This window comes from Podarcis melisellensis (assembly GCF_964234715.1).
Source record: "Podarcis melisellensis genome assembly, chromosome: 4".
Lineage (NCBI taxonomy): Eukaryota > Metazoa > Chordata > Lepidosauria > Squamata > Lacertidae > Podarcis > Podarcis melisellensis.
The window spans coordinates 88,621,344-88,693,432 of record NC_138531.1 but is presented as its reverse complement, the minus strand read 5'-3'; the positions used below and the strand labels follow the sequence as shown (position 1 = coordinate 88,693,432).

General features: G+C 45.1%; 1 protein-coding gene across 1 annotated transcript; it reads left to right on the top strand.

Annotated features, from left to right (window-relative positions):
- Positions 1 to 22,372: 22,372 nt before the first annotated feature.
- MTNR1B (melatonin receptor 1B) lies at positions 22,373 to 58,715 on the top strand. Its single transcript, XM_081910006.1, has 2 exons — positions 22,373 to 22,873; positions 55,466 to 58,715. Exons 1-2 carry the CDS (start codon positions 22,594 to 22,596, stop codon positions 56,332 to 56,334), a joined length of 1,149 nt encoding a protein of 382 aa, XP_081766132.1. The 5' UTR covers positions 22,373 to 22,593; the 3' UTR covers positions 56,335 to 58,715.
- Positions 58,716 to 72,089: the final 13,374 nt, after the last annotated feature.

Here is a 72,089-nt window from a genome sequence, read left to right as displayed (position 1 = left end):
TCAATTTTTCAAAGCTCTGCAGTTTTATTCTGTCTCCATCTTGTTCCAGAATTTCCCAATATTTCGGCCATTTGGCCTCCATATTGAGTTTTTTCTGAGCCTTCGCTTCCATTGGTGACAACCATCTTGGGGTTTTATTTTCTAACAAATCCTTATATCTTATCCAGACATTAAACAGTGCTTTTCTATATTGCTTCTCTAAGTTTCATTTCCCAAACTTAATTTGTTTCTCCACATCCCAGCAGCAATTTGAAAATTTTCTTTTTTTATAAATACTCACGAAAATTCCTCAGCATTTTAGTGTGAGTTTCTTCCCATAAAGAGATTTTTGTACATAGTTTGTCCTAATATAATGCATTTTTCATACGTTATTTTTTAACCAATCTATTCATCTTTATACATCCTTTCCTCTTATATATGCAGGTTTGTTTGTTTTTTGAAAAAAATATTATTTTTATCTTTGCAAACACTGACTAGTGCATTGCAAAATCTGAATAAGTGTGAATTTTGACAGATGTCTGTGCTTTGATTCTCATACTGTTTGGGAAAGGGATTATATATCTGAAGATGATAGACAGATAGATGATAGATAGATAGATGATAGATATAGATAGATAGATAGATATAGATAGATAGATAGATAGATAGATAGATAGATATAGATAGATGATAGATAGATATAGATAGATGATAGATAGATAAATATAGATAGATGATAGATAGATGATAGATAGATAGATGATAGATAGATAGATAGATAGATAGATAGATAGATAGATAGATAGATATAGATAGATGATAGATTTAAATGCAAACCCATCATTCCCTAGGACAGGGGTGGCCAACGTTTTTTGAGGCCGGTCCGGACCACTCCCTGGCAGACCTCTCGGTGGGCCAGAGTGTGTGCGCCAGTATGTACATTCAAGCTATTTCTGGCGCACTTCCAGAAGTCAGTCCCCGCAGCGAGAGAAAAAATGGCGCCACAAAAAAAGGACAGAATCCCCACGCCGATCCACAGAACAGCTGTGGGCCAGTTCCAGGAAGCTCTTGGGCCAGAACCGGCCCATCGGCCTTAGGTTGCTGACCTCTGCCCTAGAAGAAACTGTCGCTCATTGGCAGAGCATCTGTATCACATGCGGAAGGTCCCAACATCAATCCTTGGCTTGACAGCTCTAAATAGGGCTGGGAGAAACACCCCTGTCTGGAACACTGGAAAGGTGCTGCCAATCAGCATAGACAACACTGGGCTAAGCAGACCAATGTTGTGACTTGCTGTAAAGCGGGTTCCTGTGTTAAGAGGTGATACTAGGTATGGGGTCAGCAAACTTTTGCAGCAGGGGGCCGGTCTACTGTCCCTCGGACCTTGTGGGGGGCCGGACTATTTTTAGGGGAGGGGGGAGAACGAATTCCTATGCCCCACAAATAACCAAGAGATGCATTTTAAATAAAAGGGCACATTCTACTCATGTAAAAACACCAGGCAGGCCCCACCAATAACCCAGGGATGCATTTCAGATAAAAGGACATATTCTACTCATGTAAAAACATGCTGATTCCCGGACCATCCACGGGCCGGATTTCGAAGGCGATTGGGCTGCATCTGGCCCCTGGGTCTCAGTTTGCCTACCCATGTACTAGATCTTGGCTTTCAGAAGCAAACACAAGTAAAGGAATGTAAAAAATGCTGCAAAATGGAGTCTGGTTGTCAGCCAAGGCCAACATGTACGGAACATTTGCCTAGGCGCAGCCAGCTCTAAAAGTTGGGAACCTTTGGGATGAGATTTGATAGTAAAATTATTTGTACATAACAGATGCCTCAATTTTAATGCTTGGTTTAGCGATCCTCCGTGTTGAAAAGTGTGCATTTCTCTTTTGTGGGTCTGCAGGGTGCTTTGGTGAGTTTTCTTGGCTAATAATTTAAAACCGCCTCAGATGTCTAACCGTCTGCTTCGCCTCATAACAATTCCACAGAAAGCAAAGACTTGCTCATTTGGGTCCCTTAAAGGACATTCCCGTAATGTAGAAAAAGCCCACAAAACAAACTCCATTTCAATAATACTTGGCTAACATATCAGTCAATTTTACTAGTGTTTTCTGTGCTTTCTTAAAACAAAAACACCTTACTATATTTTTATAATATGGAGTGATTTCACTTTGCTCCTTAACTTCTTCATGTGTACAGACGCTTCGGGTTGTGCGATTTTGGGTTGCGCACCGTGCCAAACCTAGAAGTACCGGAACAGGTTAGTTCCGGGTTTTGATGCTTGCAAATGCACAGAAGCGCTAAATCACGCTTTGCACATGTGCAGAAGCACTGAATCGTGACCCACGTGTGTGCAGATGCGGCACTGTGGGTTGCAGACGCTACGGGTTGCAAACGTGCTTCCCGCACAGATTACATTTGCGACCATTGTATAACTAATGGGCAGTGAAGTAAAACACTACTTTCCACTTTACTGAATAACAAGCCAAGTGAGATCTTTCCTTTGTTGTTTGATAGTTCTACTGAGTTGTCTGGTATAGTGGTTAGAGGGTCAGGCTAGAACCTGAGAGACCAGCATTCAAATCCCTACTCAGCTATAAAGCTGACTGGGTGACCATGAACTGATCACCAAGCTCTCAGTCTAACCTACCTCGCAGGCTTGTTGTGAGGGTTAAATGCAGAGGGTGGGAGCTCCTTGGAGGATAGGTGGGATATATAGGTGCAATATAAAAATGTTATGGACTGGCTGGACCCAGAGGAATGGTGAAACGAACCAGCTGGAGAACCCCCAAAGGAAGAAGGCTCAGAGCCCAGGAATTGGTGGAGGGATGATGAGTGGTCAGAGAGAGAAGACTATGAGGAGAAGGTGTCAGAAGCTGAAGGGGTAACAGGACTTAGTGAGTGGGGAGAGTCTGTGGCAGAGAAAAGTCCAGAAGGCAGAAACTGAAGCAGAAGAAGAGGGAGGCCAAGCAGCAGAGATGACTCTGGCTAGTGAAGAGGGACTAGTGTCTCCCCTTCCTGCTGTGACGAGCTCCCCTTCTCTCTGGTCTTCCTGAACCAGGAGAGGCATGAAAAGAGCAGAAAAAGGCAGAGGAGAAGTTAACTTCATGAAGGTGCAGTCTCTGATTGCTTGGGGGAAACCCTGGAGAGGAGAGGACTTAGGCAACTGTGGGGAGACTGGGACCTTCAGTTTCAGCAACTTTTTCGGGGGGTGGGGCGCAAGACCTACCAGAGATGAGTTGCTGTGCTCATTAAGCCTAGAAAAATGCAACATGTGCTGCTGATAGAGGTGGTACGACTCATGCGACACATTGGCGACTAATATACACACAATAATTACCAAAATAATTATACATTCTTTATCAATCATCTGAGAAAAATACAAAGTCTTATGCAAAGCCACAGAAATTTGCAAACTACCCAGTCTAAGATGAACTTATAATGTCTGATTTCGATAGATTTTTCAAATGCTTAACTCAGTCTTTTGTTTTCTTTGTCTTTTTAGGTAAGTTCATAAAGATACCAATAAAAGGTAAATTCGGTGTTGCTCATTAAGCCTGGCACTCCTGTGCAGATCCTGTTTTGGGCAATAAAGAGTTAACTCCACTCGCTCAGTGTGATTTACTTCTGGCTCTCTCCTGTCAATAAAGAAATATCAGTGCTATACAAATGCTGCTTTGAGGGTAGGTCTGACCGGCAATGGATTATATTCAGCAAAGTCTTGTTCAGTGGGTGTGTTCTGAGTAGAACTAACTCTGGATGCAACCCTCTGAGCCAAGCCTACTCCCGCCCAACCCATCTTTGCCCTGATGCTCACCTGCCAGGGCTTATTTCTCCTTCCTTGATTTTGCTGTTTCGATGCTCATGCCACAGCAGCGTCTAGACACAGCTTCGCTGCCTCTTTTGGCAAGAACAGGAGAGCTCCCCCTCCTGTTCCAATCCACTTTAACCAGCAGGAAGCGGTTGATTTGCTCCTCACCTTCAGCATGCAATTACCCAGTTCCTTTGGAGATGTGCTTTTACGTAGCTGAAGTTCATTAGAAGATATTGACAGGTGTGATCCCGGGCACGTCACAGGTTGGGTAATATTGAGGGCGCCGTGATTCATAGCCGCAGGCCTCTCTGAAAACTGTGTCACGTTCCCTTCGCAGGTGCACATTTTGAAAATAAATATCTGTACACATATTTCTCAGTCCCCAACCCCTTTCCCCCCACTGACTTTCCTTTCACTTGAAGAATGTTGACTGGTGTATTCTGGGTTGTAAGGCCATACAAACAGCAGTCCTTGAGATATATAGGATTCCCTGGGAATTAATAGCCCTAGTCTCTGCCACCCAGTTGTGCCTGGCATCATCGCTCACCCCAGACATCCATTAATCCCCAGGAAACGTCTCCCACCTGCCTCCGCCAACATTATTGCTTCACATCAATAAGCAATTGCATGCGTCTTCCTAAGGCGCGAAGTCCCCGCTTTTAAGTGGAAGCCAGGTGGCAACATTCGTTGACAAATTACTTGCCTCCTGGTATGGTGTAAAGCCCTGAGAACCGTGGAGGGAGGGGCACAGAATGGAGAGGTCAGCTGGGAGAAAATGTTAAGAGGAGAAAGGGAAAGGAGTGGAGTGATGGTGATTAAGTGCAGAGAAAGAAAAGGGAAAGCTACAGAGTGGAGAAGTGTGCCTAAGGAGAAAGCAGCAGAATGAACCTGTATGTTGGGAGAATCAGGACTGGCAAAAGAGCACTGCTTTACACAGTGCATAGTTTGTTGTTGTTTAGTCGTTTATTCGTGTCCAACTCTTCATGACCCCATGGACCAGAGCACGCCAGGCACTTCTGCCTTCCACTGCCTCCTGCAGTTTGGTCAAACTCATGCTAGTAGCTTCAAGAACACTATCAAAGCATCTCGTCCTCTGTTGTCCCCTTCCCAACATCAGGGTCTTTTCCAGGGAGTTTACTCTTCTCAGGAGGTGGCCAAAGTATTGGAGCCTCAGCTTCAGGATCTGTCCTTTCAGTGAGCACTCAGGGCTGATTTCCTTCAGAATGGATAGGTTTGATCTTCTTGCAGTCCATGGGACTCTCAAGAGTCTCCTCCAGCACCATAATTCAAAAGTATCAGTTCTTCGGTGATCAGCCTTCTTTATGGTCCAGCTCTCACTTTCATACATCACTAAGTGCATAGTTAAGCTACAGAATTCATTCCCACAAAAGGCAGCGGTAGCTACTGGCAAAATTAACAGTGCTCTCCTAGAATTGTAGAGTTGGAAGGGACCCCAAGGGGCATCTAATCTAACCCCCTGCAATGCAGGAATCTCAGCTAAAGCATCCATAATGGATGGCCATCCCACCTCAGCATAAAAACCTCCAAGGAAGGAGAGTCCACCACCTCCTGAGGGAGACCGGTCTACTATGTTTCAGTCAAGGGAAGTAATAGTCCCACTCTGTTCTGCGATGGTCAGATCCCACCTGGAATCCTGCGTCCAGTTCTGGGTGCCACAGTTTAAGAAGGCTATTGACAAACTGGAATGTCGGCAGAGGAGGGCAACCAAAACGATCAAGAGTCTTGAAACCATGCCTTATGAGGAATGGTTGAAGGAGCTGGGTATGATCAGCCTGAAAAGAGGAAACTGAGAGGAGATGTGATAGACATCTTCAGATATCTAAAGGGCTGCCACATGGAGGATGGAGAAGGTTTCTTCTGCTCCAGAGATCTGAGCCAATGGCTCCTAGTTACAAGAAAGGAGATTCTGACTAAGGATTAGGAAGAACCTACTAACAGGGAGAGCTGTTCGACAGTAGAACAGACTCCCTCAAGAGGTTGTGGGCTCTCCTTCCTTGGAGGTTTCTAAGCAGAGGTTGGATGTCCATCTGTCATGGATGCTTTTGTTGTGATTCCTGCATTGCAGGGCGTTGGACTAGATGACTCCCCCACCCGGGTATCTTCCAACTCTACAAATCTATTATTCCCTTATTCTATGAAATGATTAGCTCTTTGCTTCCTTATCTGAAAGGTCAGCCAATTTATTGTTGGATACTTGCTAGGAGATAAAAACAAACAAACCACTTTTGGGTGTTACTGGTGGCCATAAATTTTTTATCAATGACTGTGAGAACAAGGTGGCAATTGGAAGGATCATTTGGAACAATGGGCTTAGTTTACATGATCCATCACCTTGTACACATGCATACCTGAGCCAACCACATTTATGTTATACAGTGGAACCTCAGGTTGCAGACGCTTCAGGTTACAGATGCTTCAGGTTACAGACTTGGCTAACCCAGAAATAGTACCTCGGGTTAAGAACTTTGCTTCAGGATGAGAAGAGAAATTGTGCTCTGGCGGCGCGGCGGCAGCAGGAGGCCCCATTAGCTAAAGTGGTGCTTCAGGTTAAGAACAGATTCAGGTTAAGAACGGACCTCCAGAACGAATTAAGTTCTTCACCCGAGGTACCACTGTACTCTGCTTTGCGTTTTGCTCTCTGCTTAAGACTATGGTGCACAAAGTGGCTTTATTTTGTTCTTCTTTCGGGTCTGTTGATTATGATAAATTGATGATGAATGCACCATAGCTTCCTCTAGAGCAACAACAGCAGGAAATATTGGCACAGGCAGAAAGACGAGTGGCCAATTATTGCAGGTACCTGAAATTGGTTTTCCTTTCTTTTAAAATGTTTGGGGAGCAATATCCATCCACAATGCACTCCTAAATAATAATGAAAAAAATACTGCTTTTTGAGAATACAGACTGCTGCTGTGGCCTGTGGGACTGGAAGAAAAAGTGAAGAATTTGACTCAAAGGAAACCGGATTACAGCCACATCCTAATATAATGCATTTTTATACGTTATTTTTTAACCAATCTATTCATCTTTATACATCCTTTCCTCTTATATATGCAGGTTTGTTGGTTTGTTTGTTTCAAAAAATATTATTATCTTTGCAAACACTGACTAGTGCATCGCAAAATCTGAATAAGTGTGAATTTTGACAGATGGCTGTGCTTTGATTCTCATACTGTTTGGGAAGGGGATTGTATATGATAGATCCACAATCAAATGGGTCACGCCATCAGGAAGCTCTTGTTGTGTCAAACGTGTGCTGCTCCCCAAGGGGAGAGACTCTATAAGGCAAGGCTTTCTTCTACCTGTCTTGCCCCACTACCTGGCCCTGGGACTCCTCATAAGGTAGCTGTGCCTGGAGGAAGAACTGTGAGGGGAGAGACTCCATCAGGCAAGACCTCTTTCTGTTAGAATTCCTGCTCCACGATTGCAGTCATAGGATTGTTGTCTATCACATGACGGTGTATGTTTTGACTCCACAGAGTGGGATGTGACGGAGACAGGATGTTTGTGTTACTGTGTTCCGTGAAGTGGGACTAGTGTCCTTTGTTCATTCTCTTTGCTGTCTGATGCTAGAGAGGGAGCCATGTTGCAGTGCTCCGTGTGTGTTTATATGTAAATAAAGTAGATTAGCCAAAATGCTGAGTTGCTGAGGTCTGTCACGTGCATGATGTGCAAACTCTGTGGCTCCCTAAGTGTGCTGGTGTCGGTTGGCATCGGTCGCTGTGATGTTTGGGATGAAGAAAGCTTCTGAAGCTCCCGAACGAAGGACCAGGAGGGAGGAAACATGCCAGTTAGGCATGTGTCTCTGCCAGGGTCCTACTCGAGTGTAGGCTGAACTCCTGACCCTTTCCACCTGCCTCGCCCCACCCCCAGGCCCTCATAAGGAAGCTGTGCCTGGAGGAAGAACTGTGAGGGGAGAGACTTCATCAGTGTGACGCAGCAGCTAAAAAAGCCAATGCAATTCTGGGCTGCTTCAATAGGAGTATAGCATCTAGATCAAGGGAAGTAATAGTGTCACTGTATTCTGCTCTGGTCAGACCTCAGCTGGAGTACTGTGTCCAGTTCTGGGCACCACAGTTCAAGAAGGACACTGACAAACTGGAACGTGTCCAAAGGAGGGCAACCAAAATGGTCAAAGGCCTGGAAACGATGCCTTATGAGGAACGGCTAAGAGAGCTGGCCAGAATTAAGCCCAGGAGAGCTGGGCATATTTAGCCTGGAGAAGAAGAGGTTAAGGGGTGATATGATAGCCATGTTCAAATATATAAAAGGATGTCACATAGAGGAGGGAGAAAGGTTGTTTTCTGCTGCTCCAGAGAAGCGGACACGGAGCAATGGATCCAAACTACAAGAAAGAAGATTCCACCTAAACATTAGGAAGAACTTCCTGACAGTAAGAGCTGTTTGACAGTGGAATATGCTGCCAAGGAGTGTGGTGGAGTCTCCTTCTTTGGAGGTCTTTAAGCAGAGGCTTGACAACCATATGTCAGGAGTGCTCTGATGGTGTTTCCTGCTTGGCAGGGGGTTGGACTCGATGGCCCTTGTGGTCTCTTCCAACTCTATGATTCTATGATTCTAGGCAAGGCCTCCTTCCACCTGCCTTGCCTCACCCTCTAGTCTTTGCTTCTCAATTTGTATTATATTATTTTATGTACTGTGGCTTGCCATTGTTTTATTGATTATAGTTTAGAAATTATTTATTGTAACTGTTGAGTGGATTTCTGTTTAACTTTTATATGTTGACATTATTATTTTATACTACTCTAATAATTGTTGAATATTACTTTTTGATGTAGGTTGCTTATTTTAAAGTTTTGTTTTATTATCACATTTTTGTGTTGCATTAGATTGTTATAAATGTGCATTTTTTTTGTTTCTTCGGCTTGTAAACTGCCTTGAATATTGTAAGATAGAAAGACGGTATACAAATAAAATAATAATAAGTGTGTAGGTTCGTGGCAGTGTAGTTTTGTGCTGGAAGAAATCCAGCCAGACTCCCATCTCTTCAGTCAGTGTAGTCCTTTACTGACAGGGCCAAAGCCTTAAGGCAGTTTCACTATATACAGGCTTCTACTAGATCCCTAGCAGAAGTTGCAGGCTTCAAATGCAAAGCAGGTACAACTCACAGCATGCATACGACACAGAGTTCAGTATCAATTTGGCAGAGCTCCCTTGCAATGAAGCAAAGAGTCAGTGTGCAGACCCCTCTTCATATACCCAAGAACCACCACACCCTTGGCAGGTTGTCAGAACACAGTGACCTACTTGGCTGGTTGCCAGGTCACAGTGACTTTTAAACGCTAATGAGAAGTCCTGCAGGTGCAAGATAAGGGAAGCACAGTGCACCAGATTTTCCTTTCCAGCAATTAAAGGAACCTCAAGAGCTCTTCCTAACATGTTAATTTGAACCTATTGGTTCAAACAGGAAATGAGTTCCCAGTGAGAGAGCCAGTGTGGTGTAGTGGTTAAGAGCAGTGGACTCGTAATCTGGTGAACCGGGTTCGCGTCTCTGCTCCTCCACACACAGCTGCTGGGTGACCTTGGGCCAGTCACACTTCTCTGAAGTCTCTCAGCCCCACTCACCTCACAGAGTGTTTGTTGTGGGGGAGGAAGGGAAAGGAGAATGTTAGCCGCTTTGAGACTCCTTCGGGTAGTGATAAAGCGGGATATCAAATCCAAACTCTTCTTCTTCTTCTTCCCTCTGTCATTTACAAGAAAGCACTTTGAATATTTGAAGATGGCTATCATATTGCCTCTTAATTGCCTCTTCTCCAGAATCAAAGTACCAGCTCCCATTAACCTTTCCGCATTGGGCCTTGTTTCCATTTCCCTAACTATCTTTGTCATCCGCCTGTAAGACATGTTCTAGAACGGAAGTCTGTGCTCCATCTGAGGTCTGACCAAAGGAGCTAGGTCTTCCCTCATCGGATTTGGTCTTCAATCTCCTTGCTCTTGTTTCACCAGCTGCTCTTTTGATGGCAACGCAAGACAGGGTCTTCTCAGTGGCAGCTCCCTATCTGGGGAATGCTCTCCCCAAGGAGACATGCCTGGCACCATCATTGTCTGATTTAGGCTCCGGGCAAAAACTTGTTTATTCAGCCTTGCAGATACTTGATATTGTGACCAATGCAGAGGAATGGCGAGAGGCACCCTCCCCAGGGAAGAAGGCTCAGAGCCAGGGGATTGGTGGTGGGACGAAGACTGCGGGGAGAAGGAGGTGTCAGAAGCTAAAGAAGTAACAGGGTGCAGTGAGTAGAAAGAGGCTGTGGCAGAAAGATGTCCAGAATGAAAGACAGAAGTGGAGGGAGGGAGCCAACATGCAGAGATGCAGGCTGCTGAAGAAGCCAGGGTGTCTCCCTCTCCTGCTGCAACAAGCTCCCCCCTGGTCTCCCAGAATCAGAAGTGGTATGAAGAGGAAGGAGCAAAGACAGGCAAGCCGGCATAGTCTCATACACCGCCGCTGTCGGACTTGCGTTCGACTGAGCTCCTCCGACAATGATTAACGACCTGAGCCTTTGATGAGGCTCCAAGCACATTCCGTCATTACGCGGAATATCCAGCACAGGGAAGGAGCCGAAATAGTATGAGCTACATGGCTAAAGAATGTTTTATTCCTAACTACGCAGACAGAAAAGAAAATACATCCTCTCTCTGTGAGAGCAGAGAGAAACTGAAAACAAAGGAACAGGAAACCAGTAACATCACATCGTCTCCTGTCTTCTGTGAGACTTCCAACAGTCTGGAATCCCTGGAATGTAAACAGAGTCTTGTGACTCCAAGAGCACTGCACAGTGGCAACACACAGAAACCAACAGTCGCCCCCATTATACAATAAACAATATGCTGCTTGTTCCTGCTGCAACAAGCTCCCCCCTGGTCTCACAGAATCAGAAGAGGTATGAAGAGGAAGGAGCAAAGACAGGCAAGCTGGCATAGTCTCATACGCCGCCGCAGCCCAATTATACAATAAACAATATGCTTTTTGGCCATGGGTGAAAATGTTTGCACAAACAAACTGCTCCTAATTACTGCACTTTTCCATGTATAAGACAAGGGTTTTTTTACTCTAAAACAAGGTGCTTGTGGTTTTTTCCTGCAATGGGTGAGATTGACAGTGTTTGTGAGTTGGGTGAGTGATTTCCACCATTCCCCTCCAAAAAAAGCTCAGCAACTCTGGGAAATCCTCCCCAAACAAAGCTCAACAACTTTGGCCCATCTCCTCCCATTTTCTTAAATCTGAGTCCCCAAAAGTAGGGGGCATATTATACATGGGGGCGTGTTATACACGGGAAAATACGGTAGCTTTTCTCTATACAGAGGCACATAAGAACCTAATAAGTACCGCTGGGTTTTTTTTTATTCCATTCTCTGCTCTAGTAGGAAATTCAACATTCACAGGATGCCAGTTTCTGCAGCGCTGTCTGTCTTCCTATATTTTCCACCCCTCCTAATGAAGAGTTTGAAGCTTTGGAGAACTGGTTTGAGATAAGCTTGTAGGGTGGAAGGAGGGGAAGCAGCACAGACGCATCTCAGGCAGCAGCTCTAAAACTACACAGTATAAAAATGAAAGAACAACAGGGAAGGAGTAGCCTCCGGCAGGAAAAGTGGTGTGCAGAGTGTTTGATGGCTTCACTATAGAAGCTGTTGCTCAGTTTTCTTTCCCAGAGCACAAGCACAAAGAGGGTCTTGGGGGAGGCAGAGAATAAACAAAGAAGGACTGACCTGCATCTCAAAAAAGCAAATCTCTTAACACTAATCTGAGACAGGGAACCCCTTGGCAATCATTCAGAAGGCGTTCTTTTCTTTAACACCCCCCACAAAAAAAACCTTCTGCAATACGTTATTTGAAAGTATACCACTTTGCCTTAGAGACGCAACTCAGGATGATTTCTGATACGATCGTTTTGTAAGTCATCGCAGCTCAGTGCCACAGGGCACACTTTTGGCCTGGCAAAATTCCGAACTCCTTTGCACTTTGTAGTTCCTAACATCCCTGAAACTTCCTCTGTAGTTGTTATGGAAGTGGAAGCTCACAGAGCAAGGGTAGTCAATGTGGAGCACTCCCCAGATATTGTTGGACTACAACTCCCATCAGCCCAGGCCATGCTGGGTGGGGCTGATGGGAGATGGAGTCCAACAGCTTTTGGAGGACTCCGTGTTGTCTACCCCTGTGGCAGAGTATGCAACTCTTTTCCTTTTGATGGGGGCAAAGGTAAAGGTAAAGGGACCACTGACCATTAGGTCCAGTCGTGACCGACTCTGGGATTGCGGTGCTCATCTCGCTTTATTGGCCGAGGGAGCCAGCATTTAGCTTCCGGATCATGTGGCCAGCATGACTAAGCTGCTTCTGGCGAACCAGAGCAGCACACGGAAATGGCGTTTACCTTCCCGCTGGAGCAGTACCTATTTATCCACTTGCACTTTGACATGCTTTCGAACTGCTAGGTTGGCAGGAGTAGGGACCGAGCAACAGGAGCTCACCCCATTGCAGGGATTCGAACCGCCGACCTTCTGACTGGCAAGTCCTAGGCTCTGTAGTTTAACTCACAGCACCACCCATGTCCCTTCCGATGGGGGCAAAAGATGAAGTCAATTATTCTGGGATGCAGAGAGGAGTCCTTTTAGCATCCCTGGTGCAACACCCACCCACAATCCATTGCATCCCATTTGACTCCTGTTAATTCTTCATGAACATACCCATCTGATTTGTTCCCTTTGTACTTGCTACAGATTCCATTGCTCATATTCACATTTGGCATTGTTGTTGTATTTCTTTTGATTTTTTAAAAAACCCAGTGTTCCCAGAGCAGCATAAAGTCCATGTACACGAAAATACAGTCCCTCACACTGACTGTCTAAAAGTACATGGCATGAAAGGAAAACAGACTGGGAGGAAAGAGGAAATGAGCAAACTCAGGTTCAAGTTCATGGTTACAATATTTTCTAATGGACAGGAAAGTTCAAGGAGAGGAGGTACCAAACGTTGCCAGTCCCTCAGCTGTGCTGAAGGAGCGACCCGACATCCCTTCTGTTTCCCCCTCTGCTTCAGCCTGATGTAAATTATTTATTTGCATCTTATATCTTTTTTTTGTATTCTGATGATTATTCTGATCTGGGTACAGCAGAAGAGCAGGCTGAAATATGTATCATCATCACTATTAACGCTATTGACAAGGGCACCACAATGTGCACCTGTCATTTCACAATATAGTCATTATTTATTTGTTTGCTTTTCCCATTTGAACCATGAAGAGACAGATGCTGTTGCATCTCAGCCCTTGGATATTTCAGACAACTGGTGATGCCACTGAGACATTTATTTTCCAACACGAAAATGTTAATTTTTGGTGGCTCATCATGTACATATTGAAAGCAGCCCGAGCATAACAGCCCCACAGATTTTTCTCCAGCAAGAGGTTTTTATCTGTGCCATGGTAGAAATAGCAAGAATTGTGGGTAGGAAGGTTGGAATATCTATATTAATGCTGAGTAGCACCGAGTTAAAAACAAAAGAGGAATGTAAATGGGTAAAATTGATGGTAACTGCAGCCAGACAGGTTATAGCAAGTAACTGGAAAAATGCAGAAGAGCTAGGGCTGAACCAATGAAGGAAAAAACTGAATAATACTATAATTTTAGAATATCTAACTGTGAAGGCACACAGAATGAAAGGGTTTAAGGTCAGTGAGAAAGAGGAGGATTGGTTTGAGAAGATATTGAATTGTTTGGGTAGGTTTGAACAATTTGGGGCAATTAAAATGTTAAAAGTTAAATAAACCTTGTGGATGGAGGAGTGTTAACGTATATAAAAATGTACATATGGTTGATTTGAATATGTTGTTATTGGTTATGTATACCCAATGTATCAGCCGCCTGGGGAATTTCACTGTTTGTGTTTCGGTTGTTGGTAAAAAAAAATAAAAAATTGAAACATTAAAAAAAAATCTATGCCATGGAAGAAATAAACCCCTCCCTTCCTTCATTCTATAGTTAAAACTATGTAATTTCCCTCCCTCCCTCCCTCTCTTATAATAGTAGAATCTACGATCATCCAAAGAAGCTAGGTACTGGAAGATTCTGGACAGACAGAAGAAAATACTTCCTCACAAAGCATATACTTAAAACTATCGAATTCGCTCCCAGCAACTTGGATGGCTTTAAAAGAGGACTGGACAAATTCATGGAGGAAGAGGCTGTCAGTAGCTAATTGCCATGTTCTACCTCCACTCTCAAGAGGCAGACTGACTACCAGCTGCTGAGAATCACTAGGAGTGAGAGTACAGTTGTGCTCAGATCCTCCTTCTTGTGGACTTCTCAAAGGCATCTGCTAGGTAGACCACAAGAAGAAGAAGATTCTGGAGAAGATGGGCTACCGATGGAATCCAGCAGGGCTCTTTAATTCAAGCATTGCACAGCTGATCAATATGTTTGGCCAGAACAGGACAAATTGTTCTCTTTTCTTTTCTTTTCTTTTCTTTTCTTTTCTTTCAACAAAGCACACTTTTTTCTCCAGTAAAGCTGGCTCTCAGCCTTCTTGAACACAATGATAATATTTGTGAGGCATCCAAGAACAGGAATCGACTGTACTAGACACCCTTTGAATACAACACACATTGATTTTTTCAAGCATCGGGTTGTCCTTGGCTATTAATTTCCCTGAAATGTCTGTCTTCTCAGGACTGCTAAACTGTTGGGACAGGAAGCTCACAAAATGGTAGCATAGCCAAGAAATACCCCCCCCCCCCACATCTCAAATGGTAGGGTTAGACCTGTTTTGTGACTTTTGCGTTTGTATGTTGCGGTGAGTGAAATTGCTTGGAAAAATTATATTTGAGGTGCTTTTTTTTTAAAAAAAAAAAGATAAACTAGGCCAAATTCTGCGGAAACTCCCGTATACTAGTGCCCATGCATTCGTTCAGTGCCCATGCTTATTTTCAGATGCTTGGTTCATAACCATGTTTTCCCCCAGCAGGCTTTTGCATCATGAATGCTTCTCTGATGGCTTAAAAATAAATTTAAAAAGAACTGGTGCTTCAAATTTCTGAAGTTTCCAAATGTTTGAGGTTTAGGGAGCAAACTTATGTCCAGGAAACTGGTGCGAAGCAAGATAGCATAATTTAAGCCAGTGTATCTGACCCCCAAGCCATCTGAAGGCAGCTCTGTAAGGGGAAGGTGTTTTATATATATATATATAAATGTTGAATGTTTTATTATGTTTTTAAGGTCCTTTATAAATTAAATGTTCATAAATGTACAAGGCAAACACATACATAAGTATATAAACCACATGTCTGAAATAGTACAGGAGAGCAATCCTGAAGCCATTTTGACTCTCCCAAATTTACCTCAATATATTCCTCTGCAAGGAACAAGGAAATGGGAAAGCCTCCCCATTGTCTTTTGCTCACATATCCTGTCTTAAGGGCATATTTGTGTATGAATAGGGTGAGCCTGTGACCTGCATTCAGGAAGTAAAGTATTAATGATCACAAAAGAATGGCCAGACTGCCCAGGTAATGCAATCAGTGACCATTATCAGGTATCCTGGCAAACAGGATTTCTGCTATAGACCGCCTCCTCTGCTGTAGACTGCCTCCTTCTGTGATGTATGTATGATGTTTCAGGGGTGTGGTCATGGGCTACAGGGCGGTCTATATAATGGCTTGTGCAGCATTGTTCAGAGTTTTCTCCTCCCTCCTGTGTGTGGTGAGTGCGGACCCTGTTGCATCAGTTAATAAATATCAGGCTTACTGGTCACTTTGCTTCTCAATATACTCTGGCTGGCCTCTGTTATTTTCTACTGCTGATAGGGAACGCACGTAAGGACTCTATACAGGCTCTTGGATACCCCATAAGGGAAAAGGAGCAGTTTTTTCTTATAACAATATTTTGGAAGTCACCCAGGGTGGCTGGAGCAACCCAGTCAGATAGACAGGGTATAAATGTTGTTGTTGAATAAAAAGGTAAAGGGATGGCGACCATTAGGACCATTAGGCTCATCTCGCTTTACTGGCCAAGGGAGCCGGCATACAGCTTCCGGGTCATGTGGCCAGCATGACTAAGCCACTTCTGGTGAACCAGAGCAGCGCACGGAAACGCCGTTTACCTTCCTGCTGGAGTGGTACCTACTTATCTACTTGCACTTTGACGTGCTTTCGAACTGCTATGTTGGCAGGAGCTGGGACCGAGCAACGGGAGCTCACCCCGTTGCGGGGATTCGAACCACTGACCTTCTGGTCGGCAAGTCCTAGGCTCTGTGGTTTAACCTACAGCACCACCCGCATCCCTTGTTGAATAGGACGTCCCTATTTTCATCTGAGAAATGTTAGAAGGTATAAAGTAACACAAGATCCAAGTCTACAGGGGCTACAGCTGCTGCTCTGCCTAAACCAGGCAGAGGGGAAACAAACCTTCAAAACAGCGCTCTAATTTGGGTTCCCAGGTCACATGACCAAGCGGAACAAGCGTAGGTTCTCCCTTCTCTGGTCCCACCCCGGCCACAGGCCTAGAGCACAGTTTGGGGGGGGGGGACTTACAATGGAGCAAGTTACACATTGGCAGATCTTTGGCTGAGCTGGGGTTGGGGAATTCATGTAGGTGAGTCCAGCTGAGAGAGAGACCTGCTGCATTCTCAGTTGCTTATCTGAGATGATTTTGTCGTAGCTTTGCCCCCATAATTTATGTTTTAAATTTTGCATATATTTTTAAATGCCGGTAATTGAACATTGCTTTAAGAATTAGATACAGTGGTACCTTGGGCTACAGACGCTTCAGGTTACATACGCTTCAGTTTACAGACTCTGCTAATCCATAAATAGTGCTTCAGTTTAATAACTTTGCTTCAGGATGAAAACAGAAATTGTGCTCCGGCGGCACGGCAGCAGCAGGAGGCCCCATTAGCTAAAGTGGTGCTTCAGTTTAAGAACAGTTTCAGCTTAAGAACAGACCTCCAGAACGAATTAAGTACTTAACCCGAGGTACCACTGTAGTGGAAAGCAGAATGTGTGTGTGTGTGTGTGTGTGTGTGTGTGTTTCACGCAACCTTTCTCCCGCGAGAGAGAGAGAGAAGTAAAGGATCGTAGCACAAAAAATAGTCCCTTTATTTCAGGTATGGAGAGTGGGAAATCAGTGAGGTCGCATGAAAATGAACTGCAGAGAGTCAATCAATTAAGCAGCTCTACGCAAGAGAAAAGAAACTCCATAAATTGACTTCTGAACGGGGGGGGGTAGGGGGGCTGAGTAGTTAGCTGTGCGCGGAAGACAGCTTTATTATGTGACATGGGAGTGAATGAATATATTTATTGCTATTGATGAATAACTGCTCCAAGAAATGCTTGGAATCAATGGACTACAGAAGAATAACATACCAGGAAACAGGAAACAGAACAAAGCAAAAGTAAGAGTGCTAGCTGACCAAAGGATTTCTCAGCTGATGGTTGCTTATCTGATTTTTTTGCAAAACATTTTCCCACTAAGGGAGTCTGAACAACATACACATTTTCTTGCCAGGTGGGTAGGTAAGAAGAATTTTCCTTCTTCCTAATGTGCACCTCTGGATTCCAGGTCCATCTTGGGCTCTTCCCAAAGGCTGCCTAAGAGTTCCTGGTTAAAAGCAACCTATCCTCACCGGATTCTGAAACTCCCAAGGCTGTGGAGAGACAGTTAAGATAAGAGGAAGATTACATGGACTCCTTAATTAAGGCATGAACTAAAAACCCAATGCTCTCTACCCTGTTCAATGAAGGAGATAAAGGAGGATTACGCAGATGTTTCCAGTGCTTGATTACCTTATCTTGGATTTTCAGGCCGTACAACGAATTAATGAATGACAGAAGGTCCCCTCTACCAATGTCTGCTGGAGCAGCCTTCGGACCTCTAAAGGACCTAAAAAGTTCAGGTCAAAGGTCCATCTGGTTGAACATCACCTATGAGAAAGCTCCAAGCCAGACCTGAACACAAGAGAATTTTCAGCAGATCAGTGTGGATGCCTAAGAAGGATAACACTAAAGGTAAAGGTAAAGGACCCCTGGACAGTTAAGTCCAGTCAATGGCAACTATGGTGTGCGGGCGCTCATCTTGCTCTATAGGCCGAGGGAGCCAGCATTTGTCCACAGAAAACTTTCTAGGTCATGTGGCCAGCATGACTAAACAGCTTCTGGTGCAACGGAACACCATGACGGAAACCAGAGGGCACAGAAACACTGTTTGCCTTCCTGCCGCAGCAGTATCTAATTATCTATTTGCATTGGTGTGCTTTCGAACTGCTAGGCTGGCAGGAGCTGAGACAGAGCAATGGGAGCTCACCCCATCATGAACTGCTGACCTTCTGATCGGCAAGCCCAAGAGGCTCAGTGGTTTAGTGTGGAGAAAGGGAATCAGCAGAAGTCTTTCTCCTTCTCTCAGAATAGTAGAATCCAGAGCCAGAGAATGAAGCTGTCAAGTAACTACAGGTTACAGACACTTCAGGTTACAGACTCCGCTAACCCAGAAATAGTACCTTGGGTTAAGAACTTTGCTTCAGGATGAGAACAGAAATCGTGCTCCAGCAGTGCGGCGGCAGCAGGAGGCTCCATTGTGGTGCTTCAAGTTAAGAACAGTTTCAGGTAAAGAACGGACCTCCATAACGAATTAAGTTCTTAACCTGAGGTACCACTGTACCTCTATCATGTCCTGCTTTACTCGTTCCTTTTTGCGGAACTAAAAAAATCCCCAGAGCTGTAACCTTTCCTCTTAGGGGGTTCCTCTAGCCCAGGCATAGGCAAACTCGGCCCTCCAGATGTTTTGGGACGACAACTCCCATCATCCCTAGCTAACAGGACCAGTGGTCAGGGATGATGGGAACTGTAGTCCCAAATCATCTGGAGGGCAGAGTTTGCCTATGCCTGCTCTAGCCCCTTGATCATTTTTGCTTCCCTTTTTCTGCACCTCACCAATTTGCATCTATGCTACATATATTTAAGACACCGTACTAAGATAGGAAATACAAATAAAATATCCTGTTGGAGGGATCAACCTCCACACAGAAACGATTTCTAGCAACAGCCCCCACCCCCCACCCCCCGCCCGCCAGGAGCTGTATCATGAGAAGCAGCTTTAGATCATCTTAGCTGTTGCCAAATATACTAGGGCGTATTGCCATAAGAAATTGAATGTGTATTCCAAAAATAGCTTTAATAATTTGGCATCCTCCCTGGGGCGTCTGTTGTGGGTGAGAAACAACGGGTGATGAAAGAGTTGGATTTTAGCTTTGGAATGTGCACACACACACCAATTTGATTTGGGTCCTAATGTGATGCTTTGGAGCAGCTCCGATCTGATAAAAGGAGTAGCCTGACCTGGAAGGATCCAATGGTTGACCCAAACAGGATCTGGACTGGACACAGTTTTTAATTGGGGTTTAAACCCCTAATTAAACATGTGGTTGTTGGGAGGCGGGGGAGAAGGAGTAGCTGCATACTCACAAGCATGGTTTCAGAATAAGGGAAATCCGGAGATTTAATATCTTTCATTTTTCCAATCATAAATTCAACTCTCTGCATTTCTGCAGCGCTCTGCAAATTTCTCATGAAAATCCACCAGCGTTTTAGGGCCAATTTCCTCTAACGAACATTTTTGTGTGCAGTTTTGACTAATATACGCATTTACCATGGTTGGGAGTGTTGACAAAGTGGAGGGAACAGGAGCTCTGACTTATGCGACTTAATATTTGTGTGAACAAGAACATCCCTGGCTGTAGCTCTAGACATCAGGGTGTTGCAATAGAGTAAGAATCACAGAGTTGGAAGATGATCCCTGAGGATCATCAGGTCCAACCCTCAACAATACTGGAATATGCAGCTGTCCCTTATGGGGACTGAATGTGCAACCTTGGCGTTACCATGTTGTTAAAGTCAAAGACCCAGGGCCAGAGAAACCAGGATTCCAAATGGTACTTGGTTGGACAAAGTTACAGATAGGTAGCCGTGTTGGTCTGCCATAGTCAAAACAAAAAAAAATTCCTTCCAGTAGCACCTTATAGACCAACTAAGTTAGTTCTTGGTATGAGCTTTCGTGTGCATGCACACTTCTTCAGATACACGCATGTGTATCTGAAGAAGTGTGCATGCACACGAAAGCTCATACCAAGAACTAACTTAGTTGGTCTTTAAGGTGCTGCTGGAAGGAATTTTTTTTGTTTTGGTTGGACAAAGGCAACAAAGGCATGCACTAAACTAATGGGGAAAGTGCAGTTCTTTATCTCCATGAAAGGCTGAAGCTTTTAGAAGGATGCAATCCCAGTTGTGCGAAAAAAAGGCCTGCCTCCAAGTAAATGTGTTTACGATCAGGCAAGACATACGAAATATAGAGCTGCTGTGAAATTGAGCCCATGTGCTTTGGAATAACTACTGCTGTGCTCAATGGGGCACACTCACTTGTAGAATATCCAGTGGTGTGTATTCCTTAGTACAAGATGTGATGTTAACATATGAGAGTGCTGGAGGTGAAATAGTTAAACAGGTTACCCAATCAGAACCCGGAGGTGGAGTCAGAGGGACTATAAAACCAACTCTGGGAGGGGCGAAGGGAGGAGTTCATTGGGAGTTGGGTGGTTGGTTGGAGTGGGAGTGAATGAATTGGGATAGAGTCTGTAGGTAGGTTGAGTTAGTGTAGTGAAATAAGCTGAGTCAGGAACAGTTAGGAGCTAGAAAGACGAGTAAATATCTGAGAGGTGGTTTAGTGAGTGAGAACAGGTAGCAGAAGGTATAGGTCTGGATAGACACCCCATGATTGTAATTGACCAATACCGTTTATGAAACCACATGCTTGTTAAACTGCAATAAATAAACAGAAGTTTGTGTTCCGATTTAACCCTGACTGGACTCAGTATTGTACCAGGTAGGGCCTGGGTGGTGGCAGTGAGAAATAAAGTGGTGGCACAGGGATCAATAGATAGTGAAATGTGCGGGGACCCTGTGTGATCACCACAGAAAAACTGGGTCCCCAGTTCCACCATCCCTGACCATTGACCAGGCTGGTGGGGGCTTATGGGAGTTGGAGCCCAACCACTTTTGGAGGTCATGGATTGCCCACCCTGTCATAGGTGTATGCCGTGCTTCACCAATCTGGTCTCCTCCAGATATTTTTTGGGAGCTACAACACCAGTCATTAACTGCTATTGGCTGTGCTGGCTCTGGCTGATGGGAGTTGGTGAGCAGCGATATCTGGAGGCGCATACAGGTTCTGCCCTAGTAAGCATGTTTGATATTTCAGCTTTACAGCGCAATCGCATACCTGCCCATTCAGGAGCAAATCCCACTGCATTTGGTGGGACCTTTCTCCAAGGTAAGCGTGCATAAGATTGGAACCTTAGAAGTATGTTGGTGTGCAATGCAAAGACTCTCACTCAGTAACAGCCGCCAGTTCAGAGGGGACTATGAAATTTCTGGAGGAGTTATTTGACAATGGAAACATAGAATCACAGAACTGGAAGTGTTGGAAGGGACATCAAGGGTCATCTAGTTTAACCCCCTGCAATGCAGGAATCTCAACTTGAGCATCCATGGCATGTCTGCCGACAGCTGTTCTCCAGTAGTTTCGAGGCAGGACTTTTTGAATTCCAAATGTGAGGGAGATACAGGGAACGTGTGTGTGTTGCATCAATGCCTAGGTTGTGGACCTCGCAGAAGCATCTGACCGGGCACTGCAAGAGAACAGGATGCTGAACAAAGTGGAACTTCAACCTGATCCATCTGGGCTCATCTTATGCAACTATATTTGGGAACATTGTAATACGAGACACAGAAGATTCTTTTATTGACCCATCCAATGTACATCACAAACACACACTTTGGAACCCCCTCTGCTTGTTTAACTTTTGTTAAAATGTGACTATTCAAACTGTTTGCAAACGACCTGTTTCTAACCTGCGCCTGTGGCTGCATACACAAGCATGCATTTGAAGCACCCACACACCCCAAAAATCCTGAGAACTATAGTTTGCTAAGGGTGCTGGGAAACATAGCTCTGTAAGGGATAAAATGCAGCTCCCGGGATTCTTGGGGAGCGGCGTGCGCTTGAAACACGTGTTGTGCATGCAGCCGTCACCTATTTCTCCCCTATTTCTTTGCAGCGTTTTCCAAAATAGCGCGCATCTGCCAACAATGAGAACAATTGCAATTTTCAGTCCCGCCGTTGCTCCCCTCCCAATCCTCCTGGACACTTCTTCCCTTCCGCGCACCAAAACGCGTGCTGCTCTCCTCCTCCTCCGTCCGCGTTTCCACACAGCTAATCCGGTGAGTAATCGGCGTGTGTCACTCCGTGTCGGCGTGCAAGGAACGAGGGACACCTTCCCACCCGCGCGCCTTACCTCTTCGAAGCTGCCGGCGAACTGAAAGGCAGCGAAGAAAAAGTTCCCTCGCAGCCTGGCAGGCCCCGCCTACGTGGGGGCGGGGGCGGGGCCAGGGCGCCAGTGGGCGGGACCTAGCGCCTTGACCCCTCCTCCCACTCCCCTGGGTCCCATTTTCCCTTACAGGAGTCGAACCGAGAGTGGGCGGAGATTGGGCTGAAGCCCCGCCTCCTTTCCTTTTTTAAACAAAAGAGCCAAGCGCGAGGGGCGGAGCCTGGCGAGTGGGAAGCCGTCTATTAAAACCCTTGGCGCTGGCGGGAGCCGGGCAGTCACCGGAGGCAGCGCACCTGGGACGGGGCAAGGAGAGGAGGGGAAGTCCCGGAGGCGCCTCTTTCCGATGCGAGCAGAGGGAGCGCAGCGAGGGCCGGGCTGGGGGCGCAGGGGTCCGCGATGCTGGAGAATGGCTCCTTAAGGAACTGCTGCGGGCTGGGCGGCCGAGGGGGCTTCGGCTTCTCCCAGCGAGGGGAGGCCGAGGCGGCGGCGGATGCAGAAGCGGAGGCGGCCGGAGGAGAAGCAGCCGCAGGGGCGGCTGCTGGGGCAGCAGACCCCCGGCCGGGCTGGGTAGTCGCGGCGCTGTCCAGCGTGCTGATCTTCACCACCGTGGTGGATATCGCGGGCAGCCTGCTGGTCATTATCTCGGTGTTCAAGAACCGCAAGCTCAGGAATTCAGGTAACAGGAGGACGCGCGCGGAAAGTGAGCGCGTGCGGGGCAGGGCTTGAGCCCTTTGCGCGCGTCCCAGCAGCGATGGGACGGGGAGAGAGGGATTGCGCATGGCGTTGTGCAGCCTTATTTTGGGGATGCGAGGTTCTGGCTGCTTTTGACAGGCTGAGAGAGCAGTTGTGCGGGTGGCGATTTGCCTCCAGGGATCGATCCCTTCTTACTTCTCTTCTGGAACACAGAGGGAGAAAGTATGCAGAACCACCGGAGCCTGCCAAAAGTTTGCTCGCTTGTTTATTTAAGATACATTGCACACTGCTAACCGCCCAAATAGAACCTGACTCTCCACCTCGGATCTCATCCTAATACAATCCCATACTTCTAAAGGAATACTAGATTCCACCGTGCTCCCCGTTTTTACTTTCTGAAGTCCCAAGATTCAAACCTCCCTCCAAGTCACACAAGCCTCTATCTGGTTCGTAAGATAAGCCCGGATGGATCGGACCAAAAGGTCTAGTTAGTCCAGAATCCTTTTTCCAAAAGTGGCCAACTAGATTCCTAAAGGAAGCTCACTAGCAAAGCTTAAAGGCTGTAGACCGACCCCCTCTTTCCTTGCTCCCTGGCAATGTCTGGTCAGTGGTTCAACTCTCATAGAGTCTCCATTTAAGTTTCATAGCGAATAACTATTGATAGATCCATCCACTGTCATTCGACCTTAACTTGCAAACAGTCCAGCTTCGTTCCGTGTTGTACTTTGTCAGCCCTAAAAGCTACAGTAGGGCGCACACTGTGATTCTGCAACTTTGCAATGAACTTGACTGAACTGTTGTGCCACAACTATGCTGCGTCCAGCATTGCTATGATACGAACCTCAACACTATTCGAGACCTTCTGTTGATCTTTATACCTGCGCAACGCATTGAACTGAGGGACCGTCCTCTCTCTACCCTGGTCCCAGTTTGCACATAATCAAGCTGTGTTGGACGTGTTCAGCCTTGTGTATAAAGAGACAGTTGCAGTCCCTTCCAATATACCTGCCTGAAGATCAATACATGCTCTAGATACAAATCTTATCGAGTTCACACACGGAGGGGGTGGGGGCGAAAGAGACCGGAGGAGTGGGTTGCTGTCACACAATTCTTACCAGATCTACTTGGAAAAAAGTTCTACTGGCTATAAACAGTTTTATTTCCTTTTGTGTGAGTTATCATTCCATCCTTGTTGCAGTCTCCTGAAGTAACCCTAAAACTGTTTACCAGGAAGTAAGCCCCATTGCTCTCAATGGCACATAGCAGCCAAGCTTATATATCTGGTTGTCAAGTTCACACCGTGCTCACCTACCATCTGCAATAGCAAACATAGTTAAGCTTCTTTGAAATCCTGTTGGCTTCAGGAGGATAGAGTTAAACACGGTTGAACTCTCCCATAAAACGCAGTGGATCTTAAACATGCTTAGGCTGGGCCGGATTGTGCCCAGTGGTTGCCAATTTTGTCTTGCATTTTTCAATAGCCTTGGCCATTTTGTGAATGGTGGGATTAAAGCAGAGGAGCTCTCCGTAGTTCAGTGCTTAGATCCCGTGGGAAACTGACAGCAATTCATTTCCTGCAGTGTTTGCAAAACTCTCCCCCTGTGGGGAGTTCTTCTTAACTGCAGGCTGTCGGAATGAATGGAAATCTGTGAGCTTTTCAGCACTCCGTGGTAGACGGACTGGACAGCTCCAGCACTTGTAACCTCACCCATATTGAATGGGGAGCGTGAAGGAGCTGAAGATAGGGATGACCCCACCCCGTTTTAGGAGAGCTTTGTAAAAGTAGGTTAGATAGGTGGTGGGAGTCTCCATTTCATCCTTAAAGGAGACGAAATGGCTTCACTTTTACTCTGTTGGTGTCTATAAATCTCAGAGAGGAGCTCTCTTCAAATATCCACAGAGCTGTCACTCGGAAGATGACGGCGCTGGATTGTTCTTTCGTTGCTCCGGAGGGCTGGACTAGAAACGATGTAAGGAAGCAGATTTGAATTAAACATTAGGAGAAGCTTCCTAATGATAAGAGCCATTTGGCTATGGAACAGTCTTCCTCGGGAGGTGGTAGGCTCTCTTTTTCTGGAGTTATTTAAGCAGAGGCTGGCCAGCCATCTGTCAGTGATGTCACTGGATCCTCCATTGCAGATTCTGCATTGAACAAGGGGTTCGCCTAAATGGCCTCTATGGTCCCTTCCAGCTCCACGATCCTAAGCTTCTGTGCTTAGTCTATTACAGCAAACACAGAAGGAATATCTGGGATGCCACACGACCAACAGATTTAACATATTGTTGGGGCCTTCCTCTTGCCGCAATGTATCTGCTAGGCTGTAAGGGGTCCAAAGACTCTCTCTTGTCTGTGGGGTCGGGGGGGGTGCTTGCTCTGTTGATGGGTAGTAAGAGATAGCTGACAGCAGTGTGGTGTAGTGGGTGGAGTGTTGGACTTAGTCTGGGTGAATCTGGGTTCAAATCTACAGTCTCTTAGGGAGTTTATAAAGTAACAGTGGGTCAGAGCACATCCCTCAGCCAAACCTTCCTCAAAGTGTCACAAAAATGAAGGGAGCAAGCAGATGGTGTGCACTTTCTGAACTCATTGGGAGAAGGATGGGATAAAAACATTGGGTGGGCAACAGGCACTCAGCATATGCTCTGGGACACTCTCATCTTCTCTTTCATAATATATTATGGGGTTGCTTCCAGACATTGGAAGAAGATGCCAGGGCCAGGGACAAGATTTTGTTGTTGTTTAGTCGTGTCCAACTCTTCGTGACCCCATGGACCAGAGCACGCCGGGCACTCCTGTCTTCCACTGCCTCCCGCAGTTTGGTCAAACTCATGCTGGTAGCTTCGAGAACACTATCCAACCATCTCATCCTCTGTCGTCCCCTTCTCCTTGTGCCCTCCTTCTTTCCCAACATCAGCATTCAGGGCTGATTTCCTTAAGAATGGATAGGTTTGTTCTTCTTGCAGTCCATGGGACTTTCAAGAGTCTCTTCCAGCACCATAATTCAAAAGCATCAATTCTTTGGTGATCAGCCTTCTTTATGGTCCAGCTCTCACTTTCATACATCACTAAGTGCATAGTTAAACTACAGAATTCATTCCCACAAAGGGCAGTGGTAGCTACTGGCAAAATTAACAGTGCTCTCCTAGAATTGTAGAGTTGGAAGAGACCCCAAGGATCATCTAATCTAACCCCTTTCAATGCAGGAATCTCAGCTAAAGCATCCATGACAGATGGCCACCCAACCTCAGCTTAAAAACCTCCTAGGAAGGAGAGTCCACCACCTCCTGAGGGAGACCATTCCACTGTGTCTCATTCAAGGGAAGTAATAGTCCCACTCTATTCTGCCTTGGTCAGATCCCACCTGGAGTCCTGTGTCCAGTTCTGGGTGTCACAGTTGAAGAAGGCTATTGACAAACTGGAATGTCTGCAGAAGAGGGCAACCAAAATGATCAAGAGTCTTGAAACCATGCCTTATGAGGAATGGTTGAAGGAGCTGGGTATGTTCAGCCTGAAAAGAGGAAACTGAGAGGAGATATGATAGACATCTTCAGATATCTAAAGGGCTGCCACATGGAGGATGGAGAAGGTTTCTTCTGCTCCAGAGACCTGAGCCAATGGCTTCAAGTTACAAGAAAGGAGATTCTGACTAAGCATTAGGAAGAACCTACTAACAGGGAGAGCTGTTCGACAGTGGGACTGCTAGGTGGGCAGGAGCTGGGACCGAACAATAGGCGCTCACCCCATTGCGGGGATTCAAACCGCCAATCTTCCAATCGGCAAGCCCTAGGCTCTGTAGTTTAGACCACAGCGCCACCCACATCCCTTTAGGATTGGTGTAATATGCTCAAACCATCTTGCTCCAGTGAGCAACCTGGCCGCTGAATTCTGCACTAGCTGAAGTTTCCAAACTAGACTAGATGATTCTTGGGTCCTTTCCAGCTCTAAGATTCTAGGAATGCTGAGCTGAAGCACTCCTTGATGCAACATTTGGGCCACATCCGCACTACATATTTAAAGCACTAGCATACCACTTCAACAGTCATGGCTTCCCCCAAACAATCCCAGTAGCTGTGGTCCAGTATACCTGAAGGAGAGTTTCCACCCCCATCGTTCTGCCCAGACACTGAGGTCCGGCGCCAAGGGCCTTGTGGCGATTCCCTCACTGTGAGAAGCCAAGTTACAGGGAACCAGGCAGAGGGCCTTCTCAGTAGTGGCACCCGCCCTGTGGAACGCCCTTCCACCAGGTGTCAAAGAGAAGAACAACTACCAGACTTTTAGAAGACATCTGAAGGCAGCCCTGTTTAGGGAAGCTTTTAATGTTTAACAGACCACTGTATTTTAATACTTTGTTGGAAGCCGCCTAGAGTGGGTGGGGTATAAATAATAAATTATTATTATTATTATTACTAATTATTATTATTATTAGTTAAGCGTTCTGAGAGGAAGCCCCTTTCCCTTCATAGAATTACAGTTCCTAAGGTGGCTTAACAATCAACCCCTCTTCCAGGCAACAATGCTGTAAGGTTAAGGTGACAACCACAAAGACTTCTGTGTCGCAAATCTCCTTTGGCACAAATCTGCTAGTCTTTAAGATGCCACATTGCATTTCAAGTATGATTATCGTTGGTTCCATTTCTGATGTTCAGTCATGCAGACCATAGTTTATGTTGCCCAAAGAGCACCAACCACAGGAGAGGGAGGGAGGGAGGGAGGGAGAAAGAGAAAGTTATCAGCAGACTTGCCCAAGGTTTGTAGCACAAAAACTTTACGTAACAAATGCCTAAGGGCAGAGGGAATCCCCAAATCAGCCTGTTGGGGATTGCAGGCATTCAGTCTCAGCTCGTTAGAGCATGGTGCTGATAATACAAAGGTTGCAGGTTCAATCCCCGTATGAGACAGCTGCATAGTCTTGCCTTGCAAGGTGGTTGGACCAGATGAGTCTCAGGGTTCTTTCCAACTCTACAATTCTATGATTTCTATAACTGTTGGCAGAGGGGAGGAAAACCAAGAGGGAATGGAGCATTTTGGAGGATGACAAAGCTGACTGACCATGGACACTCCACACTGCGACAATAATGCTACTACCCTTGCTCTGTAGCCTAATCTTTTGGGGAGCTTGGGTGTGGAGAATCTCACTTGATAGAATGCCAGGGTGGTGTATTGAATGGAGTATTGGCCTTGGAATGGGCAGGCTTGGGTTCGAATCACAATCAGCCATGCAGCTTTCTAGGTGACCTTTGGCCACTCCTTATCTCTCAACAATCACTTGCTATCTCTCACTAGAGCCACATTTATTGGGAGGATAATGACGGGGTGACTCAGTGCATTGAACTCCTTTGGAGGAAAAGCAGAATACTACCACTGCTACTACTACTACTACTACTAATTTTATTTATACCCTGCCCTTCCCAGCCAGGGCTGGGCTCAGGGCGGCTAACACCAAATATAAATAACAATAAAATGTAATAGAAAAAAAAGAGAAAAGAAAAAACAGTTTATTGAAATACAGCTTAAGATGCATCTTAAAATGCAGCCTCATTTTAGTAGTGTGCCGGGTAATATGCTTCCTGGCATAGCGGGGTATATACCAAATGCTCGTTTAGCACAAAGTAGACTGCCTATCACCACCCTTTCACCACATCACACAGACAGATCTGTCTATCAATCACACTTCAAAACAAGTAGCAGCTTGTTCCTGTTAGCTGCTGCACAGATACTGGTATTGGAAACTGCCAACACTGCTAGAGCTCTCTAAATGAGAAAGCAAGCTCTCTCTCTCTCTCTCTGTATATATATATATATATGTGCGCACTAATATCAGAACCAATGAATTGCAGGAACTACATATAATACAGGTCATTGGCTGTAATTAAGAGATTGGATTCACAGAAACAGCACAAGAACCTGCCTTTTACCACAGCAAAGGTTTGGCCAGTCGCCAACTTGCTCAATATCAGCTACATGGACATACAGAATTCTCTCCTGGTCCTACCTGGAGATTCCAGGATTGAATATGGGCCCTTCTGCATGCAGAGCACATGTTCTGCCACTAAGCTGCGGCCAGTGCACAATGCATTCAATTATATTTATGTGCAGGAAAAGAGGCAAGAATGAGACTGTTCAAAACTGGATAACATTTGGATGACTGGGAAACAAACCACATTCTTCATGTGATAGAATTCATGCTGATGAATTACTAAACATTTTAAATGAGGTTAGGCTTTGTTTGCCATCTTCCCACAAAAAAAAAACAACTGTATACAGACAGCAATAAGCAAGCAAGAGCAGCGATTCATAAAAATGATCAATGAACATTTCAAATGAAATTGCAGCATAATATAAACATTTCAACTACGTCAGAGGATCTTGGGAAAACTCTTTGCTCTTTGGTGGGGGACGCAGGTGGCGCTATGGGACACGGATGGCGCTGTGGGTTAAACCACAGAGCCTAGGACTTGCCGATCAGAAGGTCGGCGGTTTGAATCCCTGTGACGGGGATGAGCTCCCGTTGCTTGGTCCCTGCTCCTGCCAACCTAGCAGTTCGAAAGCACGTCAAAGTGCAAGTAGATAAATAGGTCCCGCTCCGGCAGGAAGGTAAACAGCGTTTCCGTGCGCTGCTCTGGTTCGCCAGAAGTAGCTTAGTCATGCTGGCCACATGACCCGGAAGCTGTACGCCGGCTCCCTTGGCCAATAAAGCGAGATGAGCGCTGCAACTCCAGAGTCGGCTACGACTGGACCTAATGGTCAGGGGTCCCTTTACTTTATTATAGGGATGCAGTGGTGCTGCGGTCTAAACCACTGAGCCTCTTGGGCTTGCCGATCGGAAGGTCAGCAGTTTGAATCCCCACAATGGAGTTAGCTCCCATTGCTCTGTCCCAGTTCTTGCCAAGCTAGCAGTTCGAAAGCACACCAGTGCAAGTAGATAAATAGGTACCGCTGTGGCAGGAAGGTAAACGGTATTTCCGTGCGCTCCGGTTTCTGCAACAGTGTTCCATTGCACCAGAAGCAGTTTAGTCATGCTGGCCACAGGACCCAGAAAGCTGTCTGTGGACAAACACCTGCTCCCTTGGCCTGAAAGCAAGATGAGTGCCACAACCCCATAGACACCTTTGACTGGACTCAACCATCCAGGGATCATTTACCTTTCTTTACCTACCTTTAAAAGGTATGTGGGTGGCGCTGTGGGTTAAACCACATAACCTAGGACTTGCCAATCAGAAGGTCGGCAGTTCAAATCCCCGCAACGGGGTGAGTTCCCGTTGCTCAGTCCCTGCTCCTGCCAACCTAGCAGTTCAAAAGCAAGTCAAAGTGCAAGTAGATAAATAGGTACCGCTCCAGCGGGAAGGTAAACGGCATTTCTGTGCACTGCTCTGGTTCACCAGAAGCGGCTTAGTCATGCTGGCCACATGACCTGGAAGCTGTACACCGGCTCCCTCAGCCAATAAAGGGAGATGAGCGCTGTAACCCTAGAGGCGGCCATGACTGGACCTAATGGTCAGGGACCCCTTTACCTTTACCTACCTTTACACAGGATCCCCCTCTCTGTGGCACAATGTTTCATGAAGGAAGTTTGCAGCTTGATCCTGTCCTCTTCTGGCCTTTGGAAAATGCTGGACTGGAGACAGTTAAGAGGGCAGGGAAAGCGTATGCCATACAAGCTGAGAGGAGAAAGTGCCAGTGTTACAAACTGCTTTAATCTAAAAGCAATTTTGTGTCTGGAAACAACCGTGTGACTGTTTAGTCATCAATTGCCTAGTAACATAGGGATGTTTGAAGCAGGAGGAGATGGTGATAAGGAAGCCAGGAAACAGAACTTGAGTAGCTTGTGAGCTATTTCCCCATGCATGTATAAAATAGCGACGGTGTTCCTTTTGCCGTTTTCACGTAATTTCCTTTACCGGACTTCAAAGTGTATATATAGCAATGATGAGCCTCCCATCCCATTCTGGGTGACCTTCTGAGGACCACATGCCAGGGGTGGGTGGGGCCAAGGGCAAAAGTGGGTGGGGCAATTTATGTAAATTTCACACCTGCGCAGTAGGCTAGTTTGCACACACACTCCCATCCCCTTCTTCCAGCTGGGGAAGCAAGAGGAATTGTCTGAGCTCAAGGATGTATTTCCGTCTGGCAAAAACATTTGCCGTGGAGAGCAGTGAGGGGTGTGACCTGAGGAGAGTTTCAAGGGTCAGGTGGAAAGGCATGCAGGGTCTTTAAAGCCCTAAACAGCCTCCGTCCAGTATACCTGAAGAAGCGTCTCCACCTCCATTGTTCTGCCCAGACACTGAGATCCAGCTCTGAGGGCCTTCTGGTGGTTCCCTCACTGCAAGAAGTGAGGTTACAGGGAACCAGGCAGAGGCCTTCTCGGTGGTGGCACCCGTCCTGTGGAACGCCCTCCCACCAGATGTCAAAGAGAAAAACAACTACCAGACTTTTAGAACACATCTGAAGGCAGCCCTGTTTAGGGAAGCTTTTAATGTTTAATAGACTATTGTATTTTAGTTTTTTTTTTATAAATATTTTATTAGGTTTTTAATAAACAAATTTCCACTTTCAAATACATACTTCCATAGATCCAATGGACTCCCCCCATCTCCCGAGCACTGCATTCCCTGTGTAACCAAAACCTCAGCAATTTGTTAACTTATTTTATACATAACAATATATCTTCCATTTTATCGTGTTATCTGATGTAAACATTTCAGTACAATTGCATTAATTTTTAATTTCCACACAATAAAAATATTTCCTTACCTCACTTCTGTCTTATAGTGTCTTATTTATCAATTCAGAAATTTGCCGATACTGAAGCTATACCTTCCTAGAAGGGAGCATTTTTTAACATTCATACAACTTATAGTGCTTTTTCAAATAGTCCTTAAAATTTTCCCAAACTTCCTCCGTTTCTTCTTCTCCCGAGTCTCGAATTCTGCCAGTCATTTCAGCCAACTCCATATAGTCCATCAGCTGCGTCTGCCATTCTTCCAATGTGGGTAGATTTTGTGTCTTCCAGTGCTTTGCCAACAAAATCCTCGCTGCTGTAGTAGCGTACATAAAGAAAGTTCTATCTTTCTTGACCATCCTCTGGTCTACCATGCCCAGAAGGAAGGCCTCCGGTTTCTTAGGTAAGGTGAATCTCAGCACCTTTTTTAGTTCATTATGTATCATTTCCCAGAAGGCCTTCACTTTCGGGCAGGTCCACCAGAGGTGTAGAAATGTCCCTTCCTCTTCCTTACATTTCCAACATTTATTATCGGACAGGTGATATATCTTTGCAAGCTTGACTGGGGTCATGTACCACCGGTATATCATTTTCATAATGTTTTCCTTCAAGGCAGTACATGCCGTGAATTTCATTCCGGTGTTCCATAACCTTTCCCAGTCTTCAAACATAATGTTATGCCCCAAGTCCTGTGCCCACTTTATCATAGAGGATTAGACTATTGTATTTTAGTATTCTGTTGGAAGCCGCCCAGAGTGGCTGGGGAAACCTGGCCAGATGGGCAGGGTATAAATAATAAATTGTTGTTGTTGTTGTTATTTGTTAAGCGTTCTGAGAGTTGTTGGGAAGCCCCTTTCCCTTCATAGAATTACAGTTCCCAAGGTGGCTTAACAATCAACCCTTCTTAACTCTTTAAGGTTAAGGTTTAAGGTTGTTATTATTATTATTATTATTATTATTATTATTATTATTATTATTATGCCCCTGCACTGAACCTGAGTTTTCCCGCTCCTGGCTTAAAGCATGTGTTACTGGTTGCCTCACCTGCTCCTACTGGCCCCCTCAGCTCCTCTTGAGCTTTTATCTGGATGGAGCTGATTGCAGTTGGCTGAGCATGAGACGGTTAATCTTTGAGCCCCACACTGGGCAAAAAGATTCCTGCCTTGGACTAGATGGCCCTCGTGGTCCCTTCCAAATGTACAATACTGTGATTCTAAGATCAGATGCATTTGGGACTGAAAGCAATTGCTTTAAAAGGTTGGTTAGATTTGAACAGAGTAATGCCCTATAACAGCCCTTCATATAGGATTGGTCTTTGCAAATCAGGACACATGGCTACGCTATTGGCAGGGAGATCTCTAGCTTTACAATCCTCTATTTCAGGTTTCCAAACTTGCCCCCTCCATGAAAATTGCTGAAGGTCTTGATGAACTGTTTGGTTATTTTTCTGCCTGTTTTTGCAACTGTAATGAAATGTACTTGGTATTCCGTGATTTTTAATGGTACAGTGGTACCTCGGGTTACATACACTTCAAGTTACATACGCTTCAGGTTACAGACTCCACTAACCCAGAAATAATACTTCGGGTTAGAACTTTGCTTCAGGATGAGAACAGAAATTGTGCAGCCACAGCAGCAGGAGGCCCCATTAGCTAAAGTGGTGCTTCAGGTTAAGAACAGTTTCAGGTTAAGAACAGACCTCCGGAAAGAATTAAGTACTTAACCCAAGGTACCACTGTATTTGCATTCCTTCTTTTATTGATTTTCATTTATTCTCACTCTCTCTTTCTGGCTGCTAATCCTCTCCACACCTTCCGAGGGCCTTTCTACCCCACTCCATCCAGTCACTCCCAGTCCATCCTCCTCACCTTGTGGACTGACCACTGGCATTCTTAGAATGATGTAACAGCAGCAGCACTCACTTTTATATATGCTACTCCTGCCGTTCTTCACAGACTTGCTGTGGACCACCCAAATGAAGCTCATGGACCACTGGTGGTCTGCAGACCAACAGTTTGAGAACCCTGGCTCAACTCGAGGGGCTGTCAGAGGCCATTCCTGTGTTGAAAGGTCTTCCATTTCTGAAGGGCTGTCTGGTCTGAGTCTTGTTTAAAGATGAAGACCACCAAGGAGGTCTTAAAGATGAAGACCACCAAGGAGGAAGATCTGCAGGGGCTTCTGAAGCTGCTCATCTGCACTTCTCACCTGGGCAGCAGACTGAGCAAGCAGGCAGCTCATCTCCATGTATTCCATCTCTATTTAAATCAGAGTAATTGAAATATACTCGGAGTTGAGAGTGGATTTCATGCTCTTTATTCAGCTCATAGTGGTGAGGAGGAATGAAAGTTCCCCCCAAATATCTGCTTTATGTACGTTATTTACACAATGGGCTGCATGTGATTGGCTAATTCCGGGATTCTCCTGTAGGCCAATCAGATTGTGGATTCACTTCTACCTGGAGCTGGATTGGGTGGCTCCTGTGGACCAATCATGATGCTGCATTGTTCTAGGACCAATCAGACTGCTGCATTTTCAATCCTATTCAACTCAGTACATAACAGTAATTTTATCCAAATCTCTATATTGAAACCTTTTTTTGTTTTAGGCAAGGCTACGCAAGCATGTCATTTTCTTATGTATGGGGAACACTCGGAGATGAGATGTGGCTGAGTCTAGCTTTGCTGCAGACATTCAGCCCAGAAGTGAGGCTAAAATAGGAAAGTGGAGAAGGGACCTGGTTTACACATGATAGCAGGATGAGGCCGTAGAGTCCTGAGCAGTGTTAGAAATTGGGATAGAAAAGCTGGGAGCCAAATGGCTCCTGGGACCTGTGTTGTGGGGACCAAAACAGGATATCTGGTTGCCATTGGGGGCAGCAGCACATTTTATTTATTATTTTGATAAGCATGAACTAATATGCAATTTACATAAGTGACACATTGTTAATACCACATTTTTAACATAAATTGTTGGTGCTTGTTAAATATTGTGTTTACATTAAAAAATATTGGTACTGCAGTTTTCTTTTTTTTTAGTAACTTTTATTCAAAATTAAAACAAAACATATTATCCAGAAACATATCATCCTTATTTCCACCCCATTTTTCCTCCCTCCCCCCACAGAACCCCCCCACCCCCGACTTCCCTCAGTTCCAGTCTTTGATTTCTCTAGAAATGCTATTTTCTGCATGTTAGACAGTTGTATAGATCCTCAAACTATTTAGCTGATTATTATCAATAAAAAGTTTGTGAATGTTTATTCAAAACCAGCCAAGGAGTCCAGTTCGCTTTGTTGTGTCTTCAAATACTTTGTAAACGGTTCCCATTCATCTTTAAAGTCACAGTTATCCTTGTCCCGTAGCTTGTATGTTAGTTTTGCCAGTTCTGGTACTGCAGTTTTCAAAACACTCTTACTCTTTATTGTTAAACTCCCTAACATATTGTCTATCAAAGCACAGACATTTCAGTAATCCTTGAGTGTCAGCCAGGCACAGAAAATGGCACCCAGACTTTTTGAGGCAATCGCAAGCGGAGAATCTTTAGATGCCAAATGCACCTGGCTCCCTGCTAATTTCGAACCCTGGTCCTGAGGTGAGTGGAAGGCACCATATTAGCAGGCCCTTAGCTATAATGTCATATCATATATCATATCATAACATCATAACATATCATTGGTTTAAAGAGGTATGCAGAGCAGCCAGAACATAAACACAAAGGACTTAATATGCTTAAAATTAATCAACTGTTGTTACTGCACAGAGGGCATTTCCTTTGATCTGCAAGAATGAGTAGATCTCTGGATCAGCCAAATGATCCCCAGCTCAGCCAGCATTAAGTTTCCAACTCTTGCTCAGTCAAAGATACAGTGGTACCTCAGGTTACAGACAGGCCCTTCAGGTTACAGACTCCGCTAACCCAGAAATACAGTGATACCTCTGGTTAAGAACTTAATTCGTTCCGGAGGTCCGTCCTTAACCTGAATGTTCTTAACCTGAGGTACCACTTTAACTAATGGGGCCTCCCACTGCTGCCGCGCTGCCATTGTGCGATTTCTGTTCTCATCCTGAAGCAAAGTTCTTAACCTGAGGTACTATTTCTGGGTTAGCGGAGTCTGTAACCTGAAGCGTGTGCAACCTGAAGCGTCTGTACCTTGAGGTACTACTGTAGTACCTCGGGTTAAGAACTTTGCTTCAGGATGAAAACAGAAATTGTGCTCCGATGGCACGGTGGCAACAGGAGGCCCCATTAGCTAAAGTGGTACCTCAGGTTAAGACCAGTTTCAGGTTAAGAATGGACCTCCGGAACTAATTAAGTTCTTAATCTGAGGTACCACTGTATACCAGGATTACTTGCTCATCCCAGCTGAGCTGAGGACGGTGTAAGTCCCCCCCCCCCAAAAGGGGGTGTTCGTGGTCATAGCAGAACCCATTGCAGCCAACTCCTAGAGGTTGAGGTGTCTTTGGCCCTCCCAATAAAATATTTGCGGGGGCCACACTCACACGAAGTTGATGGGCTTTGCCATTCAAATGGGGTCTCATGTGATTGATTATGCAGGGCTTAATCTCCCCCAATATTTTATTCAAGTTGGCACCCCTGGGACTTAGACTGGATCAGCTTAGTTATGTGACCTAGCAACTCAGCACTGAACACTGTTTTGAAGGCTTGCTTTCCCTCTGGCAGGCTTAGGCGGAGCAGCAGTCTTGCTGTTGAACAGAGTTTGGATCTCGTGTAACTCAGCTTACACTGGCTTGCTTCACAACAGCTTCTTGTGCCTAGGCTTGCCCTCTTGGGGTTCGGTGTAGCAGAATACTCTCTGCATGCTTTCCCCTGTAAACCACAATTTTTTTAAAAAAAAAGCTAGTTATTTAGGTGAAAACTGAAATTCAGGGAGCAGTTTGGCATTTCCCTCACTGCCCCCCTATCATGGTTGCAGTTCTGCACTTCAGATAAATGCATGCATGCATATCCTGTCTAATACTCTTCCATATTAAAGCAACAACTGATCCCTGCAAGAAGAAAGCTAGCTCATCAGGGATTGCGGTCCTCGTTTTATTTCTCTTCCTCTCCAATTTGCTGGTTTTCTATTTTCAGGTGTCCTGAAGTGGTACAATCCAGCCTGTCAACTCATTCTACATACAATAAAACACACTCTTTCTGCTGCGTATGTGGATCTTAGCCTCAGCTGCCAGTCATCAGGTGGTGAATCATCAAGCGCTCCCATGAATCAGCCTAAGAATTAATAGCTCAGCTATGCACTTAGAATTCCTCCAGATTGCGTGCAGAGGGAGTTCAGCCATTTTGGAAATGGAAGCAGAGAAGGAGGTGCAGGGGGGGAAATGCAGGTGGTTCTCAAAGAAAGGCATTTTAAAATTATTTCTGAAGAGCAAAATTAGAGCCTATTTGTATTGTGGAAGAAATGAGTCAGAGAATGACAGTTTCGAAAACAGCAAAGAAAGTTGGAGAGGATGCGCGGGGAGGGAGAAGTGTTGCTGGAAGGTAAAAGAGAAGTAGATTTCGTTGGAGTTGAAAGAGCAATTTAGAAGAGAGAGCATGCAAAGGCACCCAGCTCGAGATAATTTCAGAAGCTGAGTAACTTCTCGACAAAACCTGCCTGGAAACGGCATCAGGCTCTGGCGGGAAAGAAAGGTATTGGTTTTTGGAAGGAGTCCAGATTCTGGATTGTGTTTATTTAATTTCCAGTGTGCCTGCCACACAGAGCCAGTGTGGTGTACTGGTTAAGAGCGGTGGACTCGTAATCTGGTGAACCAGGTTTGATTCCCACATGCAGCGGCTGGGTGACCTTGGGCTAGTCACACTTCTCTGAGGTCTCTTAGCCTCACTCATCTGACAGAGTGCTTGTTGTGGGGGGGGGGGAGAAAGGAGATTGTTAGCTGCTTTGAGACTCCTTAGGGTAGTGATGGGACGCGGGTGGCACTGTGGGTTAAACCACAGAGCCTAGGACTTGCCGATCAGAAGGTCAGTGGTTCGGATCCCCACGACAGGGTGAGCTCCCGTTGCTTGGTCCCTGCTCCTGCTAACCTAGCAGTTCGAAAGCACGTCAAAGTGCAAGTAGATAAATAGGTACAGCTCCGGCGGGAAGGTAAACGGCGTTCTGTGCACTGCTCTGGTTCTCCAGAAGCGGCTTAGTCATGCTGGCTACATGACCCAGAAGCAGTATCCTGGCTCCCTCGGCCAATAAAGTGAGATGAGCGACGCAACCCCAGAGTCGGCCACGACTGGACCTAATGGTCAGGGGTCCCTTTACCTTTAGGATATCAAATCCAAACTCCTCCTCCTCCTCCTCTTCTTCTTCTTCTTCATCATTCAAAACAAGCCCCACACCAAGACTCCCCACCCTACAACAGAAGGCAGTTCACACAGATGATTAAAAACACAGGGCTGGATCTATACCTAGAAAACAATCCTGACCCCTTGTCTGCATTGCTCAAAGGGTTTGGGATGCTGTAGAGATGTCCCTCTTCCACAGCTGCAGAGGTTTCCAGAGCACCTGTTGCAAGCAGAGTGAAGCACATGCTACTGCTGGAGAACTTGTAAGAGCCTGATATGGGGCATTGCGGAGGGTGGGAGTGGAACAGGGCAAGGGATGGACCAGCTAGATGCAGCGCTGGACTATTTTCCTAAGGAGGGGATCTTCTAGACCCAAGTGTTGGAGAACTAGCACAGGGAGAAAATGGCGATGATGCCAAGTGATCTTCCTTGGGATGAAGAAAAGGGCGCTGGTGGTGCTGTGGTCTAAATCACTGAGCCTCTTGGGCTTGCCAATCAGAAGGCTGGCAGTTCGAATCCACACAACGGAGTGATCTCCCGTTGCTCTGTCCCAGCTCCTGCCAAGCTAGCAGTTCAAAAGCACGCCAGTGCAAGTAGATAAATAGGTACTACTGCAGCAGGAAGGTAAACAGCATTTCCGTGCACTCTGGTTTCTGTCACAGTGTCACGTTGTGCCAGAAAGGGTTTAGTCATGCTGGCCACATGACCTGGAAAGCTGTCTGAGGATAATAATAATAACAATAATAATAATAATAATTTTTATTATTTATACCCTGCGCTCTCCGGGCCAGAGCTGGGCTCAGGGCGCCTAACACCCGTAAAATTACAATTAAAAAAAAAAGCAACCAATTTAAAATACAGGTTAAAATATACTTTAAAATGCAGCCTCTTTTTAATAGTAGCCCATAGATCAAAATCATAAGGGGAGGGAAACATAAGGGTCAGACTGAGTCCAAACCAAAGGCCAGGTGGAACAGCTCTGTCTTGCAGACCCTGTGGAAAGATGTCAACTCCTGCAGGGCCCTAGTCTTTTGTGACAGAGCGTTCCACCAACTCGGGGCCAGTACTGAAAAGGCCCTGACCCTAGTTGAGACCAACGTAACCACCTTGCGACTTGACACCTCCAAGGTGTTGCCATTTGTGGACCTTAAGGTCCTCCACGGGGCATACCAGGAGAGGCGGTCCCGTAGATATGTGGGTTCTAGGCCGGATGAAAGCCCTCTCCCTCGGCCTGAAAAGCGAGATGAGTGGCGCATCCCATAGTTGCCGTTGACTGGACTCAACCATCCAGGGGTCCTTTATCTTTTTACCTTACCTTGGGAAGAACATTACACAAAAGAGTAGCCACCACTGAAGAGGCCCGTTCTCGTGTTCCCACCCTCCACGCCTCCCTAGTAAAAGGCACACAAATATTTCAGGGTGTGCAAAACTAACTGCGCTCAGTGAAGCACTTCCTCCTAATTGGACAGAGGAGCAGTGATTCTTGTGAGAGGTGCAATGGGAGTCTTGTCTGGGTGCAGGTGGTTCAGTTTCTCAGTGTGAACAGGGCTCCAATGACCCTAACCATTCATACATGGAAAGCATGTAAGAGGAGGTCACAGAGATGCACCAGTTGGCCTTGAGCACGCTGTGCACCCCCAATCCCTGATGGCTATGTAGCTCGTGGCTGTATAAAACTTCCCAAAATACATAATGATGTTGGCACAAAGGATCCCTTCAGATGACTGCTCCAGGTTTGGCTGGTGACCCTTGAGGTCCCACCCAACTCAACAGTTCTATGATTCTAAGAGCACTGTGGATCATGCGGAGAGGCAGCAAGGAACCTCCTTGGGGAGTGGACACTCTGGTTTATGGAAATCGCTCCTAAATGTGTTCTCTTCGCTTGCTAACAGTTCTCTTGTGACACACTGTTTGGGAGTTTTACTAGATTCTCCGTCTCTTGCCCTGCACAACATTGGACTAGTGTAGTCATGCTGTTGGGACAAAATAATGTGTTCTGATGACTAGTGATTCAACCATCTGCCATCTAATGCAGCCAGAGTAAAAATGTTTGGCATTTATCCCTATAAACACACAAGTCTTTACTCATTATTTTATTTGCTCCATGTGTCTGGAGATGGATGAGGGTTGTATGTGGCCCTGCCTTTGTGCAATGACTTCCCCAGAGAGACTCACCTGGCTTTGAACTTTAAGTCTTCGTGGTGCCAACAGAATACCTTCCATTTGCCCAGAGCTGGCTTTTATTTGGTATTGATCCTGTGCTGTATTTTATCTGTTTTTTGTTGTTATTTGGATTTCGGACCCATTCATTCATTTTTCCTCCTTTTGTCCTTGATGGAGAACCAAGCAGCTTACAGCTAAAGTTGTTGTTCTTTAGTCGTTTAGTCGTGTCCGACTCTTCGTGACCCCATGGACCAGAGCACGCCAGGCACTCCTGTCTTCCACTGCCTCCCGCAGTTTGGTCAAACTCATGTTAGTAGATTTGAGAACACTGTCTAACCATCTCATCCTCTGTCATCCCCTTCTCCTTGTGCCCTCCATTTTTCCCAACATCAGGGTCTTTTCCAGGGAGTCTTCTCTTCTCATGAGGTGGCCAAAGTATTGGAGCCTCACCTTCAGGATCTGTCCTTCCAGTGATCACTAAGGGCTGATTTCCTTAAGCATGGATAGGTTTGATCTTCTTGCAGTCCATGGGACTCTCAAGAGTCTCCTCCAGCACCATAATTCAAAAGCATCAATTCTTCGGCCTTCTTTATGGTCCAGCCATCACTTCCATACATCACTACTGGGAAAACCATAGTTTTAACTATACAGATCTTTGTCGGCAAGGTAATGTCTCTGCTTTTTAAGATGCTGTCTAGCTTTGTCATTGCTTAGAAACAACTAAAAACATAGGGGTGAGGGAAACAGCAATCAATAGGAGGTCCCACGGTGGATTTCAACAATTCATAAATACAATATTAAAAGCAGTGGGAATGACCACAGAGCACAGAAATTTTGGCAGGAATCTTTTGTGATCTTTAAAGATCTCCTCTACAGAGATATTGCAATGCAATATGAAGGAGCACCTCCACCCCATCGTTCACCCGAGACACTGAGGTCCTCCTCCGAGGGCCTTCTGGCAGTTCCCTCACTGCAAGAAGGGAACCAGGCAGAGGGCCTTCTCAGTAGTGGCGCTCGCCCTGAAATCGCCCTCCCATCAGATGTCAAGGAAATAAAGAGCTATCTAACTTTTAGAAGACATCTGAAGGCAGCCCTCTATAGGGAAGTTTTTAATGTTTGATGTTTTATTGTGCTTTTAATATTCTGTTGGGAGCGCTGGGGCAACACAGTCTGATAGGCAGTGTATGAATAATAAAATTGTTGCTGTTATTATTATTATTACTATTATTATTATTATTATTATTATTATTATTATTAGCAAGCTTAGCTTTGTTCTCCTCCTTTTCTCCCTTGTAAGAATCTGATAAATCACCTCCTTAGGACAGTGCATGTGGAACTGGGGTTGCATTGGAAAGATGCACATGGCCGCAAATGGTTTGATAGGGTATAGGGTATGGTACTTGGCTTTGACTGATACACAACACTATAGTATGAGGCACAGAGAAACAAAACTAAACAAAGATACTTTCTATGTTGATTAGTATTTATTTATTTATTTATTTATTTATTTATTTATTTATTTATTTATTATTTTTATTAACTGTCACCAGAGGAACATAGACCGCCTGTAACTCATCTATCTTTTTGGTTTGGTTATTTGAGTCCAATCCAGCAGAGCTCTTCATATGTTTGTTTAACTTGTGCTATAGTTGCAAATCTGCCTATGGAGTAGCATTGAAGGAAGGAAAGCATTTACAAAGAGGGTTGTATTTAAACATCTGAAAGCTTTTCTTGCCATTGCATACAATAATTGGTATGAATCAGCAGCACTTTGCCAGTTACATAAATGTATCTAACCTCTTTTGTAAGACGTGGAGTAATATCTGATCTTTTGAAATAGTGGGGCTCGGGGAGAAATTGGTGCTTTCATTGTGTCTAATTCTGAAGGAGAAATAATTTTGCCCGAGATAGAGCTGAATTAAAACTTCACTCTTCAAAGAAACAAGCACAGATTGTCCAATCTTTATCTCTTTTTGGAGATGGAAGTGTGGAACTGATGATAAAAATTGCTCCCAAAACTTCTGCAACGATGATGCTTCGAGTGAGCAATTCATTCCTTTGGCCGTCAATGGACTGAATTCTTAGACTGGCCTGTTACGTTTGATGTTATATTTCATGGAAGATGAAGCTATTGTCTTGGCTATTAGCTATGATGACTATGTCTTCATAATACCTGTTTCTGGGGACCACCAACTGTTTCCTGGCTGAGATGTCAACATTCTGCATCTCTCCACATAAATCAGCACAGGCAAATTTTACCCAAATCTGTGTCCTCGTTTTTCAGCAATGCATTTCCTATTTTCTGGGGATCTGCAAGTGGGCACACTAGAATAATATTAAGCCAACTGAAACCCATGTAGTCTTCTTTCATCTTGTTCTTCCTTTTCCCAGTTGGGCTGTAGCAAGATTTAGCAGCGGGGAGTTTCAGCACCACATACAATGGAAATGCAGCTGTATGAATAACACATTGAAGTTTGGTTGCACGCATCCTGGCTGCATTCCAGAGGGTGCGCTTTCATCCTATTGGAATCCATTTCAGCAAGCTTTAACGGTGCACAACTTTCTCTGGACGGCTGCCAGAATATACTTTATCCTTGGTTGCTACACAAAGAGGTGTTGGCTGCAATCCTACTTCTGTTGAGCAGGCTGGATGCAATTCACTAGAGATCAGTGACAATCTTCAGGGCCCCCCCCCCTTAATATGTGGGTGGGTAAAAGGGAAAGTGTTGGTCATTGGGATGGAGAATACTGTTCAAGTATGAATGAAGCATGCACTGTCTGTACGTGCAAGGATCTATTTTATTTTGTGAGGGAGTGTCTCTCTTTTTAAGTTATATGGTGCTTCCATTTAAAACGACTTTCTTACTGAGGCCCCACAAGTTCCTGGTATGCATTTTTTTTTAATTCATAAGTTATAAAGTTTGCATGCTAGAAATTCTTGCTTCCTTCTTCCTTTCCTTGTGAATGCCGTTGCACTCAAGTCCTGCTTTCATTGGGGCCCCCGATTAGACTGGTGAACATTAATTTATGACATTTTTGGTTGGCCTAATAAAAGCATTGCCCCAAACTAGTATTGCGCCAGTATAGATTTTGGGATATTTCTTATGGGAAAAAGAGGCTGCCCTGACTTTTTCTTTAAAAAAAATCTCCGTTTGGGGACTGTTCACAAGTGGGGGCAATTGGCAAGCTCCCAGCTGGCTCCAGTCCACCAGCCGGTGTGCAAAGCGAACTCCAGTCCCCTGGTACAGCATAATAATAATAATAATAATAATAATAATAATAATAATAATAGAAATAAAAATTTATTTATACCCTGCCCATCTGGCTGGGTTTCCCCAGGCACTCTGGGCAGCTTCCAACAAAGTATTAAAATACAGTGATCTGTTAAACATTAAAAGCTTCCCTAAACAGGGCTGCCTTCAGATGTCTTCTAAAAGTTTGGTAGTTGTTGTTCTCTTTGACATCTGGTGGGAGGGCGTTCCACAGGGCGGGCGCCACTACCAAGAAGGCCCTCTGCCTGGTTCCCTGTAACTTGGCTTCTCGCAGCGAGGGAACCTCCAGAAGACCCTCGGCGCTGGACCTCAGTGTCCAGCAGAACGATGGAGATTTAACTCAATCTCTTAAAATCAGGTTTCCCACTCCAGTTCCAAACATACGATCATCCTCATTTCTTCACATTGCCGCATTGTTTCTTATTTAGAGTCCAGTTGACATCTTTCACTTGCCGTTAAACTGTTCTTCCAGCTGGCCTCTTTTTCCACCTTACAAACAGCACCTCTATTACGTCTTAGAAATAAGGAATCAATGTCACTCTGTGTTGCCTCCTTAATCTGTGCTCTGCCCCATTCATCATTACGGCCAGACTATTTTGCAGCTCAGTCACATATATTTTGTCCCTTGCATTCTGCTTGGGCAGAGAAGATAACGAGCGACGTAGTGCAAAGGTATTTGTCTGGTTCAAATCCTGGGATCACGTTGACTCTCGTGGAGAGGCAGACAAAGGTTTTCTTTGCAAGCAAGTTTGAGCCTGGGATCTTTGAGGTTATTGTTCCATGAATTTGCTAGACTTTCCAGCCAAAGCTTTAGGAGAGAGGTTGCTTGAATCAGTTTTCCATTGCAGCCATACTTTTACTCACCTTACCAATCTGCAGTGCATTGTTATAAAGATGAGGCATATCAACAGATGGTGGCTTTTAAGGCCCTTTTCCCCAAAGGAGCAGATGGTTAAGACTAGCAGTGGCTCATAAAGCACTTGACTCCTCAAGCACATGCTGGGTAATGTGCCTGACTTTTGTAGTTATTAGGTACAGAAAGGGCTCGATTTTCTAAGAGCTCTTGTTGAGTGCAGGCTGGTTGTCATAGGCTCATCCTGCAAGTCAGAAGCCAGCTCAGGGGAATAGCATAGGAGCCAATTCCTTGGGGTCAAGTTCCCTTCCAACCAAATATTAAAAACAATACAGTGTCAGACATTAAAAACTTCCCTAAACAGGGCCGACTTCAGTTGTCATTTAGAAGTAAAATAGTTGTTTATTGCCTTGACATCTGCTGGGAGGGCGCTCCACAGGGCAGGCGCCACTACCGAGAAGGCCCTCTGCCTAATTCCCTGTAACCTCACTTCTCGCAGCAAGGGAACTACCAGAAGGCCCTCGGCGCTGGATCTCAGTGTCCAGGCTGAACCCATGGGGGTGGAGGCGCTCCTTCAGGTATACTGGGACAAGGCCGTTTAGGGCTTTAAAGGTCAGCACCAACGCTTTGAATTGTGCTCGGAAATGTACTGGGAGCCAATGAAGATCTTTCAGGACCGGTGTTATATGGTCTCGGCTGCCACTCCCAGTCACCAGTCTAGCTGCCACATTCTGGATTATCTGCAGTTTCCGAGTCACCTTCAAAGGTAGCCCCACACAGAGCGCATTGCAGTAGTCCATGCGGGAGAGAACTAGAGCACCCCTCCAATAAAATACTTGAGGGGACTGCTCCCCCAAATTGATGGGCATTGCCATTTAATGCATGTGCCCCCCATATTTTATTCAAGTTGGGACCCCTGGCGTGTGCCACCCCTGGAGAAAAAAAATATCTATCCACTTTCTCCACACCTAGCATCATTTTATAAACTTCCATCGTGACCCCTCTTACTCTCCTTTTAGCTAAACCAAAAAGTCCCCAAAACTCTGCACGCTTTACAGAGGTTTCCAACTTTTTTGAGTCCATGGCTCCCTTGACCAACTACATTCTTTCTGTGGCACCCCTGTGGGGCTCAGGAGCCCAGTTATGTCACCCCTTGCCTGCTGAGTAGGCAGCCTCTTGCCCTTTTTCAAATGCCCTCCCTTGTGGAGTGTTCCCTCAGCCTCCAGTGTGGTGTAGTAGTTAAGAGCAATAGACTCGTAATCTGGTGAACCGGGTTTGCGTCTCCGCTCCTCCACATGCAGCTGCTGGGTGACCTTGGGCTAGTCACACTTCTCTGAAGTCTCTCAGCCTTACTCACCTCACAGAGATAGATAGATAGATGATAGATAGATAGATAGATAGATAGATAGATAGATAGATGATAGATAGATGATAGATAGATAGATAGATAGATAGATAGATAGATAGATAGATAGATAGGTAGATAATACTTTATTCGGCTATAAGCCCACAAGGTAAAACCAATCAATAAATAAAATAGCATTTTACATTCTAAAATATCAACTAAAATATTTCAACGCATAATCTCCTTCACATTACATACAATCTCTAGATGTACCGTATTGTGGCCTTGAAGATAAAGATGGTGCATAGAGTTTACTAGATTTTTAATAGTCATGCAGCATTCCATGAAGTCTTTTATATGAAAAAACTGAAACCAGGAATCTGGCAACCTGTAATGTTCTATAAGAGTCAATGTCCTGGAGTAGGAATGTCTGACCTTCCTTCCTCTTCTACCCTCAAGCTTCCGGAATCCTTCCCCTCACTCACCTCACAGAGTGTTTGTTGTGAGGGAGGAAGGAAAAGGAGAATGTTAGCCGCTTTGAGACTCCTTCGGGTAGTGATAAAGCGGGATATCAAATCCAAACTCCCCTTCCTCCTCCTCCTCCGGAGTCCTCTGGGCAGTAGCTGCTGCCATCTCTGGTCTCTGAGCTGCCCCCCATCCCACCCCAAAGAAAAATACCTCCCAGAGGCACCATTTGCCTGCAGAACTTACAACCAGGGCTGCTGCAATAAACAGCTGTGCAAGCCTTCGGGAGGCAGAGACGCAATAGTGCATCAGAGGAGGGGTGCTGCCTGTTGCCTCCCTCACCATCATTCAAGGCACCCCAGGGTGCCACGGCACACTGGTTGAAAACCACTGCTATAGGGGAATCGCTCCACCCCCTTGATTATTTCGGTGAACCTTTTCCCAACCCTACAATATCCTTTGTGAGGTGAGGCCACCAGAGCTATAGACAGGATTCCAGTTGCTCAGCTACAGAGCTAAAACGTTTCCTCAGGGCAAGGGTTTGTTGGGATATTCCATTCCACCTTAAGGAACAGGCATGATTGTTGTGTGTCACATGACTGTTTACACTCCAGCACAGCTTGCTGGGAACTTCCGTTTGTGTATAACTTTTGCTCTTTGCTTTGGACGCAAAGGAGAGCAGACATGTTTCCTTTTGTCCTGATGTACGCTGAATAAACTGCTTGTAAATATGCTCACACAGCCTCTCCTGCTACTTCTGTTGTGCAGCGTTTAATCTGCTGAGCAGTGTGCCCTAGCTTCGGAAGCTCGGGTCGCAGATTCATGCTGTACCAAGGGACTGGAATTCCCCCCGCACACTGGCCAGTGGGCTGGAGCCACCTGGGGGCCTGCCAATTACCCCCATTTCCTTGGTTGCATGCCAACAGGGTTATCACTTGCCATGCCTGTTGGTATTCTTCATCTTCAGGACTTGACTGTGCCTGTTAAGAGGGCAGACTGGGATTGCTGCTATTCTGGCAGTTATTAATCGTTCTACTGGGTGTTGGTGTCATATGCCCTGTGTTGGCCTGGGGCTTGGATTATGTTGTGGATAGCAGTGTAATTCAATATTGACCTGTCATTGCAAATAATGGAAAATTCCCAATGAACTGCAGTTGCATGACTCCTGTAACACACCATGTGACTATCTCCTAGACCTCGACTAAGATCCTTTGCACAGGAAAAGACTGCACTGGTTTGAGCCTATAATAGCATAAGAAGAGTCTGTTCAATCAGGCCAATGGTCCATGTAGTCCAACATCCTCTTCTCATGTTGGCCAACCAGATGCCTGCAGGAAGCCTGCAAACAGGATCCGAGCACAACAGCACTGTCTCCATTTACAATTCACAGCAACTGGCATTCAGAGACAGTGGAGGCAGAACATTGCCATCGGAGTCGGTAGCCCTTGATATGCTTATCTTCCACTGCTTTGTCCAGTCCTCTTTTAAAGCCAACCAATTGGTGGTCCTCAGTGCCTCCTGTGATAATGAATTCCATACTTCATGCACAGCACGAAGAAGTAAAATCACAGAATTGTAGCGCTGAAAGGGATGCCAGGGGTCATCCCCCTGCAATGCAGGAATGTCAGCTCAAGCATCCATGACAGATGAGCATCCAACCTTTGCTTAAAAACTTCCAGTGAGGGAGACTGTTCCACTGTCAAACAGCTCTTACTGTCAGAAGCCATTGGTTGGAGTCCTACTCTCCAGAACAGGAGAAAACAAGCTTGCTCCATTTTCCATGTGGCAGCCCTTGAGATATTTGAAGATCTCCTCTTTTCTAGGCTAAACATTCCCCAATCCTTCGACCGTTCTTCATCAGGCTTGGCTTCCAGACCCTTGATCATCTTGGTTGCCCTCCTCTGCACGCATTCCAGCTTGTCAACAACCTTCTTAAACTGTGGTGCCCAGAATTGGACACAGTACTCCAGGTGTGTTCTTATAAAGGCAGAATAGTGTGGTACTATTATTTCCCTTGAAATTATTTCCCTAGCATCAGCCCCTTTTTTTGCTGCTGCATCACTTTCTTTCATGTGTCCTCACATCTTCCAACATTCAGCCTTACTGGATTCTAGTGTTATGAGACAAGGAGAAAACCTTTTCTCTCTCCACTTTTTGCATGCCATGCATAATTTTGCAGACTTCTATCCTGTCACCGCTGACTCTCCTTTTCTCTAAATTAAAAAGTCCCCAACACTGCACCCTTTCCCCACAGGAGAGTTGCTCCATCGCCTTTCTCAGCTCTGCAATATCCCTTTTCAGGTGGCAGGAACCGCACACAGCATTCCAAACATGGTTACACCATAGATTTGCATAACAGCATTACGATGTGGGCATTATAAAAGAATGTGATGTATACGTAGCTCAGCTTATCAGTTGGCACTAATAACCATGCATCCAGTCCCTGAAGCGCTTTCTGAGTAGTCATAGTAGTTTTTGTACTATGACGACCTTGCAAGGTGGGCTGATGTTATGCTTACATTGCAGATGGCTGGTGGGAAAGCAGAAGCTGCAAAAAGAGTGATTTGATTCAGGTAACATTCAGGTAAATTTGTGGCTACTGTGAGATTTGGTGGCATGCCACGTGACATTTCACAGATGGGGAAAAGAGCCACTGTCACACCCAGGACCACTGCCTAGAGGACAGACCAGGGTCTACCTTCTCCCAAAGATATGGAAGGGAAGACCAGTTATGGAAGGAGGACCAGTCATGTACACTCCTCTCAAAATGTGGGTATAGCACAGAAGCAGTGGTGTAGCGTGGGGGTGCAGGGGGGGCGGCCACACAGGGCACAACATCTGGGGGTTAGGGTTAGGGGGCGCAAATCCATGGGTTATGGGGCGCAAATCCATGGGTTAGGGGGCGCAAATTACTTGCCTTGCCCCGGGTGCTGACAACCCACGCTACACCACTGCACAGAAGCAAAGTACTGTAAGATCTTCACTTCTGGGCAATAACTTTAGCAATACCTAACACTTTGCTTATGTTCACATGAACACAATCAAGATATGGCTTTTCAGCTTTTTTGGGGGGGCGGGAACTGCGTGCTGGTATCTTTCAATATTTGATTTTTCATTTTAAAACAGATTCTATATTATTTCAGGGATGACTTTAACTGGACTGTAGAAAGATAGTAAAGGAAATTCTTCGTCACTTTGCATGTCATGCCTCTTCTTGTTTTATTCCTGTGTAAAATGTCATTTTAAAGAAACTGTTGTCAGGTAATGAAACTTTGGGAACTTATCTTTAAAATGATATAGAACATGTTGACTATATACTGTATATCAGGTTTGTCCAACTTCCAAGAGACTGTGATCTACTCCTGCTATAAAAAAAGCTGGTTGTGCTCTACCCTCTGGATTGACAAAGTTGTTGGGCTTTTTTTAGAAAGTCAAAATCAAAGTTGCTGAGCTTTTGGGGGACAGTCAAAGTTTTTGAGCTTTTTTTTGGAGAAGTCAAAGTTGTTGAACTTTTTGGGGAGCTCAGACTTGTTGGGGGATTGGAAGGGGTCCCGTGATCTACCGTGATCTACCACAGGCACCCCGCGATCTACCAGTAGATCGCAATCTACCTGCTGGCCAACCCTGCTGTATATAAATGAAAAATGAGTCTGTAGGTTGACATTTTCACGGAATTACCCTGAGACACAAGGTGGCAACAGAGAGTCATTAGAATCACCTTTATTAATGCTGAATGAGATCTTCTTGGGAGGCCGTAGCTGAGTAGCTTTATCTGCGTGGGGGAGCTTAAAGCCCCAGTTAACAATGGAGCGATGAGGATTGTTTATTTTGCCAACTGTGGTAGGCTAGGAGAGTATGCAAACAGAGAAAACACCTGCAGTACTGTGGACCTGTTGCAGATCCCTCCAAGTGTCCCTATTCTCCAGAGACGTCCCAGAGTTAGAGAAGCTGTCCCGGTTACTGATTTGGTCCCACTTTTCATTAGGATGCACCTATTTTCATTGAAGGGTATGGAGTTATCCAACCCCTCAGCCATCTGAAGGCAATCCTGTATAGGGAAGGGTTTTTTTTCTTAATGTTTAATGTTTTATTGTTTTATTAATGTTTAATGTTTCTATATATGTTGGAAGCCGCCCAGAGTGGCTGTGGCAACCCAGTAAGATGTGTGGGGTATAGATAGCAAAATTATCATGATGGAATGGGACGTCCCTATTTTCACCAGAGAAATGTTGGAGGGGATGCTGTTGCTTGCTAACCAGGAAACAGAACAGAACTGAGACGACTCAGTTTGTAGAGGATGAGACTCTTAATCTCAGGAGTGCAGGCTTGGGCAAAAGGTTCATGCATTGCAGGGGGTTGGACAAGTTGACACTCATGGTCCCTTTGAACTCTACAATTCTATGATTCTTGGATACTGTATATCAAACACATATTTGTGGCTTTGGGTAGTTTATATTATGCTTCCAAGATTTGGGATATGAAAAGATCTAGCATATTTGGCAACAATCAAAATGCAAGAGGAAGGTGAGAGCAGGACAGTAGGTCAGCATGATGATGGTGGTGAAGTTATATGTTTTACTGCCCCCCGCTTTCAATTTAAGGTTGCAACAATTTAAGATACAACATTAAAAACAGTTTGAAAACTTACCAGTACAAGAAAAAATAGAATCATAAAAAAGAGGGTGGGCTCTGAAAATATATTTCTCCAGTGTCACATAGTGTCCTCCATACGTTGTTGGATTCCAGCTCCCTGTTAGGATTCCTGCTCTGTGTTTGCAGTCATGAGATTGTTGTCTATCACATGACTGTGTATGGTATGTATGGAGTGTTAGGGGAGAGGTAGTACCTCTGGTGTGGGAAAGGTCATGCTTCTTCTGGGGTAGTTCGTCCACCTTTGGTCCCCCACCTTGCACTCAGCTCTTGCCTGTGGCTCCTAAAAGCATGAGACAGTGGCCTCACCGTAGGAATGGCTTCCACTGGCCAGCTAAACCAGGTGAGAGTAACCGATGGGTCTCAAACCCACAGTGACTTAGAGACTTCGCCTGCATGCAAAGACAGGCTCTGGCAGACGAGATCAACTGTGGGTCCAATAGTCAAGAAGGCAGTTTGTGCATGTGCTGTAGAGAGAAGTGAGGGGCAGATGGGGTTCATCCAGCTGGGAAGGTGGCCTGTCTAGCAGAAGGAGAACTCTGATCCTGAACCTCCACTGCCTATCTTTGGGAGAAGAAAAGGCTAAGGTGTAAACCCGACACAGATCTGGAGTGGAGTCCCTAAGATAGTTGGGTGGCACCTTGTATGCCTCCTTCCAGCTGGTCCTGCAGCCAAGTTAGTGCCAAACATACTGTTCTGCTTTCCTTTAGATGATGTGAGCGAGGCCAAGACTGGGGTCTTGTCACCTGAGCAGCCCAGGACCTCCATACAAAATGCCCAGGCTTGCGCCCCAGAAAGGTCATCTCAGTCCTGCTAACATATCGGTATGACTTCATTCTCAGATGAGCACTCCATTGTCTCCTGAGACAAATGGGTGCCAATCTTTAGGAGCTGTATCCCAACATTATCTACAAGAGTGTAGGTTCCCATGTCCAACGGCAACCACCAGTAGAGCCCATTGCAGTTATCTGTCTTGGGAGTTACCAGTGGGTTTTCCACCATGACCATCCTATTCTCATCCCAGAATGACCGTAGCTGATGAACCAGCAGAAGCTAGTAAGTCTCCTCACAATGAAGTCTACTTGCTTCTCCGTCAACAGTGTTGGATGTGGAGTAAACTCAGGCTGTATACCTGTTCCTTGAGGGAGGGTGCAATCCCATCTAGAACAGGCTGCCATGCACAATTCCTGGACTTGGGAGCCACTCAACCGCAGCACCTTTATCATGTCAGGACTCACTCTCTGCTCCTCAGTCCTCATCTTGGTCCTATACTTGGTTATATTTTGTTCACGGTCAGAAGGATATAATGGTAAGGGAAGGGTTTCACTTCTAGATATTAGCATCTCTCCGCACTTTGGTGTGCTGACAACTGTAGTTCTCCATTAATGTATCTGGCAGATTTCCATTGTTGCTGTTGTTCATGGCAACTTACTTCTGCATCTATTTTGTTCCACATCAGCTGGCAATAAGATGTCTCTTCTCCCCACTGGGACTGGCTTTGCATAATCTATATTTTAATCTTTCAAAACAAAACAAAATTGCATATGCATTCACCGATCGACAAAGAAAGGGGAACTAGTTTAATTAAGGCTACATTTATTTGGGGCATAACCCTGCATAGGAAAAGGTACCAAGGACACACACACAAGGCGGCACCATAATGGAAATACTGAGTATCTTCTACCATGGGAACATCGTACTTTTAAGCATAGCCAATATGCATTTTCACCACCCCTCTGTATTAAAAATCAGGGGCATGCTTCCCCCTTACACCTGTAAATGGTTCTTATTAGGATGCATAAAACAGAGCAGTGGGGCCTTTTTCAGCCTCTCCAGAAGCTACATTTCCTTCTAGTCAACTTTCCAAGGGCCACATACTGGGGGTGGGGGACCTAGAAGCAAAACCAGGCACCATCAGAGCTGCAGTGAGCTATGGTTGCCAAGTGTCTTCTTTTTCCAGGACATGTCATCTTTGTCAGGGGTAAAATTTCTGTCTGGGTGACATCTTTAAAATTCACCAAAATGTGTCTGGCTATACGGTAAATACGGTATATAACAAGGGCATCTGCCTGGTGTCAAGAGGCAGGGAGTTCCAAAGTTTATGTGCCAACCACACCAAATGACCAATTTCCAACATGACTGCAGGATTAGTATTATGAGGCACTTCTAATAATGCCAGGTCCACAGATCAAAGGGGTTAAGTGGGCTTATATGGGCAAAGTGGTGTATTTTCATAAATGCAGGCAAGCAAACAGCGATTCAATTAAAGCTCCCCATACCCATTACTACCCAGATATAAAAAACCTACTATTAAGAGCTTTCCTATTATAAATACAGTTAGAAACCACTGCAGATTTGACTTGGCCTTCATCCCACAAACTCTGCAGAAGAAATGTTGCGAGAAATGTGCTCCCTTTCCCCCCCCCAAATATCAATTTTAATATCCTGCTGTTGGGAGGCGGGGAGAAAGGAATTGCTTTTTATATAGAGAGAGCAAAGTGATGAAAGGAACATCATTTAAAGACCGACAAAGAGCTTCCATTGCTTTGCCAGGAGGGGAGGAATGCATTGCAAGGATCCCAGAGACTTCTAAGCATTTGAAAGCTTTTGTTTCTTTTCATTGGGTTCTTATTGCTTTGAGTTTTCTACATTGTTGTCAGCATTTCGGTAAGGTATAGAGGAGGTGCTTTCTTCCCAAATTGCTTTGGTGGCAGAACATCAGTGGTTGAAAGCAAGCAGCTCATCATCACTCAAAGGAAAATACATTCCTGCAGGTCAGTTCAGTTTGTGCCGTTTATCAGAAGAGGCAAGTGATTCATTGTCACTGTTCCAGAATATCTTTATTTGATACCTTTAAATCCTGTCTCTCTTTTCTCCATGGAACTCAAGCCAGTGGTCACCCATCCAGGTGGCGACCCGACCAGACCTGCTTAGCTTCAGTAAACAGACTGCATCATGAACCATCAGTCCATAACAGGGGCTGTTGGTTATCATTCCTTCTTTTTTAGCTTGCAAAAGGAGTAACAAGAGTAGTTTCGTCCTCATAAGCAAACCCAGTGCATTTTAGGGACAGGAAACTTAAGAGACAAATGGCTTGGTTAAGGCCATAGGAACATAAAAACACAAGAACAGCCTATTGGATCAGGCCAGTGGGCTGTCCAGTCCAGCACCCTGTTCTCACGGTGGCCAACCACATGCCTGTGAGAAGCTTGCAAGCAGGACCTCAGCACAAGAGCACTTCCCCCTCCTGAGGTTTCCTGAAATCCAGAAGCAATTACAGGCTTGACTACTGTAATTCGCTCTACGCGGGGCTGCCCTTGAAGCTGTCCCAGAAACTCCAGCGGGTGCAGAATGCTGCAGCGAGGCTCCTCACGGGGTCTCTGCCATTGCAGCATATTCACCCAGTGCTTTTCCAGCTGCACTGGCTCCCGGCGGAGTACAGGGTCAGATTTAAGGTGCTGGTTTTTGACCTTTAAAGCCCTTCATGGCCTAGGACCCTCGTAGCTACGGGACCACCTCTCCCGGTATGCCCCACCGAGGACCATAAGGTCCATAAATAGCAACACCCTAGAGGTCCCGGGCCCTAAGGAAGTCAGATTAGCCTCAACCAGAGCCAGGGCCTTTTCAACTCTGGCTCCGGCCTGGTGGAACGCTCTGCCTCATGAGACCAGGGCCCTGCAGGATCTGATTTCTTTCCGCAGGGCCTGTAAGACAGAGTTGTTCCACCTGGCCTTTGGCTTGGAATCAACTTGATCCCCTCTTCCTCTTTCCTTTCTCTTTCTGTGATGGAACTAGTATTTGGGGACTTTACTGGCTTTTTTCTGGCCCCTATAGGACCAGTCTGGATAGTTGGCCTTGGTGAAGATTTGACGTGTTCATCCCCCAAAAAGTTTTTGATATGAGTTTCTACTGAAATGAGGCTGCATTTTAATGTTGTATTTTAATCTTGTTTTTAAGCTGTATTTTAATCAATAGTTTTTATACCTGGTGTGAGCCGCCCTGAGCCCGGTCTTGGCTGGGGAGGGCGGGGTATAAATAAAAATTTTTTATTATTATTATTATTATTATTATTATTATTATTATTATTATTATTATTATTATTCCCCATTGTGGGATGGAGGGCTTTATTTGCAATTCTGAGAAATGAATGAACATGGTCATCCCATCCACCAGCATTCTGATCAGTTAGCAGAGTCTAAGAAGATTATGAACTGTCAGGCATACTGTTGTGAAATTTATACCAGGGGTAGCCAAGATGGTGCCCTGCAGATGTTGGACCAACTCCCATCAGCCAGCATAGCCAACGGTGATGGATGATGGATCCAACAACATCTGAAGTTGGATATCACTTTGGGAATCCTTGCCTTCTAACACATCATGGGCCAACAGGTGTCCTCCTCCTGAGTTTAAATCACAAATCATGAGAGCAAAGGTGAGGGGACTTCAGCCATTTTGAAGGGCCCAATGGGAGACTTACTGGCAGATCAATGGCAGATATCTTCCTGACTATTACTGAGAGGCAGCCACCAACTCCACACCCCCCAACTGCACCCTCTCAAGACCACTATGTGAAGGCATAGTGTTGTGTTTGGGTGATTGTCCCTAACACTCTTCAGATGGGCATAGGTTGGTAGAACACAATATTCAGTTTTGGGGGAGTGTCCGTATTTTAGAGTTAGATTTGCAGTCTTGACAGCCATGCATTTCTGGTATTCTGTTGCTCCTTATTACTTGTCGCTTGAAGGTGTTTGTTAGTTTCCTGTGAGTTGGAATGCCCAATTAATATTTTTTTTTGTGTGTGTGTGTTTTCTCCTTCTCCTAGGTAATGCATTTGTGGTGAGCCTGGCCCTGGCAGACTTAGTGGTGGCCTTGTACCCTTTCCCTTTAGTGCTCTCGGCCATCTTCCACAATGGCTGGTCCTTGGGGGATATGCACTGTAAAGCAAGCGGCTTCGTGATGGGACTGAGCGTCATTGGCTCCATCTTCAACATCACCGCCATCGCAATCAACAGGTACTGCTACATATGCCACAGTTTTGCGTACGACAAAGTGTACAGTTGGTGGAACACCATGATGTACGTCTGCTTGATTTGGGTGCTGACGGTTATCGCGACGGTGCCCAATTTTTTCGTCGGCTCTCTCAAGTACGACTCGCGCATCTATTCGTGCACCTTCACCCAGACGGCCAGCTCCTATTATACCATTGCCGTGGTCGTCATCCACTTCATCTTGCCCATCACCATCGTGAGCTTCTGCTACCTTCGAATCTGGATCCTGGTGATCCAAGTGCGGAGGAGGGTAAAGTCAGAAGTCAAGCTGAGGCTGAAGCCGAGTGACTTCAGGAACTTTGTCACCATGTTTGTTGTGTTTGTGATCTTTGCCTTCTGCTGGGCGCCGCTGAACTTCATTGGGCTGGCTGTGGCCATCAACCCTTCTGAAATAGCGCCCAGGGTCCCTGAGTGGTTGTTTGTGGTGAGTTACTTCATGGCCTACTTCAACAGTTGCCTTAACGCAATAATCTATGGACTTCTGAACCAAAACTTCCGGAAGGAATACAAACGGATCTTAACATCCTTGTGGGTGCCGAGGCTGCTTTTTCAGGACACATCCAGAGCAGGGACCGAAGTTCAGAAGAGCAAGCCCTCTCCTGCTTTAAATAACAATGACCAGTTCAAAACCGAGACCTTGTAGTTAGGGGGACAGTGGATGCGAAAGGGCGCCATTTTGTGAATTCCAACAATGCTTTTCTTAAAGTTGTACATCTTGTTCCTGCTGACCCTGTCCTGTGTTCTCCCCCACCAAATGAGCGTGCTGTGGCGACTGGAATCTCGTCTTCTTGGCAACGCACCTTCTGTTTACATGTTTCTATATTTGATAGCTAGGTATCAATATGGAGTTGGCTTTGGAATACAGAAGAAGGAGGTAAACAAACCAACAGGCTGAAGCCAGCTGTGGACTTGGATGTAGAAACAGCAGGTCTACCAGGGTCCTTCAACGTTTGTACAAAATATGGTTCTCAGGAAGCAGAATGCTTGCACTGTCTTGTCAAGATGTGTTGTGGATGGTGACTTCTAACAATTTCCCCTTCTCTTAGGGAAAAGAAAATTACTGACTGCATCTGCAGCTGAATGCCAGCCCTGTCTTACGTATAATATAGAAGAGATGTTGTCCCCAAGCTTTAGGGGACAGACAAAGAAAGATAAATCCATTCATTTTAATGCAGATTAATGAAATCTGGACCTTCTGAAACTATGCGCAGACCAAAACTACAGCTATCATTTGAACTGACACATCTCCAAATTGTGCCGTTTTCCCAGCAGAATACTCATACAAAGAAAAGCATGTATGAGAGGAACATGCGTGTTAGTAAAAAAAAAAAAATGTTCAAAAATATTATTGCAAAAATGTGTGCATTAGTACAAAAACAGGCGCTTAAATGAGTACAAATTTTCCATGTGGATTTATAATACAGTTCACAAGGTGATGCAGAAATAGGGCAAACCAGACTTGGGACTGTGTGTGTGTGTGTGAAAAACTGACGCTTGCATATTTATCCGTTCCAACTCTGAGCTGACCTATATGCACATGGTGAACAATCGTCCAGTTTTGGCATCGCAGCAGCTTGTCCCACTGCTGTCATGAGATGGCATCTTGTTCTACTTGGGCATGACGGCTGCATGAGCTGCAGGCTGGTACAACACTCCTCTTGCCCAACCTTCGTCGCCTGCCACCAGGAGAAGGCTGTAAATGGAATGGTGGGTCTGCTGCTCTGTGCCCCATTCTGCCCTCCGTAATTTGCAGCTGGGGTTTGACTTGCCCCCTTAGACTGCAAACTTGTTTAAGGCACACCTCAACCCCCAAAGAATCCTGGGAGTTGTAGTTTAACCCTCACAGAGCTAGCATTCCCAGCACTTGTGACAAACTACAGGATCCAGAATTCTTTGGGCTTCAGAAGTATTTGACATGGACTGAATCACGCTCATTGTTCGTTCATGGTGAATGTTCCCTTTTATGAGCAATACATTGTTTTTCAACTGTAGAAAAACTGTATGTTCTTTACCTTTTCCCTGCCACTTTACTGCCTAACTTTGATTCAGTTCCTTCTCGCAACCTCCCATCGTAAAGACGCTGTAAATGCAAGGGGCAATTCATTATGATACGGCAAAGAAGAAAAAGCTATTTTAGTCAATTTTGACAGAGGTTATATGTTTTTAGTGTGACTTTGAAACTCAGGAAGGATATACCGAAACTGTGTGGAGACCTCTGTATACTTGCATATTTAAGAAATTATCAGTTCCGTTTCGAAGATTTACAGAATTAATACCAGCATTTGAATATATATATATTTATATATGTCAGGTAAAGAAAAGAAAGCTGAAGTTTAATGTTCATAATGCAAAAGGGGGGGAAGCAGGGGGAGATGATGACAGTTTAGAGATCTACTGCTTTCAGAACAGAGAGATGTGTTCTCTCAAGCATTTTATTCTCTCTTAAATAATGGGTTTCCGTGAAGGGATTGTATTTATTGTCAACAGAAGATACACATGTGATGTGCATTTTGTTCAGCGTGTCCAACTGGCAATAACTCTAGAGCCTACGAAAGTCTTTATAGTCCCAAAAGACATGGCATGGTTTCTGCCCATGGCGCAGAATCCACACAGGAGCATGGGAGGACATTTATGTGCCATGGGCAGACAAATGTATTCTGCCCAGCAGCCAGGAGTAGGAATGGGGGAGGGATTTGATTTTGGGTTGCTTCTCGCCATGGACCAACCTAGTCTGAGCTCGCTAGCAGACCAGAACGCTGCTGCCAGCCGTATTAAGCACATCTCCAGATTTTGCAATATAGTTTCGGTCTGGGAAAAGTTTGCATGAAAACACACATTGAATCTTAAGGATATATGCATCGAAAGTGGCATATTTTATGTACAAAATGCAGGCAGCCTAAATGTGGACTTTGCGTCCGTTCTGACAAGAAGAGGTCCACGCAAAATGGGACAAAGCAGAGCTATGACGTGAGTGCCAGTGAGAATGGAACAAGATGGAAGTGGCAGTTTAGCTCATCCCTAACTAGGAGACGAGTGGGACGCAGGTGGCACTGTGGGTTAAAGCCTCAGCGCCTAGGACTTGCCAATTGAAAGGTCGACGGTTCGAATCCCTGCGGCGGGGTGCGCTCCCGCTGCTCGGTCCCAGCGCCTGCCAACCTAGCAGTTCGAAAGGCCTCTTGAGTGAGATGGGCGCACAACCCCAGAGTCTGTCAAGACTGGCCCGTACGGGCAGGGGTACCTTTACCTTTACCTTTAACTAGGAGACGGGTAGATTCTGTCGAACTCCTGTGGGGCACCTCCCCTTATGCTATATGAGGCATAGGGAATGTGTGTGTCAGGCTCAATGGATTCTCTCCTCCCCTGGTAGCATCGAGGATCAAAGAAGAAACAAGAGAGTTCATATTTGTGGTTTTTATTCAGCAATTGTGGAACAAGGCAAGCGGCCCAGTCTTAACACCATGGTGACGTTGCTCACTCTGAGCCCCTTCCTTTCCCAGCAACAGCCCGTGGCTGTACAGGAGGCCTAAGGAGTCAAATGTCATCGAGCCCTTTGCTCTTCTGAGTGAGCGACAAGTACTGGGTGAGGGTGGGGCTTCTGTGCTCTCCAAGGAAGTCTCTGCTGGCAGTTCTCCAACTCCCCCTCCTTCCCCTAAGATCTCATAACTTGGCAGCTCTGTGTTTTGTTGTAATACAATCCTGAAGGAGCGTCTCCACCCCCATCGTTCACCCTGGATGCTGAGGTCCAGCTCTGAGGGCTTTCTGGTTGTTCCCTCACTGCGAGAAGCCAGGTTATAGGGAACCAGTCAGAGGGTCTTCTCGGTAGTGGCACCCGCCCTGTGGAACGCCTTCCCATCAGATGTCAGGGAAGTAAAAAACTACCTGACTTTTAGAAGACATCTGAAGGCAGCCCTGCTTAGGGAAGCTTTTAATGTTTGAAGTTTCATTCTTATTGGTGATCTGTTGGGAACCACCCAGATGGGTGGGTAATAATAATAATAATAATAATAATAATAATAATAATAATAATACTGTTCTCCCTCTTCTTACTGGGGAAAGGGCAGCTGGTTCCCCCCCCCTCCTCCAAGGGAAGCAGAGGGGAAGGAGGGGCCAGTTCAGTCCAGTCCCTAACACTGTGGTTTCGCTCTGTAAATTTTGATCCGGTCAATGCTCAACCAGAAGCTTTTGATGAGCTGTGATGATCTAGCTATATTGAAATCCTACTGTTGTGTCACAGTCTAGTATGACCAAGAGACAGAACCCAAAGTGGCACTATGTAGATGAAGAGCAGGGCTTGATTCTCAGCAGCTGGCGCAACACAGAGAGCAGGCTGTTCTCCTCCTCCCCACCTACTCAATAGTCCTGTTGTCATCCGCACCACACCAGTCATAATGACAGACAGTTTTCTAGTCAAACATAACAAACAAGATGTCATGGATGCTTTTGTTCAGATTCTATGATTCTATGAATGTGGCTTCGCTACCTCTCTCCCCTCCCATTGGTTGAGGACATGTCTGGATTCAAACAGGGTTAACTTTTGTCTGTGTGCTTCTATTTATTTACTTTCAATTGGTGCATGAGGTGAAGAGTTTTAAAGAGACTTTTCTCTGTGCAGAAATAAAAGATGTTGTAAATATGTTGTGAATCTTGTATATTGCATTTTTCTGCAGGACTTTCTCTTGGAGCTGGGGGGAAATCCTGTTTCCTAATCTGTTGGGAATTGTTGTTTTCACTGGCTGGTACTATGAAAGCTATCATACTAAATACAGAGGTTGCCTCGAGGTTTATCAAGCGTGTGAGGAATTGATGTCAAATTGTATAATGCGTCATTGGCTTTTTCTCCCCAGCTCCTTTGCTGTGCTATTAGCTACATCTGGGGCAATGGAGGACGGGGGATGGATAAATCCTGGCATTATGACCCAAAGTCTATTTTATTGTGAATATTTTGTAACTGCAATGGGCTTGAAATAACCTCCAGTGCTATTTTTAATTACATTGTAAAGGAAATCACTAATATGATGTAAGAGCGAAATGGTTTTCTTCTTGCTTAGTAGCGAGTTGACCTGAGCTTGTAAAACACAACGAGGGCATGGAATATTTATGTCTCCGTTATGTGCTCACCGGCAAATGATCCTGCAGTTTCTTCACCCGGCAAAAGTCCTGGACCCAAATTTCAGGAGTTACGATGAGGTTTCAGCAGTTGTACAAAGCCACTTCTAAGTGTGAATCCGCCAAGCTCCTGCACTTACTGAGTCGTGATGACGTGACTGAAATCTCACTGACGCCTGGAATGCTTCCACAAGGAGTTCATTTCAGGGCACAGAACATTTTAAATGATATCATTAGTAGATATGTTCGTGCTGTGCCAAATATTTCTTGGCGTTCTCCCCCACCCTAACATTTGCTGTCAATTCACAAGAAAAGAAATTGCATTCAAAAATTATCCAACAGGAGAGAACATTTGGGTAACATTCGCATGAACAGGGGGCAGGGTTTTCATCGCACTTTACCTTACTTTCAAGATGGCCAGTTTTTTGTTGCTTTTTTTAAAAAAAAAATGAGTATCAGTTCTTTTCATTTTATGAATCATCTTTATGGAAGTCTGCATTTACACTTCCTATAAACCTTGTGATGTCCTGGAAGTCTGGTAAGCCAGGGAAGCTGTCTTCACTCTCCTGACAGCTATCCATTGTTGTTATAGAAGTCATAGGTACCTTCTACTGAGTCAGACCACACTACCCTCAGCCACCACGCTATGATAAGGTTAACTCAGCCCCATAACCACTGAAATTATGAACTCTCCTGCAAAGGAGGTAGAAAAACTGAACCTTCATTCATGGGGAAAGAAAGTAGCTGAGAGGCACCTCACCATGATAAACAGAGGCACACTGGAAGTTCTGGCTAATAAAGACATTGTTTTAGCTAACAGAGCTGGGAAACAGAAGGTTTCAGAAGGTCCTAGGTTTGATTCTTGCCATCCCCCATTAAAAGAAGGCTCAGGAAGGCTGTGACAGGAAAGAACCTTAGGAAGACAGGAAGCTGTCCATATTGAGTCATGCCATTGGTCCATCCAGCTCTATATTGTCTACAGCAAGGCCTACACTGGTCTACACTGACTGGCAGTAGACCTCAGATCAGTAACACTCCTCCTTTAAACTCTGGAGAACTGCTGTCAGACAACGCTGGTCTAGAAGGGTCAATGATCTGAATCAGTATAAAACACCTTCATGTCTTCTCATTGTGGTGGAGTAGCTGAAGCTTGGAACTCAAGGTGGCATACATAAGATTTTAAGAAAGTCTTATTCAGGCAGAGAGGAGACCCAGATCTGCTTAGCGTCACCAAGGTTGCTCTATCACATTCCCTCAGACCGTATCACAGATTTGTTTTCTCCAACCCCTAGCTTAGCCTTCTTTCTATGCATCATGTTCTAGCAGCCCACTATGAGAACAAAATACTGGACTACGTAGGGCCTTTAGTCTGATCCAGCAGCAACAAGAATTATTCTGGAACGCATTAATACTTTCTGTAAAGAATGCATTTTATTTGACCCGTTGTGGGTGATGAGTCGTTCACCATCTGATATGTTGTCAAAGCATGCTTTCCAAGAAGGAGGAAGAAGAAGAGTGGGGAAGGAGGAGAAGAAAAGCAAGAGATCCCTTTGTCCCACACTAGGGGTAAGCAACATGATGTCCCCTGAATGCTGCTGGACCATAACTCCTGTCATCCTTGACCATTGGGCATGCTGGCTAGAGCTGAGAAGAGTTGAAGTTCAACAGCATCTGGAGGGCAGCATTGTATTGGCTATCCTGCCCTACAACCTTCTTCAGCAATGAGCAACCTCTCCTCACTTTTGCATACATATGTGCTGAATTGTACGATTTGGACCAACCTTCTACAACCTGAGCTTTCTAGATATTTTGGACTACTACAGCTCCACCAGTCCAAGCCAACATGATGAATGGTAATGGGAGGTGGGAGTTGTGGTCCAACACATCTGAAGAACACCAGGGTAGGAAAGGCTGGACTGGCCAAACACCTTCATTAGATCACCCCATATAAATTATTCTGCCACATTATCATCTGTACAATAATACGAAGGAGAATTTGCCATGTTGCTGTACACCCTAAGTTTTAACGTTCCACTTTCGGGGAGTGGTTGCCAGATCTTTCTGTGTCAATGTCTGTGTTGGGAAACCCCAGCATGTTCCACAGCATCTTAGGACATCTTCCAGGATGTCCTATCACTTTGTGGAAGTGTTGTGGTCTCAGCATGAACACCCTGCTTTGAGGTGGATATTCAAACCTTTAAAATGCGATTTCCACCAGAGACAGACCAGAATTAGCCATGTAAAAGCTTTTCTTCATGGTGAGAGAATGGAAGAAGAAACAAACGTTGAGCTAATTTGTTGGTGAATACAGTGGTACCTTGGGTTAAGAACTTAATTCGTTCCGGAGGTCCGTTCTTAACCTGAAACTGTTCCTAACCTGAGGTACCACTTTAGCTAATGGGGACTCCTGCTGCCACCGCACAATTTCTGTTCTCATCCTGGAGCAAAGTTCTTAACCCGAGGTACTATTTCTGGGTTAGCAGAGTCTGTAACCTGAAGCGTCTGTAAACTGAAGTGTCTGTAACCCGAGGTACCACTGTACAGCGTTTCTCATGGTATGTTTTTACAAACAAACTTGAAAAATACGAGTTCTCATCTGGCAGGCCTGTTCCTAACCCAATAATTCCATCTACCATCTACTCTAGTTTAGAGATGGGAAGGCCTAGAATTTTTTTTTTTAAGAAAATCAGGTTTCCCCTGCATTTCATGCAATTTGTAAAACTACTCCACACTGAACTTTTTTTCAATTTTTCCAAAATTTCTTTTTTTTTTCTGGGGGGAAACGGGGGAGTGGGGGTTCTCATGGCTTCAAAATTTCCATAAATTTTACATCTCTACCCTAGTCCCAGACTCACTAACTGTTTTAACTGAGGCATTAAAACTGTTCCCTCCACAATATTTCCCTCCTTCTCTCTTACTTGGACATTCTGTAGTTCAAACAAGGCCTCACCGCCATCCGATAGGAACTGTAAATGAATCTTAACATGTATACCTAACGTCCACAAATCTGCACATTTTGTGGAAGATGGATAGTATGTTAGCAAACTGTTGTTCATTGAATGTTGTCCATTGCTGCTTTTCGTATGTCTCTCTTCTTCTCATTGGGGAACCCCTTGCAAGGTATTCCAAGGGTGTCCCAGAACACAATTTTGCAAAACATTGCTTTGGGGAAAACTTAAGTTCTCTGATGCTTAACCATCCTGATGCACTCAGGTATTCAGACCTACTTGTTGCTGGAGTGCTAAATCTATACTTGGGTTGTACTACTTTAAACTGTAGTGGGGGACTCATAGCACTGGACACAAACAAATCCCTGGGCATAGGAAACTATATTTCAGGTAGAAGAATAGCTTAGGAACCTTTCTCCCTGTTTTCTATGCGCTGAGATTTCTTTTTAGGTGAAGGAGAATTGGATCATACAAGCCCCTATCAGCAAGTCAGTAAAGGACCCCTGGACAACTGTCCAGTCAAAGGTGACTATGGGGTTGCGGCACTCATCTCACTCCAGGTCATGTGGCCAGCATGACTAAACCACTTCCGGCACAACAGGACACCACGATGAGTGCCAGAGAGCATGAAAACACCATTTACCTTCCTGCCACAGTGGTACCTAGTTATCTACTTGCGCTGGTGTGCTTTCGAACTGCTAGGTTGGCAGGAGCAGGGACTGAGCAATGGGAGCTCACCCCGTCACGGGGATTCAAACCACCAACCTTCTGATTGGCAAGCCCAAGAGGCTCAGTGGTTTAGACCACAGCCTTCAATGCAGGTTTAGTGCAGATGTAGTAAGAACTAGATTTCAGTGCTGCATGCACCACATCTGAAATTAAGGTGACATCTGAAATTAAGGGCCATTCTGCTTGCCTTGGAACCGCAGTTAACTGGGAAGCGTGTGCAGGTGGAGAACAGAAGCCCAGCATGAGAAGGGCGTCTTCGTAAACATTGTCCATGCAGGGTCAATCTCAAGCCACACTGCAGCGTTTTAAGACTGTGTGTCAAAGACATTTACCTATTTGAAATGGGGTGAATCGCCCCATCACCTGCTGTTCCCTCCCTCCCTCCCTCTCTCTCTCTACCCCTTTGCTCCCGATAGCATGGAATGTCAACTGCAGTGCCAGACTGAAAGTGGACTTTTCACACTTTGGGAATGTTTTGTACAGTTAGCAACTATAAACTCTAGAGGCGTGAATGTTCAGCTCCCAGCACTTCAAGGCTGGATTCTTCAGTGCTGCTGGAGGCAGCTGCCAGGCAGCGAGCCTTTGAACAGAAAAAGTGCCCCGACGGCACAGCTAATAGCCCTCACTGCTGTATACCATCGACAGACCTGGCACTCCCGTTGCAACGCAATGCGCCTACTCTGTCCTTCTTTCTACCACAATGTCTTCTGTACTAGTAAATACCATTTGTAAGTGATTCCAAGGTGTGTGTGTGTGTGTGTGCGTGCGTGTGTGTGTGTGTGTTTGTTTGTGATATATATGCCTGATTCTGCAACATGCATGCATCCTCATGTACGCAGGGAGCTCTGACAGACTGGCTTCCTTCTTCATTTAAATGGAGGGAGCTGGTTGACATGCTCATTCCTTTCTGTGGATAGATGATGATGAGGATTTGTGCTTTTTTCTGGGGGTACTCAAGGGTACACAATACCAGCAGCTTTCCCAACCAAATGTTTAAATTGTGGCATGCTGAGTAGTGGTACCTTTTCCCCTAAAAATAAAAAGCACAGTACCATCGTACCTCGGCTCCTGAATGCCTTGGGAGTTGTACATCTCGGCTCCCAAATGATCAAAAACCAAAAGAGACTGTTCTGGTTTTTGAATGTTCTTTTGGAAGCCAAATGTCCGACGGGGCTTGCATGGCTTTCGATTGGCTGCAGGAGCTTCCTGCAGCCAATCAGAAGCCACGCCTTGGTTTTCAAATGTTTCAGATGTCGGACCGACTTCTGAGGTACGACTGCATTCTTATTCTTATTCTTATTCTTATTATATTCACCCCATCCTTTTTCCCTGCTGGGACTTAAGGCAACTTACAGATAAAAACAAGAACCGCTAAAAAATATGACAATCAATCATTAAAATACAATTAAACAATGGCAGAATTAAAGCTATATACATATATAAAACCTGTTTTAAATAATTCCAGTACAAACATCATGGTACCAGCCCTTTCATTAAAAGCATTTGATTCCCAAAGCCTGTTGGATCAGGAAAGTCTCCCCCGACCACTGGAAGTAGGACAGGAAGGAGGGAGCCAGGCCAGCTTCTCTGGGGAGGGAGTTTCAAAACCTGGGAGCCACCACCGAGAAGGCTCTCCCTGCTTTGAAATGAATGCAGAAGAGAGTGGCCCGCATCCACCAGTGTGTGCAAAGCATCTGGGGCTGTAGGGTATCCACTGGGGTATCCACCATGCTGTCCTCTAGATGTGCTTGAAGTATATCTCTCATAATCCTTGAGCATTGGCTTGATCGTTGGTTGGGGCTGGTGGTAGTATAAGCCGGTCAAATCAGCAGCAACTGGGCCAGTCTGCTGTTGGGTGAGGAAGGAGAGCTGAAATGTTAACCTGGTTAAAGAAGAAATGGAAATTCAAACTTGCAAGGTCAGGCAATGAAGAGTTACTTGCTTCTTCTGAGTCCCTAGCTCAGCCCTAGCTCAGCAGTAGAGTGTTTGCCTTCAGTGCTGAAGGTCCCAGGATCAGTCCCTGGTGTCTCCAGGTAAGGCTGGGCAATGTCTGCAATCCCAGAGGGCTTCTGCCAGTCAGTGTAAACAGTGCTGACCGTGGCCGGATCTCCATTGATCTCATAGAACATTATATTTGAAAACGTTAAAAATGTTTGGTGCAGTTTCCCATTGCTGGTGGCTCGCTGCTCTGCAGCACCCCCTGGTGTCCCATTTTAATAACACGTTTTTATAAGGTTATAAACGATGGGTGCAGATCCGTCCCACGATGGACTTGACGCAGGGCAGCATCCTCACCTCTACTGCATAGACAATCAAAGACAAATTGATTAGTTAAAGATATTGTTCACTTTTGGATGTGAGTGAATTATCATGTCGCTTAGGGATTATGTTTGCTTTGTTCTGTTTGCTAAATAAATAAATAAATTTTGTGCACCACCCTATACCCGCAGGTCTCAGGGCAGTTACAACCTAAAATCACAAAACTGTTTTACTATTGTTTAAGTCTCTTCGGAGAAAAAGGTGGGATACTTATTTTTAAAATAGTAAATACCATATTTTTTTGCTCTATCAGACTCACTTTTTCCCTCCTAAAAAGTAAGGGGAAATGTGTGTGCGTCTTATGGAGCGAATGCAGGCTGCGCAGCTATCCCAGAAGCCAGAACAGCAAGAGGGATCGCTGCTTTCACTGCGCAGCGATCCCTTTTGCTGTTCTGGCTTCTGAGATTCAGAATATTTTTTTTCTTGTTTTCCTCCTCCAAAAACTAGGTGCGTCTTGTGGTCTGGTGCGTCTTATAGAGCGAAAAATGCGGTACATGATCTCAGTCCAATTCCTCCATGCACAATTCTCTTCCTGACCTTGAACCTTTGGTTGTTGCATTTGCAGCGTATTTTACAGAGCGGTGGGCCGTGCAGCCCCAGCTACTAGATCAAGATGGAAATTTCTGCATGCAGCACCCAATTGTGCACATGATTCCCGATGAAGTATGCACAGCGCATGTGCACCAGGTTGCATGTTCACAAGATATCCAGGTGCACATGAGCAGCCATGGAGCTATAGATCAGGGCGTATGGCTCAGATATACCGATTCTTCCATAAGTGCCATAACTCTGTGTTGGGCTATGGCAGAGCAATCTCAGAATCTGTTCATGCCTTCATCCTCCCAGAATTTCTCAAGACTTGTAAAGCAACTTCTTCTTCATAGCCAACTGTGTGCAGAAAACTAAATTAAATAAAAATATTCTGCTATTTCTCCAAAGGACTGGACAATTTGTTAAATTTGTAAGCCTTTATTCTGCTTTGGGTTTCGTTTTTTAACCAGAACTTGATTGGCATGCTGCTTTTTTTGTCATGGATGTTCAATGTTTTGTTCAATTTATTAACCTTTCCTCTGTAATGTTCGACATTTATGCTTTTTCCTCCTCTTGGGGGAGGCAGGGCAAAGGGATCTTCATTCTCTTTGAGCAAAGAAACAAATTCACTTCAACTTTGACATTGTTCTCCTGAGTAAATATTATTAAAAACTCTCTCACAGAAATTCTACGCTTTCTTCCTTATGTTTGATTATGTTTTATTTCGGACCACTACCAAAAAGTACCATATCCACATGGTCATTTATTATTGCATTTATAGCCTGTCTTTTCTCTGAGGAGCTCAAGATGGTTCTTCATTCACCCTGGTCTCCAAAGTCCTAGTCTCACACCCTAACCACTACACAACACCACCTTATTTTGTCACACAGCCTAATAACAATCTAATTTTGAAACCATCTGATTGGCCTATAAGGAAATTCTGAATGAATAGAAGTATTTACCCATGGGAGAGTTCTATAAAGGCAATATAGGATAGATAGATGATAGATAGATAGATGATAGATAGATAGATAGATAGATAGATAGATAGATAGATAGATGATAGATGATGATAGATGATAGATTGATAGATGATAGATTGATAGATGATAGATAGATAGATAGATAGATGATAGATAGATAGATAGATAGATAGATAGATAGATAGATAGATAATAGATAGATATAGATAGATATAGATAGATATAGATAGATAGATGATAGATAGATAGATGATAGATAGATAGATAGATAGATGATAGATAGATAGATAGATAGATAGATGATAGATAGATATAGATAGATAGATATAGATAGATAGATGATAGATAGATATAGATAGATGATAGATAGATAGATAGATAGATAGATAGATAGATAGATAGATAGATAGATATAGATAGATAGATGGTATAGGTATAGGTATAGGTAGACAGTGCACAATGCCTTTGATCTGGCTTGATCCATACACAGAAATATGGCCATTTGTAGACCTGTTAAAAAATGTGCCAATCCAAGCCATTGGGGGGCCTATAGCAGTGATTCTCCCGAAGACCTCTGTAATCAGGTAGACATTGTTGTTGTTGTTCAGTCGTTTAGTCGTGTCCGACTCTTCGTGACCCCATGGACCAGAGCACACCAGGCATTTCTGTCTTCCACTGCCCCCCTCAGTTTGGTCAAACATGCAGGCAGACATGAAATGGGTCAAATAGTTCTAAAGTATAGGGAAACCAATCATTTAGGGCTTTTTTTGTCAACACAAATACAGTCATACCTCGGGTTGAGCACGTTCAAGTTGCACTCCGCGGCAACCCAGAAGTAATGGAGCGTGTTACTTCCGGGTTTCGTCGCTTGTGCATGCGCAGATGCTCAAAATGACATCACGTGCATGCGCAGAAGTGACAAAAAACGGCACGCGCATGTGCAGACGTGCCGTCGCTAGTTACATTTGCTTCTAGATGTGAACAGGGCTCCGGAACGGATCCCGTTCGTATCCAGAGGTACCACTGTACCTTGAATTGGGCTCAAGGATAAACGGGCAACTCAGAAATCCAGAGATCCAGAAAGGAAGGAAGATAAGATGTCTGTCTCACCCAAATGTCTATCTAGCCCAAAATCTACACAGCTGCCAACTCCACGTCTCTGAGAAATCCATTGGCAAGGCTTGAAGGCAGAAGCCGTCTCCCTCTTTTGCTCCTTGCCTACTGCTTTTCAGAAACACACTCTTCTGAGCATAGAGTTCCAACATTCACATTGTGGTGAATAGTTCTCTGGGGAGAAGGATTGATTCCATTTCTAAACCACTCTGAGAATCATAGCTCTCTCAGTCACTCGCAGGACCCTTAAAAAGCTACAGTTCTTGTGATGCTTTAGGGGAAGCCGTGACTGTTTAAAGTGGTATAATACCAGGTGGTTTTAAAAGAGGATTAGACAAATTCATGGAGAATAAGGCTTTTTTCTTCACCCGGAACTTTCTGGAACTCAGTTCCAGCACCTCTCAGGTGGGTACCATTGCCACTAGAAGGGAGGTGTTCATGGTGAGTTCCAGCACCTCATTTTCTAGAAAAATAGCACTGGCTACTAGACACAATGGCTATAGTCTCCCTCCACAGATGGAGGCAGCAATGCTCTAGTTGTAAGAGAGGAGAATGTTGTTGCAAGCTTCCAGTGGGCATCTTGATGGCCGTTGTAAGAACAGGATGTTGGCCTGATTCATTTGTATGTCCTTTGGACAGTCGTACCTTGGAAGTTGAACAGAATCCTTTCCGGAAGTCCGTATGACTTCCAAAACGTTCAGAAACCAAAGCACGGCTTCTGATTGGATGCTATAAGCTCCTGCAGCCAACCGGAAGCCACGGAAGCCCCATCAGACATTCGGCTTCCAAAAATAATTCGCAAACCAGAACAGTCACAGTTTGGGCATTGGGAGCCAAAACATTCGAGAACTAAGCTGTTTGAAAACCCAGGGGCAACTGTATGTTCTTAAGCAATCTCTCCATCACCTGAACTGCCAAATCCAAACTAGTAAGAAACAGGACTCTGGACTAGATGGACCATTGGGCTCTTCTCACAATCTTAACAGCAACGTCTGAATTATTTTCAGTCCATCTTCTTCTTTGTGCCTTTTTCCATTATCTTTTTAAATAGGATAGATGAACTCAGGGATGCAGGGTTATTGATAGTGACGTCAAAAGGAGATGCATTAGCCTAGAGACAGAAAATACAATACACACACAACATAAATGCATTGTTATCTGATGACAAAAAAATTAGGGAGGCAATCATCTTTTCACTGCAAAAGAAGGATAATCATCGATGAATATTTGTACTCCATGCCATGAAAAGAGCATTTTTCAGCCCCTCACAATCATGCCAGATTTCGACATAAGAGTATGGCAGCCATTTGTTCAACGTGGGGTTTAATTTAGGCCTTACAGGACATAGTTTATAAATGACCAAATTGCATCTTGTCGAGCTTAACACAGCAAGAAACAAGCATAATTTTTAAGAGTGCGAGAAGAATATCTCCTTCCTGCCTGACATGTTCTTTGTTCCCAGAGCTCTAACAGATCACCTTGCCATGATGCTTTAACACCCTCTTCTATCACCCAAAAAGTGCAGTGTGCAATTTCTAGGGATTATTGCCTCCGGACTGCCATTATTTTGAGGGAACAATTCGAGCACACACCAGAACTTTAGGCTTGCACAATTAAAGAGGACTAAAGAACTCTGTCATCCTAGCACAACTAATCTACTTTAAAAAAAAACCAAAACGGTCATTTTGTGGTTTGGAAAACGATGGGGAAATTCATTCAAAAGTGTGGAGTGAACGAATGAGTAACAGAAAGATGTGTAAACACCCCACAAGCAAATGAGGATCAATTTTCATTGTCATGAAAGTCAGATCAGCAACCCCATGATATTTCTCCTTTGAAGTTGAACCTGGGCTTCTGCAACCACTTTGTATATATGCTTAAAAGGTAAAGGTAAAGGGACCCCTGACCATTAGGTCCAGTCATGACCGACTCTGGGGTTGTGGCGCTCATCTCGCTTTATTGGCCAAGGGAGCCAGCGTACAGCTTCTGGGTCATGTGGCCAGCATGACTAAGCTGCTTCTGGCGAACCAGAGCAGCGCACAGAAACGCCGTTTACCTTCCCGCCAGAGCGGTACCTATTTATCTACTTGCACTTTTGATGTGCTTTCGAACTGCTAGGTTGGCAGGAGCAGGGACCGAGCAACGGGAGCTCACCCCGTTGCAGGGATTCAAACCGCCAGACTTCTGATCAGCAAGTCCTAGGCTCTGTGGTTTAACCCACAGCGCCACCTGCGTCCCTCTGTATATATGCTTACAGTTATTTAAATGTGTTTTGTTAAAAAAAGACTCTGCCATTCCTGACGTCCTAACACTCTTTTGGATTAGAAGCAAGCAAATAAGATCCTCACCATTACACAAATCACTACAGTGATCAGTTAATCGACTGTGCAATCCTATACACATCTACCCAGATGTAAGTCCCACCAAGTTCAGTAGAGCTTACTCCCTGGTAAGCAAGTAGAGGACTGCAGCCTAGCTCAAGCCGATTTTGAGTGTTCTTCTGTCCGTGCAATTGTGTTGAGAAACCCTCACTGGCCCTCCCTAATTCATTGCATCGCATGCTAACTCCATCCACACACTGTCTATGCAATGGGGATATATCTCCAGAAAGGAAGCCTTCTGAGTCAGTGGTGGACCTACATTTTGGGGGCTCTGAAGTTCAAACTGTT

Coding starts and splice junctions, on each gene's coding strand:
- MTNR1B (XM_081910006.1), top strand. CDS start 22,594: ATGCTGGAGAATGGCTCCTTAAGGAACTGCTGCGGGCTGGGCGGCCGA. Junction 22,874..55,465: donor CCGCAAGCTCAGGAATTCAG/GTAACAGGAGGA, acceptor TCCTTCTCCTAG/GTAATGCATTTGTGGTGAGC.